The sequence below is a fragment of the Arachis ipaensis genome, chromosome B4, assembly GCF_059453495.1.
Source record: "Arachis ipaensis isolate K30076 ecotype BB chromosome B4, ASM5945349v1, whole genome shotgun sequence".
NCBI lineage: Eukaryota > Viridiplantae > Streptophyta > Magnoliopsida > Fabales > Fabaceae > Arachis > Arachis ipaensis.
This window is the reverse complement of record NC_142439.1, coordinates 6,506,260-6,576,847: the sequence shown is the minus strand read 5'-3', so window position 1 is coordinate 6,576,847 and position 70,588 is coordinate 6,506,260. Positions and strand designations below refer to the sequence as shown.

The window sequence follows — 70,588 nt, the reverse complement described above, 5'->3', positions numbered from 1 at the left end:
TATCGTAAGTGATACTATTTGTTTTTCTGTTACAAAACTTTTTAGGCTACTTAATTTACGGCATACTACTATTTTAAATACAAAATTTTAATTATTTACTAATTAGTTGACTCAATTCAATTCTCTCCATCTTATTTTTGACTTTATTTTTGAAAAGGATTCTATCATGCTTCTTTTATAGAGTATAAAATTTTCACTCAATATTTAGCTACAATCACTGAACATTTTTTTTCCATTCTCGTATGTCATGCTTGTTCATTCACTTCTTTTCTTCGTTCTCTTTCTTTTCAATCTGATACTGATACTCAGATAGACTGAACATTAGACTGAACATTCACCCACGAAGTCGAAGCTACTGGATCATTCAACAAGGACAGTTGGAATCTACGCGTTGATCCAACCTGCACTAATCAATCATGTTCTTCCATGCTGTTATATCGAAGTTTCTTTAGGAATTGGACAACTGGAGATTACAGGAAACTTAGTTCTTTTAAAATTTATGGAAGTATGTATCACATATAGTTGTTACTTTCAAGGAACACCTTTTATTCACCTGGTCTCCACAACTATATTGTTTATATTAATCATGATGCAGCTTTTCATTGTGAGTTTTTCTTCCCTTTGTCATTAGAAAATAAAATGCTAAATTCAGAAGAAAAAAGGAACAAAGCGCCAAGAAGATGTGTTGTTACCTCGAACAAGAAAAGAAAAATTGAAGAATCTAAGGACGCTGGACAAACCTTGAAGATATGTCATCAGTGTTTGAAAAAGGAAAGAGCAGCATTTGTACCTTGCACTACATGTAGAAAAATGTATTGTATGCGGTGCATCCATCAATGGTATGGTAGTTTATTATATTTAAGCATTATTGTTATGAAAGGTTTATGCACATTTGTTCATGTCATTTATAATGTCTTCTTAGAATATAACTAGAACAAATCTCGGGTCTGTTGCACTTTCAAACTGAAATTGTCGATTTTTTCTCATATATAATTTTTTTTTGAGAAAAGTTGTTAAGAAATCCGCCATCCAATTGTAATTTGCAGAATTTGCTATGCTTCTTTGAACAATTTCGGTAGCTCACATCTTGACATTGTAGACTACGGTTGTAACTAATTCTCGTTTTCGTTTACTCATAGGTATCCCAATCTGACAATAACAGATATTTCATTAAGGTGTCCCTTATGCCGTAACAACTGCAATTGCAATGTTTGCTTGCGTTCAAAGGCAATCTTTGAGGTTTGTTTTATTATAGTAAAATTAAAGTGCTACATCTTAAACATACAAGGAAATTTTGGATAACACATTGATTTTCTATCTATTATCAGACGTCTACAAGGGACATCACATGTACTGAAAAAGTTCAGCATCTGGTTTATATGATCAAATTAGTTCTTCCATTTATGAAACAAATTTGTGAAGAACAAATTCAAGAGCAAGAGATTGAAGCTAAAATACAAGGTATTTTATTATTTTAAACCCCAGCTATGGCTTCTTTCATGCATCTTTTTAGCAAAATCACTAACAGGAAGCTTTGATACTATATTAGGAAAATCATATTATGAGCTTAAGATACCACAATCTCCTAGCGATGACGAGCGTATCTATTGGTACATATCCTCCTCTAGCTTTGTATACTAGAATGATTTATAAGATTCTTATGTTATGTTTTTTATTTTTTTTTGGTTCTTGGAGCAGTGATCATTGTGCTACTTCAATTGTTGATCTTCACAGAAGCTGCCCCAAGTGTTCATTTGAAATTTGCCTTAATTGCTGTAAAGAAATTCGCAAAGGAAGCATTTCGGTACTGCCTGAAATGAAGTTCCAATATGTGAATAGGGGCTTTGATTATATGCATGGTGGTGACCCTTTACCAGTGTCTAGTAATTTAGAGTCTCCAAAGGGTCATCACACTAGGGTATCTACCAAATGGAATGGCAACAGTGATGGAAGGGTTAGATGTGCTCCTAAAGAAATCGGAGGTTGCGGCCACTCATCGATGGTGTTGAAGCGTGTGCTTCCAGATGGTTGGATATCTGAATTGGAAGCCAAAGCTAATGAAATCTTAAATTTCTTTTTCAAAACTGAACATGAAGAAGCTCTTCAGAAGGAAGCAATTTCATGCAGCAACTCTATGCTGAGAGCAGCTTCTAGAGATAGCCCTGAAGACAACAACCTATACTATCCAGAGTCTAATGAGATATCAAATGAAGGTTTAGGCCTCTTCAGGAAGCATTGGACTAATGGTGAACCGATTATAGTTCGCAACGTTCTTAAGCAGGGGACAGGTCTGAGTTGGGAGCCAATGGTTATCTTGAGGGCACTATCTGAAGGTTTAGGTTACAAGATCAACTCAGATATGTCAGTGAAGGCTATTGATTGCTTGGCTACTTGTGAGGTTTGGTCTACTACTCCTTTTGGTGCTTTAATACTTGGTTTTACCAAATTTTGCTGCCAGTATCAGCATATGAATTAGCTAAATTTGAAAGTTATACCGATTGGAATGAGGTTACATGATCAATACCTTGGCTTTATATTTACCTGTGTGTTGTTGCATACGAAATTTCACATTCTGTATACTATGGAGCATGCACTGAACTCTTTCTAAAGGCATACTTATAATTAAAACAGAGAAGTAGCGAATTGTATATTGAAATGAGTTGTGGCCTGTTCCACGCCTTATTTCTAGTCATCCACATGATATTATTCTCATGATTTGGTGCATTTCCATTGATTTTCTCTGTTTTAGAATCCAGATATTATGTTGCTGCAACTATCATCTTACATAATAGCAATGTACTAGAATTCTGACCCGAACCCACCGTTATAAATCTTTGCAGGTTGAAATTAAAGCTCGCATGTTCTTTAAAGGTTATATGGAGGGAAGAAGATATGTTAACCTTTGGCCAGAGATGCTGAAGCTAAAGGATTGGCCTCCCTCTAACAAGTTTGAAGATCTTTTGCCGCACCACTTTAACGAGTTTATCAGTTGCTTACCATTCCAAGAGTACACTGATCTTCGAGCTGGAGTCCTCAATCTTGCTGCAAAGTTGCCAGAACATGTCATAAAGCCTGATATGGGTCCGAAAACATATATTGCTTATGGGATTACAGAAGAACTTGGCAGAGGGGATTCTGTGACTAATCTCCACTGCGACATGTCAGACGCTGTATGTTTCATTACTTCCTAATTTTTGTCTTGGCCTTCTTCTTTTTCGAACTTGCATTTTTATTTGTGCTTTGAATGTTAATCTTTGTCCATAAATAATCCCTTTAAATTGTAGAAGATGAGCCATTTTGTAACAGTAGAAAACATAGCTTTAACTTTCTACATTATTTTGCCAAATTTAAAAGATTCTTTCTATGCATGTAATATCTATCTTGTATATAATATCTATGTTATAAGATTGTACAATATTCATATGAATATCATAAATAATAGATGTAACTTCTATTTAAACTAATTTAAACTTGAGGGGTAATTTTGGACGGTACAACATCACATATTTTTCACATCTAATATGTCAATCCATTTAAAAATTTTATGTACGATGTCTTTTTGTTTGAAATGGTAGCATACTTATTAATTATTTTCTGATTTCTTATTCAATATTGTCACAGGTGAATATTTTGACTCACACTGTGGAAGTGAAGTTAACTGATGAACAACATTCTGCCATCTCAAAATTGAAAAAAGCACACAAAGAACAAGATAAGAAAGAGCAAAATGATCAAGAAAGTGTTGCTGAATACAACAGAGAACTGAAAGAAAATAATGAGAAGTGCTTTATTAGGATCAATCCAAAGAATTTTCCAAATGATGTATCTGCAATCTCGGAAGAAACAAGAGAAACAGGTGCTGCTCTTTGGGATATTTTCAGAAGAGAGGACACTGAAAAATTAGGAGCATATCTAAGAAAACACTCCAAAGAATTTCGACATATTTATTGTTCGCCAGTTGAAGAGGTACTCCAAAGAATTCCTGTTTGTCCTTATTATTCATGCTTTATTTATGTGGCTAGTTTATTGATTTATTTCTTTATTTTGATAGGTTGTGCATCCAATTCATGATCAATGTTTCTACTTGACTTTAGAGCACAAAAAGAAGTTGAAAGAGGAATATGGTTAGTACTTAGTACAAGAAAAAAAATACAAATTGCTTAATAGTTAATTAATTAGTTATGTAATTAATCTTAATGTACTAACTAATTACTTGAATGAATCTTAATATTCAGGTGTAGAAGCTTGGACTTTTGAACAAAAACTTGGTGAGGCAGTGTTTATTCCTGCTGGATGCCCTCATCAAGTGAGAAATCTGAAGGTAAAAAATCTCCTTTTAGCACATATACTGTGAGAAATTATTTATTATTTGATTAAATTTTATTGTAAATATTTTTTTTTTACATTTTCAATGTAATAGCTAATGCTACTATTAGTAGTACTCATAAATAGTTAAAAGTAAAACCTATCTCTTGATTTATGAGCATCTAAATATTTTCTTCATACTTAATCTCACTGTCAAGTTCTATATTATCTATATATGTGAACTTAATTTTCATGTTCTAAATCTTCCACACAGTCATGCACAAAAGTGGCTGCAGATTTTGTGTCACCAGAGAATGTTCACATGTGTTTGCGTCTTACGGATGAGTTTCGTAATCTTCCAAAGAATCACAAAGTCAGAGAAGAAAAACTCGAGGTGATTCAATTAGCTTCTAACACAAATATTTTCATTTTGCATTTCTTTTCTTAATTATAATGTGTTTCAATCTAATTAAAAGAACATGTAGTGTAAATAATGTTTATCTTTGTTTTTTTATGTTTATTGATTATAGATGATTTTTTATGGAACAGATTAAGAAGATGATAATCTATGCTATTGACCAAGCTGTTAAAGATTTAGAGAGATTATTATGAGTACTTCGTTGGGATTAATACAGCTTAAAACCGTATTCACTTCTGACTTAGAAGTTGTTGTAATTTTTGCAACTTTTTGGATGCAGTGATTTAGATTAAATTGTTAGAAAAAATTTATAATTATCCATTTCATTAATAAAGAGCATAATCTTTTTGTTATGGATTTCTTTGTTATTTATTGATGTATTTATATGCATAATGCATTCATAAAGCCAATTTCAAAGAAAGGAATTATGTAAAAGAATTTCTATAAAGGAATTTTAAATAATTTAGCAAAAGATTTTGTCGATTATTACATAGTAAATGGTAAAATTTTACTCCGATTTTTAACTATTTTGTTAACTTTCATTCCGCTCCTCGCGGATTGAAAAATGACATTGTGGTCCTAACAAATTAACTTCGGCAGGCATTCTACTATTCTGTTAATGTCTTTTTCCAAGAGTTAATGAATTTTGCCTACTTGCCACGTTAGCTTATGACGTGTCAAAAAATCATTCTAAAAACAAAATGCAATCATTCTAAAAACAAAATGCTTCTGTCATACGCTACAGTAAAATAGAACAATTAAACTTTTCAGTAAAATAGAACAATTAAACTTTTGAGAAAAATTTAGAAGATCCTTAAAACCCCTTACTAATTATTTGAACATAGACACATAAATTTATAATTAACTATAAAGTAAGACAAGTATTTCTAAATTTCAATAAGTCATTGTACTTACTATTGTACTGATTGTTGGTCTTGATTGGTAGTAACCTTAGTTCCTTGCTGCTTCTTCTTTTTATGTTGCAGAAATTTTGTTTCATTACATAGTGTAAGAAAGGGTTGGTTTCAAATGCTTATGTTCACCGTTTTGATTGATGGGTAATGCAAATATGAAATATTGATTTGGCCTAGAAGAATTTTCAGGTAATGATCAATCATCAAGGCATTAGGCCAGACTTGATCACATACAATACGTGATCAATGACCTTTGCAAAATCGGTGATTTGAAGGAAGTTAGGAAACTTGTGAATGACATGAGTGAGGGAGGTTTAACATCTGACAAGATCACGTTCACAACACTGATAAATGAAAATTGTAAAGTTGATTATATAAAATTTGTATTAGAGGCTGCAAAATATTAAAAGGGATTGAATTTGATGAGGTAGTTTTTATTGTACTTATATAAAGACTTTGTAGTTTGTAGAGAAGAAGAAAGAGAAGGAGGACCAAGAATGTAATGCTGCCACCAACCAAGGCCAGCTACCAGTGCAGCAAATATAATGGTTTATTAAAATTTAGGGATAATTGTGATATTTCATGGTTTATTATGGGTTTATGTGTCTATGTTTAAATTAGTTAGGAATTTAAATGTCTCTTAAAATTTTTTTAAGAGCTTAATTGTCTTATCTTACTGTAGCATATTGCTGAGACGGCAGAGAACGTTTTGTCCCTTAGAATAGTTCTTTGACACGTCATCAGCTAACGTAACACATAGGCAAAATCTATTTTTTAGTCAGAGATATTAACAGAAGGGGTAAAAGATCTGACATAGTTAATCATTAGAGGCCACGCGCAATGTCATTTTTCAATAGGTAAAAAGATGGAATGAGAGTTAACAAAATAATTAGAGATCCAAGTGGAGTTTTACTCAAAAATATATGTTTGATTGTTTGGTTTAATGTTAAAATAGATCAAATCATAGATTGAACTATAAAGAAATAGTAAATTGAGTAACTATAATGGCTTCTGGAAAAGGTTACCTTCAAGTAGCCAGAAGTGTTGAACAACAAAATATAAGCTATAAATTAATTTAGTCTGTAAATTAAAAGAATGTCATTGATTGGCAACTAGGTCCTATATACTAAAGCCACTATGAGTGTTTTCAAGTTTGGAAAATGATACTATTCCTTACTCATACATATTATTTATTAAAATATTATTTGATTAAAAAAAGTTTCCTTCACGTTACATTTTCACGTGGTATGATCTATATGATGTTAGCTTAATTAGGTTCTTAATTAGCTGGATTTGAAGTTCTGTAGCAAAAGACCATGCTCATTCACCTATTTTATTGATTAATTAGGTAGTGTTTGGTAAAAAAATTGAGACTGAAAAATTAAAATTAAAAAATAGACAGAAAATATTATTATATATTTATATGAGAAAAATTAAACTCTAATTTAATTTAGACAAAAAAAATAAATTTAAAATTAATTAATAAAATAAAAATATTTTAAATATAAATTATTTTTTAAATTTTGATTTTAATTTTTAAAAATTTTAATTTTTTATATTTTAATTTTTTAAAAATATTAAAAAAATTAAAATTTTATATTTTAAAATTAAAATTTTAATTTTAATTTTAAACTAATAAACATAATACTACAAACATAATACTAAGTCTTAATCTTTATTTTCGTTCAACAAAACAAAAATTATTCACATTTGAGAGAGGAAGATGTTTAATTGCTTAGTGGCCAAGGGTAGTGTTTGATTAAGAGTGGAAGGCAGGTAATAACCCATTATATGGACTACGGAATATTATAACATGTTCTTTATTGGCTCAATTTATACTTCTGTACTCTTAACGCAATGAAAACATTATTAAACCGCAAGTTGATCTATCATTTTGGGTTTAGCATTTGACAAGAAAATATGATGAGAGTAAAAAGATAATTTAAAACGGTTTAACTTTTATTTTTTAAACAATCATGATAAAAAATTAAAAATTTAGATTTAGTTTGATAAAGTTTTTACTTTTTAAAAATAGTTTATAAAAATTAATTTTTAAAAGATAATATTTTAAAAATTGTAATATTTATGTTTGGTAAATTAAATTAAAAATAGCTTTCAATAAACACAAGCAACAACAATTGCGTTTGGTAAAATAACTATTAAAATTTAAAAATACTATAATAGACATAGATGTAACCATTAAATTTAAAAATCAGTTAACATATGAGGTTATATTAGACTTTTAAATTTTGAAAAGCACAAACCAACTTTAAAAAGCTCTATCTTAGATGCTTTTAAAAATACTCAATCGTTTAAAAGTTGCAAGCACAAGCACATGGTCTTTTTGATTAATCAAATACAAAATGAGGAGCTTGAACTTTTAAAAAATACAAGCACCTCTTCAAAAAATTTTACCAAACCAAACTGTAATAACATTTTTAAGATTAAAATCAATCGTAATAATCCGTAGGTTAAAAATCAGCTAGAATATATTTAAATATTATATAAATATATAATGATTAAATTCTAAACACATATATATGAATTAGTGTATAAATGTTTATTAATATACTTTTTTACATATAGAATAATAGTAAATATTATAAATAACATCAAAATTTTAGACATTACAAATATAAATTTTATAAATTATATACAATAATAGATATTTTTTTAAAAATAACATCAAATTTTTTCGGTCCGCTTATTATAATAAGAAATTGAGAAAAAGGCAAATAGATTCCCGACCTTTTGCACTGCGAATATTTTTATCTTTGACCATTTGAAAATATTTTTAAATTCCTCACCTCTTTAAAAGTTGGACGGATTAGTCCATCCGTGCAAATGCCTCCGTTAGACCCAATGAAAAAGTCTGACGTGTCTCTCGTTTTAATGACTTGGCGTTACGGGTGCATACGTGGTATATAAGTGGAATGGTAGTTTTGAAAATTGGACAAATAAGTCCCTCCCCTCAAAACTGCGTCGTTTTGTGTGGCATCCCTTTACATACATGGGTGGTGAACTTGGCTCCTCCGAGCGTTTCCATGGCTTACATAGTTTTCCATGGTTAAATTGTCTTTAATTGGCCAATGTTATTGATTATCACCACCACAATTTGAGTGCGATTTTCCTCTATCACCATTCATGCTCTCAACCATCCAAAGAAAAATAGTTCTTACGAGAGAATTTAATATTCCCTTGATAAACCAGGCGGAAAGATAGAAGGTTGCACCACAGACAGGAGATAAAGAGCGAAAGTTGAATTGGCAGTGTTGAAAACTTCATAATGGCCTATTGCAATCCTATGATACAATTTTTGCAAAAGGTGTGGCCACAGCACAATACATAGGGCACATTTTTAACAATGTTAAAAGATTCTCAGCATATTGGGGATTCCAGCTCTTCTTCTCTCCCAACAACCGAGTTCTCATCATCAGAACATTCCGATGCAGAATGAGTTGGCTTTGTGGAATTATTTTTCTGCCGCACACTTTCAGCAATATAATTTGGAGCAAAGTTCCACATTCTCAATCATAATAGGTAAAATGACCAAGCATAACGGATTATTTGGACTTCAATGGGATCATTAGTGGTCAACTCTAAGCATCCAATCTGAAAAAGCCAAATAAGATGGAATCACATAACTGTAGCTGGTAAAACTTAGAAAAGTTATTTTAGGGAGAAAAAAAAACAAAGAAAAAATATTAACCACAATAACATCTTCCCTCAAAACTAAATCATGTTGGAGGAATAGAAAACCAAACATATATTAGAAGTAAATATTATATCCGCATCTTGCTAAGCAATGATCATATGCAATACACCAATAATATTAATCTAATTCATGCATCTGATACACATTCTATTAGCTATAAAAGATGCTCATAATACATGTCTTCCTCTCTTCGATTTTACTATAAATAACAAAATAAACATGTAAAAAAAGTTATTTCTAATTCATTTTTTCAAGCAAGAGGCCAGGTTCTTCCATAGTGAAGGATCTTAGTACATGCATTTATTTAATACACTACAATAGGTATCATCCATATGTGCTACTCTGTCACTTGCCAAAACACCAACACCCTCCTGACTTTTCATTTGGGAGTGATAGGTCAACACACAATTAATTATAGGCTCATTCATTCATTTGATTAGTAACTTCTCTAAACATCATCATTAAAAAAGAGCTAAATACTATAATCCGCATTTATTTTTCCCTAAATACAAGATAGGATGGTTCAATTATTTTTATATTTGATCACAAATATAACAATCAAACAAGATGATGGCCTACGAATTCAATACTTGTAGCATTGTGCTTAAATAACTCTACCATGATTGAACGAGAGCTTTCAGCATAATCAGAATTTAATTAAGACTGCTTAAAATTGTTCCTTAATCCTACATACATAACAACCAAGAAAACAGAGAAATTTCATCAAATTGTTTCAGAAAAATATCAAGAAAGGTAAAAAAGTTCCAGACAGCAAGAATGTTTAATTACGCACAGATATAATAGTCCATACTATTATGGAGTATGATTATGGAGCTTGTTCAAATAAAGAACATCAAGTTGATGGAAGAGAACTAAAAATAGCTCAATTGCTCAATCCAATTAACAACTAGAAATGTGAATAAATATGTTTGACAAGCATTCGCATCTGAATGGACTTAACTATCGAACATAACTAGTAGCCATAGTAGTATCAAAAATCAATCACCACTTAACTGGCGATCCACATCAAGGCTGCGTTTATTTACAGAGACAGGATACTGAGAGAGGGACACATAGATACAAAATCGTGTTTGACAGAGGAGACATGGACAGAGACAATATGTCCAGGGATACTGAATTAGTGTATTTTGTGTCCATCTTGATAGGAAGGACACAGAGACACTAATAAGGGACACAACTTATTTTTCATTTTTTCTTTCATTATTCTTGTTAATTTTTTATAATTATATTTTTTATTATTATATTTTTCGTCTCAAATTTTTTGAATGAAAAAAAAAAGAGAATAAATTAAATTTTCATAATTTGTTCTAGATTATCACCAAACAGGATACAAGAACACAAAATTTGTGTCTCTGTCCTTTATGTCTTGTTCTTAGTGTCTTGTCTTATCCTGTTATCAGAAACAAATACAGTGCAAAGGATGGAGGGTATTGGCAGAAAGGGTAGGGAAGAGGGCAATAACGTTTCATATATCAACTAGTAAGAAGGGATGAAAGTGTATATAAAGGGCTACTGATGCATGAGCATCTTTCCTATCTTTTTCTAGTGAATTTGTATTCAAATTGTTGAGTTTAATCAAGAATTAATTATCTTTTAGCCACTATGGATGCTACTTTAAATCGTGTGTAATTATGTTTATTTCAGGTAGCATTCGGATGGATTTGATGGAGTTTCTGTAGAAAAAGAGAAGAAAGCGAATGATGCTGTCAACCCTGACCTCCCTGCACTCTAACATAAATAACTCAAGCTACAGAGGTCCAATTGACGTAATTTCAGTAGCGTTCGAAAGCTAACTTCCAGAACTTTCCAACGATATATAATAGTTCATACTTCTTCTCCAGAAATTTGGCAAGGGTGGCACCTCTCCAAGTTAGGCGTCGAGACAAAGGGGAAGCTTCAAGTGCCTACTGCCAAGGTGGCGCCTAACTTGAGGTTTCTCAAGTTAGGCGCAAGGTACAACAAGCTCATTCACTTGGGTTTGGCCACCTCCAAGTTAGCGCCAAGTCCTCTAGGCTAGGCGCCAACAATAAGAAGCAAAGTGGTCCCCCTTTCATCCATCAATACCTGCACGAGACATTAAGTGATTTTGATTAAACTTTTATTTCATTTAAAAATAGGAAAAGATATTATTTGATTTTAGAAAATATATTTTACATTAATTAGGATTAGATATAAAAGGAAAAAGAATCATCCCTTCAGGCTTCTCTTCTCTCACACCTCATTCCGTACTTTACAGTTTTTTCAGAATCCTTGTTTTCTCTCTGAACCATGAGCAACTAAACCTCCACTGTTAAGGTTAGGAGCTTTGTTTATTCTATGGATTAATACTATTACTGTTCTATTTTATTTCATGTATTGATTTTAATTTTAAGAATTATTTTCGTTCTTTATCTTATGAATCTAGGTGGAACGGAAGTATGACCCTTGTTCTAATTGAGTTCTTGTAAAACTTGGAAAAACTCTTTGCTTGAACAACAGCTTGAAAATAATTTCTCCTAAATTTCTAATTATCTGGACTTAACGGGATACGTGACATATAATCCTCTTATATTTGGATAATTAGAATTTCTGTGGCATATAAACTAGAATTGAACTTAACCCTCTAATTGGAATCAAGTGACCAAGGAATTGGTGATTGATGAAGGTTAGAAGAGACTAAAAAGGTATAAGGAATTAGGATTTAGTCACATATAGTTTGCCATGAATTGAATCTTGCATGATTAAAATAGTTAGTAAAAAATTTAATCCGGAAAATAAATATCTCTGAAACCTTAACTGTTTTCTCGATATATTTAACATCAATTTATTGCTTGCTTTTTGATTCCCTGAATTTACTGTTTGATGCAATTGAACTCTTAACACTCTTTTTTATTTGTCTAACTAAGTAAACCACTTAACCATTGTTTCTTAATCCACCAATCCTCGTGGGATCGATCCTCATTCACTTGAGGTACTACTTTGTACGACCCGGTGCACTTGCCAGTTTGTTTGTGGTTATAAAATCTACACCAAGTTTTTGGTGCCGTTGCTGGGGATTGACTGTGATTGACAACTATTAGTTGTTTGATTGCTTAGATTAGGCATTTTAGCTTTAATTTTATTTAATTTTACTCAATAATTTTCGAAAATTTTTGCTATTATTTTTTCTTAATTTTTGAAATTAAGTTTGGTGTTACCTAGTTGATTTTATTTTAATTTTCCTATTTAATTTTCTTTATAAATTTTGAATTTCCTAGCTTAATTTTAGTCATCATTTACGAAAATTTTTAGCTTTAATTAGTTAGTGTTTTCTTTTAAGTCTTTACACAGGTTACTTCACTGGAAATTCTCTATACTCTGACGTAGAGAATCTCACTTTTCTTGTCTTCTGTCTATTTATGAGCAGGAATAAAGACAAGGAACCTCTTACAGATTTTGATCCTGAATCTGAAAGGATTTTGAGGCGGCGCTTGCAACAAGCTAGATTTTACAAGGCTAGTGAAAATCTGAGTGAAACTTTGAAAGAGAAGCTGCAGAGTCTACCATGGAACATAATCGTGCTGTCAATGCCAATAGGGACGGACCCAAGCACAATCTTGCCCCTACGTGTTTTTAATTTTTGTTTTAAAAAATATAGTTATATATAATATGCCATCACTTCAAATTTTAAATGACCCCACTACAAATAAAATAAATTCAATTAGCTAAAGTTTTAAATTTATTTTTTTATTTTTTTTTATCATTTTGACTATTATTTAACCTAATCAAATTTAATTATTGTACCGTCACTTCTTTATTCTCTTAAACCCTCTTCTTATTTTTATATTTTCAACCTTCTTTTTCTATTCCTTATCTAATGGTCATCTTCTCTTCATCAAAAAGTAAATTTTAAATTTTTTAATTTTTTTTATATAGCTCTGCATGACTTTATGTATCTTTCAATTTCATTATTTATCTTTTTGATATTTTCAATTGCAAGTTTTAATTCAAATAATTAAAGTTTAGGTATTAATCTAATATTTTATTTTTTCGTGACTTTATATATTTTATTTTATTCTCAATTTATTCATCCTTATTACTTATTTTTTATCTTTTATTCTATTATATGTACCTATGTTGCATCTAAAATTTTAAAATGAACTGATTAATTTACTAATTTAGAATATATTTTTTATTTTTAAAAATAATGATAAAAAATATTTTAATTACAATATATAATTAAACAGATACATAAAATCTTTTATCTAACATTATATGAAAATTAAATTAAAAAATATATAACAAATTTAATTATTTTAAAAAGAAATAAAAAATTATAAATTATGTTTTTATTATTTTATATAAACATACTTTTCATATAAAGATTTAATTTTTCTAGTATTTATATATAATTCTAATTTCAAATTATAAATACTAATATATCATTAGGCGCTAATATGCCAATTAATTCAGTCTTTTATTATTAAATGTGTACAAAAAGATTAGTTAGGATAATAAGTTATCTATAATTTAATTAAAATATTTTAATTTTAAAAATATTTTTTTTATAAATTATATATAATGAATAGTATTTTAAGAATAAAAGTATTCACTAACTCTTTTTACTTTTTATATCTCCATATAATTAATAATATTTAACAAAACTTATTTAATATATATATATATATATATATATATATATATATATATATATATATATATATATATATATATATATTTGCCCCCACTCCTAAATTTTTTTGGGTCCGTCACTGAATGCCAATGTGGCAAATCTGAATGAAAATGAACAACCTAGAAGAGTGCTTGGTTCATACACTGCCCCCAATGCAGATCTTTATGGAAAAAGTATTGTGGTGCCTCCTATAGCTGTAAACAACTTTGAACTAAAGTCGCAGCTAGTCACTCTTGTGCAACAAAATCGTCAGTATCATGAACTTCCTCAAGAAGACCCAAATCAATTTATTTCTAATTTCCTGTAGATTTGTGATACTATGAAGATGAATGGAGTGAATCCTGAGGTTTACAAACTCATGCTCTTTCCATTTGCTATGAGGGATAGAGCAAAGCTATGGCTAGATTCTCAATCCAAGGAGAGCCTGGACACTTGGGATAAAGTGGTCACTGGATTTTTGACTAAATTTTTCCCACCACAAAAGCTAACTAAGCTAAGGGTGGAGGTTCAGACCTTCAGACAGAAAGATGGTGAGACCCTCTATGAAACTTGGGAGAGATACAAGCTGCTAACCAGGCAATGCCCTCCGAACATGTTTTCTAAATGGACTTAACTGGATATCTTTTATGAGGACTTATGTGAAATGTCCAAAATGTATTTAGATAATTCTGCAGGTGGTTTATTGCACATGAAAAAGATATCAGAGGAGACTACTGAGCTTTTTGAGTTGGTTGTTAACAACCAATATCTCTACTCATCTAACAAAATCCTGTGAACTCTGGGACTCCTCAGAAGAAAGGCGTTTTGTAAGTGGAGGCTTTTGATGCTCTTCTTGCTCAGAACAAAATTTTGTCTTAGCAGATAAATTTGATTACTCAACAATTGAGTGGGATGCAGGTTTCAGCTGTTAATACTCAGAATGCACCTCAAGAGGCTCCTTATGACATGACTGGTAGCTCTATGCAAAGTGAGAATTATGATTATATATAAACTTCTTCTGAATAGGTCAATTACATGGGAAATGCTCCTAGAAACCCCAATAATGATCCATATGCTAAAACCTATAATCAGGGATAGAGAAATCACCCAAATTTAGGGTGGAGAGAGCAATCTCAGAAATCACAGAATTTTAACAATAATTCTCAGGGCAGTTTTCAGCAGAATAATCATAATAACCACCAGTTTCAGTCTCATCAACAACAACCACCTTAGCAGGCAAATTCTCAGCCCCAAAAGAACACTGATTTAGAAGCACTACTAGCTAGTTTTATACAGGAAACTAGAGCTTCACTTAGAAACTTAGAGGTGCAAGTAGGCCAGTTGAGCAAGCAAATACCTGAGAGTTCTCCAAGTACATTGCCTGGTGATACAGTGGTGAACTCAAGAGAAGACTGCAAGACCATTCAATTGAGAAGTGGTAAAGTAGCTAGTTCTGAGACTAAGGTCAATGAGGAGCTAGTTGAAAAAGAAGCTCCAGAGAAGAAGAAAGAAGAGGTGGAGCACGTCCCTCCTAGGTGTGCAGATAACCCATTCCCAGTCTCTCTTGACACTTATCCTACATTGCCAAAGGCTGTTGAGTACAAGCCTAAAATGCCATTCTTTAGAGACTTCAGAAGGCTTCCAAAGACAAGCAATTTTCTAGATTATTAGAAGTCTTCAAGAAGCTTCAAATCAACATTCCTTTTACTGAGACTCTTGAGCAAATGCCTCTCTATGCTAAATTCATAAAAGAACTGTTGACTAATAAGAGGAATTGGAAGGAAAAAGAGACAGTGGTGTTAACTAAGGAATGTAGTGCTATTATTCAACATTGGAGATGTCACTATTCAGAGAGCTTTATGTGATCTTGGAGCTAGCATCAACCTCATGCCACTTTTATTGATGAAAAAGCTCCAAAATGAGGAGGTAAAACCCACTCGTATTTCTCTTCAACTTGCTGATCTTTCTATTAAATTTTCTGTGGGGTTGTTGAGGATTTACTTGTGAAAGTGGGGTCATTTATTTTTCTTGCTGATTTTGTTATATTAGATATGGAAGAGGATAAAAAGTCCTCTATTATTCTTGGAAGACCCTTTTTAGCTACAGGTAGAGCTCTGATTGATGTGTAAAAGGGTGAATTAACCTTGAGGGTCAATGAAGAACAGATGATCCTTAATGTGTTTGAAGCCATTAAACACCCTAATAATTCTGAAGGGTGTATGAGAGTTGATGTTGTTGAACCACTTGTTCAAGAGGTACTAGAGGCTGAAGTACTTGATGATATTCTGGATCCTCTCTCTGAGTATGAATTACTTGAGATTGATGATTCACCACCCTAGAAAGACATGGTGAGCACGCCTAAGAAGGAGGGAGAAATCCCCAAGCTTGAGCTCAAGCCTTTGCCTCCTTCTTTGAAATATGTGTTCCTAGGTGAAAATGATTCATATCCAGTGATTATTAGCTCTTCCTTGAAACCTGGTAAGGAAGAGGCGTTGATTACAGTACTCAAGAGCCATAAAACAGCTCTTGGATGGACCATTAGTGATTTAAAAGGGATTAGTCCAACCAAGTGTATGCACAAGATCCTTCTTGAAGATGATGCTAAACCGGTTGTGCAACCACAAAGGAGACTAAATCCAACTATGAAAGAAGTGGTCCAAAAAGAGGTAATGAAACTATGGAAAGCCGGCATTATATACCCTATTTCTGACAGTCCTTGGGTGAGTCCTGTGCAGGTGATTCCTAAGAAAGAAGGGATGACAGTGATTAAGAATGAAAAGAATGAGCTAATTTCTACAAGGACCGTCACAGGATGGAGAATATGCATAGACTATAGGAGGCTCAACACTGCTACAAGGAATGATCATTCCCCCTTACCTTTCATTGATCAGATGCTTGAGAGGTTAGCTGGTCATGCTTTTTATTTTTTTCTAGATGGATATTCTGAATATAACCAAATTGCAGTGAACCTTCAAGATCAAGAGAAGACGACATTCACATGTCCTTTTGGAGTATTTGCTTACCGAAAAATGCCATTTAGACTCTATAATGCCCTAACAACTTTTCAGAGGTGTATGCTTTCAATTTTTTTTTGATATGGTTGAAAAGTTCATTGAGGTATTATGGATGACTTTTCTATTTTTGGTAATTCTTTTAAATTCTGCCTTAAGCATTTATCTCTGGTCTTGAAATGGTGTCAAGAATCAAACCTTGTTTTAAATTGGGAGAAATGTCACTTTATGGTCACGGAAGGTATTGTTCTTGGACACCGGATTTTAAGCAAGGGAATTGAGGTTGATAGAGCCAAGGTGGAGGTAATTGAAAAATTACCACCACCAACTAATGTTAAGGCAGTCAGGAGTTTCTTGGGTCATGCAGGATTTTACAGAAGATTTATAAAGGATTTTTCTAAAATTGCTAAACCATTGAGCAACCTACTAGTTGGTGATGTTCCTTTTGTATTTGATACTGAATGTCTGCATATTTTTGAAACTCTAAAAGCAAACCTTACCTCTGCTCCCATCATAGCTCCCCCTGACTGGGATTTGCCATTTGAATTAATGTGTGATGCTAGTGATTATGCTATAGGAGCTGTTTTAGGACAAGGCACGGCAAGCTTATGCATGTCATTTACTATACTAGTTGTGTATTAAATGATGCTCAAAAGAATTACACAACTACAAAAGAAAAATTATTAGCTATTGTATATGCTATTGATAAGTTTAGGTCCTATTTAATTGGTTCTAAGGTTATTGTTTTTACTGATCATGCTGCTTTAAAGTACCTTCTAACCAAACAGGATTCTAAGATTAATCAGATAGGTGCTACTCTTTTAGGAGTTTGATATTGAGATCAAAGACAGGAAAGGGTCAGAAAATCAAGTGGCTGACCACCTTTCCAGGATTGAACCTGAAGAAGGCGTGCTACCACCCACAGCTGTGACTGAGACATTTCCGAATGAGCAACTTTTTGTCATTCAGCAGGCTCTTGGTTTGCGGATATTGTAAATTACAAAGCCATGAATTTCTTTCCAAAAGAGTACAATAAACAACAAGTGAAGAAGCTACTGACTGATGCAAAGTACTACTTTTGGGAGGAACCATACCTTTCTAGAAGATGCTCAGATGATATAATCCGGAGATGTGTCTCAGATGAGGAAACACAACAGATTCTTTGGCACTGTCATGACTCTGATTATGGAGGTCACTTTGGTGGTGAAAGGATAGCTACAAAGTTCCTTCAGAGCGGTTTTTACTGGCCAACTCTTTTTCGGGACTCAAGAGTATTTGTGAAGAACTGTGACAGATGTGAAAGAGCTAAGAATTTTCCTGCCAACCATGAGATGCCATAGCAGGGGATTCTTGAGATTGAGTTGTTTGATGTGTGGGTATTGACTTCATGGGACCTTTTCCACCCTCATATTCCAACAATTATATCTTAGTGGCAGTTGATTATGTGCCCAAGTGGGTGGAAGCTGTGGCTCTGCCTACCAATGATGCCAAAGTGGTGATGAGCTTTCTTCAGAGATATATCTTCAGTCGGTTTGGTGTCCCAAGGACACTCATTAGTGATGGTGGAAGTCACTTCTATAATAGACAGCTGGACTCACTTCTGCAGAGGTATGGAGTCCGTCATAAAGTGGCAACCCCCTATCACCCTCAGACAAGTGGACAGGTTGAGGTTTCTAACAGAGAACTCAAGCAAATTCTGGAGAAGATCGTCAGTATCTCAAGGAAGGACTGGTCTAGGAAGCTTGATGATGCTCTCTGGGCATACCGGACAGCATACAAGACTCCTATTGGTATGTTCCCTTATCAGTTAGTCTATGATAAAGCCTGTCACTTGCCAGTTGAGCTGGAGCATAGAGCTTACTGGGCAATCAAGTTTCTGAACTTTGATGCTCAAGTTGCAGGAATAAAGAGAATGCTTCAATTGAATGAGCTTGATGAATTCAGATATTCGACCTATGAGAATGCTAAGCTCTATAAGGAGAGAACTAAGATATGGCATGACAAGAAGATTGCCATCAGAGTCTTTGAGCCAGGTCAGAGAGTGCTTCTGTTTAATTCAAGGCTCAAACTCTTTCCGGGAAGCTGAAATCCTGGTGGTCAGGACCGTTTGTGGTAACCAAAGCATCACCGTATGGTCATGTGGAAATTCAGGAAGAGAATTCTGACAGAAGGTTTACAGTTAATGGCCAGAGGTTGAAGCACTATCTTGGAGGCGAGATTGATCGCTGATGGTGTTTTTGTTGAAAAACCAATTCCCAAAACATCCAAAACTCACCGACAAGTGTACCGGGTCACATCAAGTAATAAAACTCACTTAGAGTGAGGTCGATCCCACAGGGATTGATGGATCAAGCAACTTTAGTGGGTGATTAGTTTAGTCAAGCTAACATTTAAGCGAAATTGGGTGAAACTTGAAGCAACAGAATGTAAATGACAAGGAATTATAAATTGCAGAAAGTAAATGGGCAGAAAACTTAAAGAGCAAGAAATGTAAATTGCAAGAATCTTAAATGACAAGAAATGTAAATTGCATGAAATATAAAGGGGAGTGGGTGCTGAAAATTAAAGAAAGCAATAGATCAAGCAACTGGAAATTTAAATTTCAGGAAGAATAAATCAAGATCACAACAACTCAAATGTAAAGTGCAGAGGAACAAAAGTGCAGGAAAGTAAATTGGGAACAAGGAGATCAGAGAGCAATCAATCCGAGAACCAGAATGTGAAATCAAATGCAGCAGATTTTAAACAGAAGTGCTTGAAGAATTAAAAAACAGAAAGTGACTGTGCTTAATTTGCAGCAATTTAAAGGATGTTGAAGATCTCAGGAGTGGAAGAGACTAGAAAACAAGTCTAGATCTCAAATCCTTCCTTGATCCAACAAGAACAAGATGCAGGAAAATTAAAGATGAAAGTAATGAAGAGAACTTTGATTCAAATCACAACTCAATTGAAAGTTTGCAGAAGAAAAAAAATAGAGAAAATTCTCAAGGTGAGATTGAAACAGAATTTCTTCAATTCTCAACCCAAGATTCAAGACAAGAATGAAAACTAAGAGAGAGCTCTCTAATGGAGCCCCCTATACTCTCTCAATGGGCCTTGATTCAATTTGAAGAGAAATTGAATTTAAATGGAATTTTGGTTAAATTTTGGCCCATGTGAAAATTGCTCCCAGGAGGATGCTCAGTTCAAGTGGGGAGCAGAGCATTGGAGCTTATGTTGGAGATCCTTGTCTCGTGCCAAGGCTTGGGAGAAGCATAAGGGGAATGCTCAACTCACAAAGGGAGCTGAGCATTGGTGCCTTGGTGCATGTCTTGTGTGCCTTGTGCTCCTTGCCTTGTCATGATGCGTGCCTTGCTTCCCTGGCCGTGTCAATGTTGCGCCTTGTGCACCCATGAGTAGCGCTCAGCTCTCTAAGTGAGCTGAGCATTGGTGCTTCCAAGGGGAGGTCCCAAGTTCAAACCCTTGTGAAAGCATTTGGAGAAAAGATTTTCCTTAAATTTTATGAAGAGAGCACGACAATGCTCTCCAAGAGAGCGCTGTGCTCTCCAAGTGAGCACTATTAGAAGCGCCTCCTTGCCTTGGAATGAGGCTCCCTCTTCGAATCTTGGTGGTTGCACTTTGGTCTATTTTTGCTTGTTTTTTGCCCTTAAAGATGCATTTCATTCGTGCCTCAATTTCATGCCAAATATAGATTGCCATACATCGTTGGAAAGCTCTGAATATCAGCTTTCCAACGCAACTGGAAGCACATCAATCAGACATTTGTAGCTCAAGTTATAGTCCTTTGAAGGAGGCACGGTCATACTGTAAGCGCCCAGATTTTAACTTAGCCAAAATTTTTCTTCCAAGCTCATCTTTGCATCAGGTTAATGCTCAGCTCTTGGCAAGAGCGGAGCATTGTATGCTGATTGTCTATTATCCTTTAATTTGGTCATGGGCCACGCTTTTAAAAGCGTGGCCTAAGGCTCCAAAGTGTGCTCCAACTTCAAAGTGTTTCCCAAAGCTCTTTTTTTCTCCTTTTTAGCTTATTTTGTGCTTCTTTGCTTCTTTTTCTTCTTATTTCCTACAAAATTTATAAAATCAAAAGATCAAAGAAATGTATCAATTAAGCATAAAAGCATTCATTATTCAAGCACAAATCATCAATTTCTTGTATGAAAAAGCATAGAAAAACATGACATGGTGACATGTCATCAATCGCCAAAGGTCCGCTCATCTGCTGAACTAGCAGAACTGACCGTCAAGCTAGTGACGTTAAAGAAGCGCTTGTCGAGAGGCAACCCAATATTTTCGTATCCTTTAGTCTGATTTCTTTTACTTTGATTTTGTTATTTATTTGATTTTAGTTGAGTTTCTACTGTTTTTCCTTTGTTTTACGTATGTTTGGATCATGCAGAGTAATTAGAATAGAAACAGGTACCTGAAAACAGAGTTTCAGACACCCTGGAAGAAGTTGTTTCAAATTGGGTGGTGCTTAACTTCAAAAACTCAAGTTAGGCGCCGCATATATGCTCACTTTGGATGTTACTCTCTGGAAGGGTGGCGACTAACTTGGCTCCATCAAGTTAGGCGCCACATAAAGAGTACAAGGAGTGATTTGGTTCTGCCTGGTCCGCGCCTAACTTGGCATTCCTCAAATTAGGTGCCACATCAAGCGTTCAAACTGCATCCAATTCGGGAGGCCTGAAGTTAGGCGCCAGGAAATCCAAATTAGGTGCCAGGTTGGAGGGTGCACTCAAGTTAGGTGCCAGGTATCCCAAAAACCACGGAATATAGTGCATCACATTCGGGACACTTCAAGTTAGGCGCCGTTGGTGTCAAGTTAGGCGTCAGGTTAGGGGGCTTCAATCCAAGTTAGGTGCCCCTTAATCCAAGTTAGGCGCCAGCTTCAAATTGCTCACCAAATCCAAACCAAATCACCTTATTTGGTTAAGCAAATCCACTTTGATCTGGTTCCCACTCCCATCAAAACCTTTCCAATCAATTCCCAGATATCCTCCTTTTTTTTTTCAAAGCCTTCCACCTTATAAACCATGCCTGTGAATGTTGTCCCCTTCCTCATCCGACCCATGCCTCCTGGTCCGTGATCCCTACCTATCTTCCTTTACCCCTTCCCCAAACCAACCCGTGAACCACATCCCTTCCCAATACTTGCCTGTGGCACCAACCCATTCCCAATTCATTCCCGTGACTCCAACCTAATGAAACCCCCCTCCAAGTCCTCTATAAAGCCCTCCTCTCTCCCACTTCAAGCCACACCTCAACGCACTTCACCCACACTTCTATACACACACAACTAATCACAATTCCTTCCCCCAATCCTCCTCTTCGAAGAACAAGCTAGCCCCTTTCTCATCTTCTTTTCTTCCTCTGTCTTTCTTTATTTCGTAAAAAAAAATAGAAAAGAAAATTTTAAATTTAATTTTTATTTTCTTCTTTTGCAATTTCTCCTTTCACTCCTCTCTATCTTCCCCTTTGTATTTTTCTCATTTGCTCGGGGACGAGCAAAAGTTTTAAATTTGGTGTTATCGCTTTGCTTGTTTGTTTTCGCTGTTTTCTGTAATGGCACCCAAAACTAGTGCACCCTCAAAGAAGAGGAAAGGCAAAGAGCCAGCCACCAGTTCTCATGATACACACAGGTTCTGATCCAAGTTTCATGAAGAACACTTCTATGATCATACCTACAAGAGGGCTGTGACTCCGGAAGTGAGATTTGCACTGAAACTGGATGAATATCCGGAAATCCAATTTCAAATTGAGAGAAGAGGGTGGCATTTTCTGTATAACCCGCACACAGAGGTTGGACAACTGATGCTCCAAGAATTTTATGGAAATCTCTAGGTCACATACAAGGACGTTGGGGGGTCAATGAGAAGGATTATAAGAGTTATGTGAGAGGCAAGGTCATTAATTTCAGCCCAAGAAGTGTCCGACAGGCTCTCCATCTGCTGGGTCCAGATCATATGTCTGCCTGTTACAGTGAGAGGATACATAGAGACCAAGAACTGGATCTAGTTATTGAAGAATTATGCATCCTGGGTTCTCAGTGGAGGATAGGTGCAGAAGGGAAACCAAACCAACTAAAGAGCACTGATCTTCTTCCTGTAGCTAGGGGATGGTTAGACTTTATGCGAAGGTCTATCATGCCAACTAGTAACCGGTCCGAATGCACTGTGGACTGGGCTGTCATGATTTACTGTTTCATGAAGGGAGAAGTGGTGGAGGTGGAGGATATTATCCCAGATCAGATATATAATATTGCCTCCAACCCCTCAAGAAGGCTAGACTTGGTTTTCCACATCTGATTTACCGCCTGTGTGAAGCAGCAGGGGTAAAGGTGGAGAATGACTTTTCCATTTCTGTTGAGAGACCAATTACCAAGAAAACCATGGAGACTCACAGGGAATAGCACAAGGTCCCCAGAGAAGAGCAAGTTGAGAAGGAAGCTCAACAGGACCAACCACCATTACCTCAAGGACACTACTTCCCACCTTAGGAATACTGGCAGCAACTCACTTCTTTCATTGAGCAGATGAGGATCACGCACGCAGGATAACTGTTGGCAGCAGTACACTGCGTCTATTGAGGAGATGAGGGTGACACAAAACAACCGTTGGAAGTATCTCACCACCACCCTCGATCAGATGAGAGTTGCTCAGGACTCTCAGCGCCAGGAGATTTCCCAGCTGAGACAGGATTATAGCCGCCAGAGAGGACCACATGGATCACAGCTAGAGGAGAGAGATCCCCACCTTGGATATTGAGGAGGCTTAGTTCCTTTCACTTCCTATATTGTTTTTCCATTACTATGTTATGTTCCTATTTTCTGCTGTTTTGTCTTAGTTTCTGTATGATGCTTTATTATTTCAATTCTTAAGTTCTAGTTTGATTTGCTAGTTTAATTCTGTTATTTGCTTTTAGTTCTGAAAAAAATGTCTCATGTATTGCTCACTGAGCTTGAATTCAAAAGAAAAAGAAAAAGATGTATTGCATGAGAAATAAAGCTATATCAAGGAGTAGTCTTATTCACCTAATGTGGTGGTATTCTTTGTGATTCTAAATGCATGACATAAATTGTGCATATTTAAATTTGAATCAAAGGATGTTGTTGTATAAGGAACAGGAATTTAGAGAACTATTATGAATTTTCTGAAGTAAACAAAAGCTTAATCCTTGAAGCAAAAGAAACAGCAAAAGGAAAATAAAAGTAAGGTTCAAAGCTCTGAGCATCAATGACTAGGGAGGTCAGACATGATTAAAAGCTCAAAGAGTTGTTTTCCTAGTCATATGCTTGTGGTGTGAATGTGTCAAGTAATCCTTGAGACAGAGCACTAAGAGTCGAGATCAAATGTATTTAATAGAGTATGCCAAGGGCTTTGAGCACTACTGTCTGGAAGTAACTAAAAGAAAAATCAAAACTTAAAGAGAGTTCCCCAGTTAAGTGCTTGTGGTATTTTTGTGTCAAGTGAAGGTTGAGACAAAACATTTAAAGTCACGGCTAGGCTCAGGGTGCAAAGCATCAAAGAAAAGAGAATTAAAAAAAATTTTCTATGTTCAAGGATTAAACTGAAGTATAAAAGATTAGAGAATTCATAATATTATCCGGATTCTGATTCCGAATGACAGTGACATCCCTCTTATTCAAAAGAGAGTGAGATGCCAAAATTATTCAAGATTACAGTGGGTAAACCCCACTTTAAGTAGAGATATGAGCTTAATTGAACTCTCAGTTCTCATACAAATTCACATCTTAAACCTGTATTAGTTTTGGTTGCTTGAGGACAAGCAACAATTCAAGTTTGGTGTTGTGATGTGTGAGCATCTTTCCTATCTTTTCCTAGTGAATTTGCATTCAAATTGTTGAGTTTAATCAAGAATTAATTATCTTTTAACCACTATGAATACTACTTTGAGTCGTGTGCAATTCTGTTTATTTCAGGTAGCATTCGAATGGATTTGATGGAGTTTCTATAGAAAAAGAGAAGAAAGCGAATGATGCTGTTAACCCTGATCTCCCTGCACTCTAACATAAATAACTCAAGCTACAGAGGTCCAATTGACGTGATTCCAGTGGCGTTGGAAAGCTAACTTTTAGAGCTTTCCAATGATGTATAATAGTCCATACTTCTTTTCCAGCAATTCGGCAAGGGTGGCGCCTAACTTGGGATTCTCCAAGTTAGGCGTCGAGACAAACTTAATCCATCAACTGCACGCTGCATAGGTGGACAAAGGGGAAGCTTCAAGTGCCTACTGCCAAGGTGGCGCCTAACTTGAGGTTTCTCAAGTTAGGCACCAGGTACAACAAGCTCATTCACTTGGGTTCGGCCACCTCCAAGTTAGGCACCAACAATAAGAAGCAAAGTGGTCCCCTTTCATCCATCAATACCTACACGAGACATTAAGTGATTTTGATTAAACTTTTATTTCATTTAAAAATAGGAAAAGATATTATTTGGTTTTAGGAAATATATTTTACATTAATTAGGATTAGATATAAAAGGGAAAAGAATCAGCCCTTCGAGCTTCTCTTCTCTCACACCTCATTCCGCACTTTATAGTTTTTTCAGGATCCTTGTTTTCTCTCTAAACAATAAGCAACTAAACCTCCAATGTTAAGGTTAGGAGCTTTGTTCATTCTATGGATTAATACTATTACTGTTCTATTTTAATTCATGTATTGATTTCAATTTCAAGAATTATTTTTGTTCTTTATCTTATAAATTTTGGTGGAATGGAAGTATGACGCTTGTTCTAATTAAGTTCTTGTAAAACTTGGAAAAGCTCTTTGCTTGAACAACAGTTTGAAAACAATTTCTCCTAAATTTCTAATTATCTGGACTTCTCCTAAATTTCTAATTATCTGGACTTAACAGGATACGTGACATATAATCCTCTTATATTTGGATAATTAGGATTTCTGTAGCATATAAACTAGAATTGAACTTAACCCTCGCTCTAATTGGAATCAAGTGACCAAGGAATTGGCGGTTGATAAAGGCTAGAGGAGACTAAAAAGGTCTAAGGAATTAGGGTTTAGTCACGTATAGTTTGTCATGAATTGAATCTTGCATGATTAAAATAGTTGGTAAGAAAAGTTAATTTGGAAAATAAATATCTTTGAAACCTTATCTGTTTTCTCCATATATTTCACATCAATTTACTGCTTGCTTTCTAATTCCCTGAATTTACTGTTTAATGCAATTGAACTCTCAATATTCTTTTCTGTTTGTCTAACTAAGTAAACCACTTAACCATTGTTTCTTAATCCATCAATTCTCGTGGTATCGACCCTCATTCACTTGAGGTACTACTTGGTACGACCCGGTGCACTTACCAGTTAGTTTGTGGTTATAAAATTCGCACCAACTACCACACGAAATGACCTAATTTTGAGGGAAAAGATTTATTTGTCCAATTTTTAAAATTATCTTTCCACTTATATGTCACGTGTGCACTCTTAACGCCAAGTCATTAGAATGGGAGTCATGTTAAACTTTTTCGTTGGATCTGATCGAAATATTTGTATGAAGAGACTAATTCATCTAACTTTTAAAAAGATAAAAAAATTTAACTTTTTTATTTACAAATTTATAAATAAAAAAGTTAAAGATATATTTATTATTTTTTTCTTAAAATTTTTTTTATTTGGGCTTGGTTAATGAATCCATCCTTAAGTAATAAAAACATTCGATTTGGGGTTAGGTTAAGTGAACGAAGGATGTGGGTGCACGTGTATTTTACTATTTTGGCAAGGCGGTGCCGCGCCCTCAGCTGAAAAGCTTCACGGGCCACGTTGCCGACGTGTCACTATTCTGTGGGACCCACCTCCTAACGTCAAAAGTCAAATATGAAAACTGAAAACTAAAAGGAGCCCAAAAAGAAGTAAAGAACAAAAACGACATTTCTACGACGCCGTTTCAACGCATGCAGCTACCGCTATTCGGCAGCCCCTATGGGATATGGTATCATCATCATTTATCACTCCAAACGTGAATGCTTGTTTTCTTTCTCCAATTTACATGGTAATCAAATCAAATGCTCTGTTATTTTGGTTATGGCACTTCCCTCGCAATTGATGTGCCTACAAATTCATGGTTATTCAGTCATATGATCTTAGCTTTAGGTGGTGATGTTGGTGGTGGCAACTGCAAGTGCGAGAGGCGTGCCTCCCAAGAGGCGCCACGTCATCACCAGCACCAGCGGCAGTAGATTCTTCGGCTGGAAGCTCCTCATCCTGCTCTGCGTTTCACTCTCCTGCGTCCTCGTTTTGGCCGCTCTCTTTTCTCTTCACTCCTCTTACCTCTCCGACGCTGATAGCTCCAACCACTTCAAGGTAACGCGATCAACGGTTTCTAGAACCTTCCACGGCCCCCCTAAGATCGCCTTCTTGTTCCTCGTTCGCCAAAACATCCCCCTTGATTTCCTCTGGCATGTCTTCTTCAAGGTTCGTTTCCCTCTTCTTTTTCTTTCCTTTTTAAATATTTTTTAAAACTGATCATTGTCGGAAATTATGAGAATAATATGATTGAGCAGCTTTTTTTTTTTTTATGGATTTTGTTGGTGCAGAACGGTAACGTTGCCAAGTTCTCGATTTACGTTCATTCGGCGCCAGGGTTCGTGTTGGATGAGTCAACTACGAGGTCGAGCTTCTTCTACCGTACACAAATCTCCAATGCCATTCAGGTTACCCATCTTTCTCCTCTTTTCCCTATTTTGGCTTTTCCAATTGGTGGTTTGCAAATATAAAAGTTGCTTTCTTTTCGGGATGTTGATGCTTGATGTGGATGTATGTATTATCCCTTTCCTATGATGCACAAAATGGAAAGAAAATAAAAAGTAAAATGTTAATTCCCGGGGAGCTTCCAAGGTCTGTTTTGTTTGACTACTCACAAATTGAGTTATGAATTTGTTATACGACCTGTGAAGTTTTGTCTCCATGTCCCTTGAAAATATACCTTCTGCTAGACTCGGTGGGTGGACCTGCTAAATTTGTCACCCCGTAATTGAAGGGACACCAAATTGACTCTTGATAAAGGAAAAATTCTTTCCAACGGTTTTTTTAACTTGTCAACCACTATGTCTTGCATCATGTATAACATAATTTACCTTTTAAGAAAATATTTCAAATGGGTTATTTTAACTTGTCAACCTATATGTGTAGTAAGTTACATCTTATAACATTATTTTCTCATTTTTTTTTAAAAAATCATATTACATAACGCATGGCATGGTTTCATCAAAAGCAAATTATGTAAGATATAGTCAAAAAATCATATATATTTTTTATTATTTCCTAACTTAAATGCTGTAATTTTGCAATAATCTGGTGGTAGGAAGCCAAGCATTTGACCTGAATCAAATGAGTATCCTCTATTCATACTCTTTGTTTTTTTTTTTTTTTTGGGGGGGGGGGGGGGGGGGCTGGATATATGTTTTTACTTTTTATCCTAATGCGTTTCTGCGGATATGATTTAGTATAAAGATAGAGTTTTGCTAATACAAAAGGGAAATGATTTTATAGAGAAAGTGAACTTCTATGTATTTAATGCCATTGGAAACTCAGATTTTATCTTTCTTATAAAAATCCTTCCATTTTTGTATTCTTCACAAATGCCCTTTGTAAAACCGATAAAGATATAAATTCTGTCAGCTGCTGTCTGGTATACCAATGTGTTGTCTAGTCCAAATCTTTTACGAGTTCGCTTAATTCATTTTTTTAGGTTTCATGGGGAGAATCAAGTATGATTCAGGCTGAAAGGTTGTTACTGGCGGCAGCACTAGATGACCCTGCAAATCAAAGATTTGTTCTTCTCTCGGATAGGTTGGCATTTACAAGTCTTGTAATAACATAAGTTTCCATTGGGACTTTTATCTTTATATGTTTCTTCTTTGTCCTGTTTGCCCTGTTTATTTTGTATCCTTTTTGAAGTGAAAAGGCAGGTTGGGACGTGGTAATTTACTTGCCATAGTAAGAGTCTAAGTTTCTGTTTTCCACGTGCAGCTGTGTTCCTCTATACAACTTCTCTTATGTGTACAATTATGTCATGGTTTCTCAAAGGAGCTTTGTGGACAGGTAGAGAAGAAGGCTTTGGTTCTTGAGGTGCTTAGCACTATATCTTTTTTGGCTGCTCAATTATAATAAGTTCATGTGAAAAGATTTCCAAAAGGTGCAATGAATTAGTTTTTTCATATTGTAGCTTTCTTGATGTGAAGGATGGCCGCTACAACCCGAAAATGTCACCTAAAATACCAAGGGAAAGATGGCGTAAAGGGTCACAGGTCATTTCTCTTTGATTTTTGTTTAATCTTGATGTTGTTCTTTCCAGTCATGAAGGACCAAATCTGGTGGTATTTTCATCTGTAATTATGTTTCTTGTTTGTTGTTGAAATGTTTTTATTAAAATGTTTTGTTCTGCAATCTGTCAGAACCTACCACCTAGGTGTAGCTATCAGCTATCTCTTGTAGGTGATGGAGGAGCATCAATCTGGATAGCTGAAGGATTGATGAGATATATTAATCCATTTCAATTTACTCTTCATTTATGTGGTTTTTATGTTGTGTGTCCTGTATGTGACAATATTTGGTTCAATCAATTCTGTAGATTGATGGGTTAAAAAGAGGCAAGGAAATGTCTTGCTTTCCTTTAGAACTAGTTGGAGAAAATATTGATTGTCATAAATCATTGTTTGCTGCATCCAGCTGACTTTGGTAACATATACCATGCTATTGGTGTAGTTATTAATTTGGAAATTCAAGCATACTTTATTGATTCATTGATTGCTTTTGGTAGATATCAAATTGAATGCTAAATATCACATTATATTAGTAGGTGACATCATAAACTGTTTATTCCTTTAAAATATGTTTAAAGTTGAATTCATTTTGAATTTCCAGTGGTTCACTGTAGTACGTAGTCATGCAGAAGTAATTGTTGATGATGATGTTATCTTCCCCGTCTTCAATAGGCATTGTAAGGTATGTAATCAATCACAACTATTTTCAACCATATTTTATGTTGAATCAAACTTTTTTGTGTTGATTTATTAAGTTTGCTTTAAAGTTGATATGATATTATTTCAAAGTTGTCTTATAGAACCCAGCACAATACTGTTGCAAGACTGGGATTACTGTAAGTCTTTAATGTGTTAATACTAAGGAATAACCTGTCTGATTTTCTTCCCATCTCAGAGACGGCCGCCAATTGATAACAGAAAGGGAAAGCTGAATCTTGTAAGTGGTTTAATTTTAGTTTTCTTTGTATCATTATTGGAATGTATCATGTTATCTTACTGCTATGTGTAAACACAATATCCTTTGCTTCTTTTGAACTGGAAATTTAGTTCAATACTCTATACTACAAAGGCATACTTCTATTCTGATTATATCAAATAATTGCAGGCTGAAGTTGTTTTTTAAATTTCATCCCATTGTCTCTCTTTCCCGCTTTTATTTGGTATTTGATCACAAAATATAGTCAGATGAGTTGCTTTCACAACCCTGGAACAGCTGTAGAATATCTATGATATGGTTCCTGTATACTTTTTTCTCAAACACTCAAATAACCTAATATTTGCAAAATCCCCATATACAATCCATTTGATTCATGCGTGAGAATTAGTACATGATTGACATTTTTTGTGGGATTTTATGTTTTCACTTATTTGTCATATGTGTTAAAAGATCCTTGTAAAAATCAGAGACCTCTGTGGACTTGATCAAACTATGGAGCATGCTGTGATTCTAGTTTTTTTCATACTGATAACGTTGTCGTGATTTGAGTACTCATCTTATATTATAGGGTGTTGTTTTTGTTTTTATTCTTTTTTCTGCCACTTTCTTTTCCCTATCAATATAAATGATTGTAACTATGGTTTTGGCATAAGTGCAGAAACTTCAGAAGCAGCACAACTGTATTCCAGATGAACACTATGTTCAGACATTGCTTGCAGTAAGATACTAAGATTCTTCCATCACTATTTACCTTTGCTATTTGTGGTTAAGGTTTTCTATTTTCCCCCATTAAAGGGTAATACCTCTTCAAGTATTAATTTGCAATGATATTCTTTCTTCTTCCCTGTTTTCTTTGTAGATGCATGATCTTGAAGGTCAACTTGAACGTAGAACTTTGACCTATACCCTGTGGAACCAGTCTACAACAAAGATGGAGAATAAAGGCTGGCATCCTATTACTTTCAGCTATGCAAATGCTAGCCCTCAAAGGATAAAGGAAATGAAGGTTATGTTCTGATACCTTATATTATACCTGTGCATAGATTTAGCTGCATAATTGGTGGATAATTGAGAACTACTTGTGCAGAGATTCCTATTCCTTTTTGTCAATAGTTCTATCAGTTATCATGGGTCTGCAAAATTATGCTCAATTACCATGATTGCATTTTTGTTTCTGGCTACCATTTCCTTAACCCTGTGTCTTTTTCTTTCTTTTTTTGTTCCTTCTCTCTAACAGGGTATCAATCATGTATATTATGAGACGGAGTTTAGGACAGAATGGTGTCGTGCGAATTTAACATCGGTTCCGTGCTTTTTATTTGCTAGGAAATTCTCTAAGGGAGCTGCCATGCGCTTATTGAGCGACGAAGTTGTTGGCCACTTCCAAGTTTCTGCGATGTTGGACACTCCCCCATGACATGTCCATACAAATTACATACTGACCTACTTTCACATATACTTGGGACCTCAAATGGGATTGGTATACACTATACACAGAATAGCATACACCACAGTCCACACACAGATTTTGAAGACCCTAGTAACAATATATTCCTAGGTAGCTGTGGCTGAATCAGTTAATTTGGATGTAACTATCTATAATAGGACCATATTTTTCTGGGTCTAGCTAATATGTTTTACGTATCTATCACGTGTAGTACAGTTATCAGTTGCATAAAGTGATAATTACAGTATAAAGAGCAGCATTTTTCTTTTTATATTTTCGGTATTGGAGAAGCGTTATTCTAAAAAGCTCACGCCACTTCCACAGTGAGTGTCTTCCACAGTGAGTGTTGGGGATGATAGTGTATTAGTAGTTCATAAATCTATCTTCAAAGAAGAAATCAATTGAAGAAAAAGTCATTGATTCAAGAGAAAGTTGAATAGGTGAACAATAATTACTTATCTACTTATTTGTTCATTAAACAATATATCAAGTAGTCACAAAAATAAGTCAATGAATAGAAGAAGAATGAACAATCTACTGAAAAACACAGGGCAGAAGATGATATCTGTATTCAAAAGTGAGCCCTAGATATCTTAAAAGCGCTCTCTTTCCATCCTCTTTGCCGAGCCCTGAGTTCCCACAATGCAGTCTCCTTCATCTGATTCACAAGAGCTGCCTCAGCTCTCTCCCTAGCCTCCTCACATGTCTCCATCCCTGAGTTGCACTTATCAGCCTCCTTCTGATACTGTGATGCTAGTTTCTTTGCCTCCAAGAGTGTCGTGTCGGCTATCCTTTGTTTCTCCTCAGCTATGGCTTCCTTCTGCCTTACTTCCTGTGACAAAAGCTCAGTGAATCTCCTCTCAGACCCTTCACCCTCCTCTGGGTCTTGCTTCATACAATCTACACATTAACACATGAACTGTGAAATGAGGCTGTTTTGACAATAACCTTACAATTGTGGCAAAGCCCTTCCTCTAAAATTAATGTGAAAGTTCACTTGAACTAAATTAAATTAAAACTTATAATCTGACCGTTATGAATCAGTTGTAACCGACAAATATCTCAGACATAAACGCATTTTCAATGTTATAACTCGATTATCAACAGAATCATTATCTTCGTTATGGTCATTTATCTTTACTTTAGTAACCGACCATTTATAATGAACAGTAACTCACCTTTCCAGAACACTTATAAATTAGATTGAAATTTGGAAAAAAAAAAAGGTATGCTTTTATTATATAAAGCACAATATATAATTCACTTATACTGACTTGAATGTGTATGTGCTGCAAAGATTAAGGATAAACATCTCCAAAAACTATAAACTAGTGCAGTTAATAACAGCTATGTATTTGCATGTGTGTTTAACTATGATCATGGTGCGTATCGTGATTGCATAGGTGAATTTGTATGGGATTATTATCTGATAACTGCATTTTTTTTCCTATGAGTAGTAGTAATAGAGGGAGAAGAACTGACCTAAAATGGAGTTATTCAATCCTGCATAAGAAAACAAACACTTTGATGAATATGTCAGCATAAGAAACATTTGAAAGGCATGAAAAGAAGAGGTAGATACCGTCAGGAAGAGAAAGAAGAGGTTCAAGAGAGCAATCGCAGTGGCAAGGAGCGCAAGAAGAGACGGCGGAGAGGGACTCGTTGAGATGCCAATAGAGAGGTCTGCCGCCGATGTAACCGATGAGACAGAATCCAACTGTCCACATCAACACCATGAACGCTCTCCGCTGCCTCCTGTTCATCCTTTCTTTCTTTCTTTCCTTCTGAGTAGATTTTCACACCTAACTAACTAACTAACTGACTGGGGAACAGGATCTTCGCTTGACTGAGCTCTCAGGTGCTTTGCTTTTATTTGGTTTCAAGATTCGCGTATGTATCTGCCTCACTCTCAGCTACTACCCCCACGCGTCTCTCAACTCACATTCTATTTATACTTTTCTCCATTATTAATGTTTCTCAAATGATACACATTTTTTAATTCCTATGCTTCTGAGTTATAATCTCAATCAAATTTACTAATACTAGTTCTTCAGGATTTTCTTTAAATATAAAATAAATTTCATACTTACACTTAAACAGTTTTAATAAAATTATTTATATTTTTATATTTTATTATGTATTCGTTTACATAGACTACAAAATAAATAATAAAATATAGTGAATGGTAATGTAATTTTGAATTAGAAAGATTACTAGAAGGTTTTTGTCAACACTCGATGATTATTCTCTTATTCTCAAATAACTATCTGTCATTTTTATATTTTACATCAAGTTATTTAATTATACTCCTATTTAATAAAATGAATAAAATTAGTGAATATGAACAATATTAGTAAAATCATACTAGAAAAGAGAATACAACATGTTCCTTTCGTTTTATGTATAGAAGAAGATTGCTGAATGCCTGCAGCTCTTCATGGCAAGAAGCAGAGGGATGTAAATAACGAATCATCTTCATTGGAAATAATAATAAGAGAGAAAAAGGTAAAGAACAAAAAAAGGGGTGTCATGGATTAAAGTCTTCATTGGAAATCCAAAACATCGCAGCCGTTCAAGGAAATGCCGCTGTTTTTACTTTTCAGACATACACAATTGTTATATATGTGATTGCTTTCAAGGTTAATGCTAACTTCCTCCATTTTGATCATTTGCTTCCTCAAAACTTTTAGTGCAAACATTATTTCCTGAAACAGGGGGTGCGAGTTGTGATCTGTGAAAAATGTAGTTATGGCCCCATTTATGTCAATGAAACTCCAGCCAGGAATTTTCCTCAATCCAAGAGATCTCATATGATTCCATGCCTCACCCACTTCTTCCCACTTGTTTATTGAAGCATAGCAATGTGCAAGTTGTACATAATGCCCTGCACTCATAGGTCTCAGCATGAGAATGTCATTGGCGATTGCATCACCAAGTTCCTTATTACCATGTGCTCGACATGCATCAAGGATTATGCCTAAAACATCTAGATGAGGCCTTAAGAATACTTTTCGGTATAGGTTATACCCCTCCTCGACCCTCCCTGCTCGACTGAGGAGATCAACCACACAAGCATGGTGTTCAAGATTTGGTGCAATTCCAAAATCTCTAGTCATTGATTTGTATATGGTCAATCCTTGGTCTACAAGTCCATTATGACTACAAGAAGATAGAACCGACAAGAACATCACATGATTTGGTTTAATTCCAGTTTTCAGGAATTCTGAGTATAACTTAAATGCAGTTTCTCCTTTGCCATGATAGCCGTACCCTGCAATTATCGCACTCCATGACACCAAGTCATGATATGGCATCTGGTTGAAACACCGTTGAGCGGCATCCAAATCGCCGCATTTGCAGTACATGTCTACCAAAGAAGTGTCCACTAAGATGCACGGCTGAAGGACGTTTCTTACAACATAGCCGTGTATCCATCTTCCCAAGTGAAGTTGTCCGGTTGACGCGCAGCCTTGGAGGAGGGAGACAATGGTTATTGAATCAGGGTTTTGATGATCACTCCTCATTTCATTGAAAAGCAACAATGCCTTACATACATAGCCATTTTGGGCATATCCACTGATTATTGTGTTCCAAGAAACCAAATCCCTTTTGCCCATCCTATCAAATACAATGGAACTCTGGTCCAAGTGACCACACTTTGCATACATGGCAACAAGAGAGTTTTGAGCGGCACCATCCAATGACAATTCTTGCCTCATTATGTAACCATGAACGGATGCCCCCAAATGAATAGACCCAAGTTGACCACATGCTGTAATTACACTGGCCATAGTAGCACTAGATGCTTTCACTCCGAGATTCAACATTTGGCGGAACACACACAGTGCCTTATCAGCAGAATCATTCTTTACAAGGCCTGATATCATCGCGGTCCACAAAACTACATCCCTATCCAAACTCCTTTCAAATATTTTGAAAGCAGTGTCGACGTTCCCACCTTTCAAGTAAGCTACAATCAGTGATGTTTCAATATGTGCATCCAAGTGAAAACCACCTCTCAAAATCTGGCCATGCAAACACCGCACTTGAGCAATCTCTGAAACTCCAGAGAGCAAGCTTAGCAATGTAACACTAGTGGGCTGAATTCCTTGCCAACACATCTCACCAAACAAGGAAAAAGCCTCAAGAACACGACCACCGCGGGAATAGCAGCCAATAATGGTAGTCCAAGGAACAACGTTTCTGTGAGGCATAAAATCGAACACTTTGCGAGCAACATCAGGGAACCCGAATTTGACATAGAAAGTGATCAAAGAAGAAGCTATGTAAGGATCAAGGGAGAAGCCAAGAAGAACGATGCGTTGGTGGAGGAGGAGGCCAAGGGGGAAGAGGTTGAGGGAGGAACATGCTTTGAGGAGGGTGGGGAAGGTGAAGGGATCAGAAGGGACTTGGGAATGGAGCATGGAGGCATAGGTGAGGAGGACTTGGCGGTGGGAGCCTTGGGAGGAAAGGTAGTTGATGTGGCTATTGAATGAGTGGGTGGCGGTGGCTGAAGAAGGTGATGGTGGTAACAATACCAGCCACCGGGTTTTGACTGTTTTGTAGGCAGGGAACTTCAGCAGCAACAAGTAGGGAGCCTTTGGTTTGAATGCGTGCATCAGTATAACTCATTACTCATCATTGCTTGCTGTGCTCTCACGGTATAAATTGTCTGTTGTCTCACAACGACTTACTTGAGGAGGGCAAAATGAGTTTCAGAAAAGATATTTGAAAAAAAAAAGTTTACGTGTACTAACTTGTAATCTCTACAACCAAAACGACGATCACATTTGTTTTTTAAAAAATGCTACTTTTAAAAAATAAATAGATAAAATTACACACAAAAAAATTGGAATAGACAAAAATACGATTGTAAATATTAAAATGCACCCGAAAAATTATTTTTGATAGACAAAAGTATCATGTTGAAAATGAATTTGTAAAACTTGAAATATATTTTTGTCTATCAAAAAATCTTCCCGATGTATTTTAATATTTACAAATTTTGGTGTGTTTTTTATCCATTAAAATTTTTTTTATGTATATTTTTATCTATTTACTCAACCTTACAACATTCTTTTTAGCAAAATAATTTTTTAATAACCTCAGTAAGCAAAAACTTTATAAATGAAATTAGTTCGACACATATAAGCTAGTTCAGTCACCCAACTCGGGTTTGAGGGAATGTGCAGCAAATACTAGTGATGCTCCAAGCATCATTCAAACCAAGATACTCTCTTATATATAAGGATTCATTGAAAATTATTTATTTCTTTGAGAGCTGAGACTACGCATGCTAACGCGCACTATCCTGCATGCATGACAGAGTTATATAATAAATCAGGTGGTGATGATGTTAATATAAGGTAAAAATGTCCAGGATATTCAGCTTCAGTTGAATAGGTTGTTGTACATTTGTTATTTGACTATAAAGCCAGAGTGTATGTATCGCAAATCTTGAAGATTACTCTGAATACAGTTTTTACCGATCGTCTTTGACTCTTCACTACTAAGATCATGGTCATCAATATATATATTTTCAGTTTAAATTATTTGTCCGTGCTGCTCCGAGGCATCTTAACTAACAGTAAAACTGCGAGATCCCCAAAATTTCTCCGAACAATGAGAGCTACTACTACTTTTGTTTCTTTGGGTACTCTCTGGCGCCAAATATAGTAGATCCAATCCTCACATTTGTACTTCCCATCTCAATCTGCACAATTTTGAAGTTAGTGGGCTAAGAAATCTTATGAAGAATTTCACAAAACTTGTTCAATTCAATGAAATTCTTGTGTTTTCAAAACTTCCTTACAGCTTGCTCAAAGTCTGCAGACATGCCCATTGATAGTTCACATTGATCTTCTGGTATTCCAATTGCTTTGCAAACTTCACTTCTACAATTCCATAACGTCTACATAGTACAAAAGAAAATTTAATCTCAAGGATTAAATAGGAAGACTAGCAAGGAAATCTCCAAAACAAATAACCATGCCTAAAATTGCAGTCACCACCTTAAAATTTTCCGGGGTAGATGTATAATCCGGCATACCAATTGTCATTAGGCCACAAAACTCGAGGCATTGGCGGTCCTTAACATATTTCACAAGGTCCACACACTCAGAAGGGTCAACACCAAATTTAGCTGCAAATAAAGAACAGTTGAATGTGATTCTTGGACAAAACTGCGTCAACAACAGCATTTTATCATGGGACAGAAAACAAAAAGATATAGGGTGCAGATTTTATGTCAGGATGCTCTAACCAAGCAGTTATGCTGTAACAAATTTCATTCTGATAAATGTAATGGTTACACAGTCACATATACATCTGTGATGTTAGAATCAGTGATTGGCTAACCATAATTCCAATAAAAGAATTGGAAACTTTGTTCTCATGTGAATTTGATGATATTTTCATATTTATAGGACATGTAAAACGATTTGGGTTAGGGTACATGCAACACTAGCAAGTGAATTTCATAAACAAACTGTAGATACTGAAAGGACCAAATCTATCAAGTGACCTTACATGTTTCTCCGCTTGTATTCACTTGGACGAAAACCTTCAATGGTTTCCTGCCCAAGTTTGCTACAGCATTATCAAGACAATTTGCTATCTGCCAGCAGCAAAAAGAGGGAGGACAGGGAGAATTAAAAAGAAGAAGAACCAATTGATGAGTTAATCATCTGCAATGGAATATAAAAAGACACCAATATTATGAATTCAATATATCAAATATTTTGTTTGATAGAACTATTCTCTATGACGCTTTCTTGTATACAGAACAAAATTCTTAAACAAGTGACATAAAACATTAATGATCAACGGGACAGAAATGAACTTAAAATTAATGTAAGATAATTCTACATGCACAAAATCAATCCCTAAACTCATTGAACAAATGGCTTCTGCAGTTACTTCTAGTTTTATAATAACTACTCTGGTTAGCAAAGGCTAGTAACTGATTTAAGGACAGCTTGCAAACTCAAAAATTAACTTGCATCCTATATTCCTATTCATAGAGAACTTTCAACGACATATTATAATTACTTCCAAGGCTTAGTATTTTGCGACCCCCAAATTCAAACGAACTATATACAATCAGTTACTTTCTTGTATGCACTCATATGCATATATTATACCTTGGTCCACCACCAAACAAACTATCAAGAAGAGGTAGAAAAACAAATTACCTTCTCATCATCTACAGTTTCTACATATTCAAGGTTGGGAACAGAATCTGCAAAAAAATCAAATGAGGAACAATCAAATCATGGAAATCTATCACAATTGAAGTATGCCAGCATGAGCTACAGTAAACTTAAATGAAAGAGAAATTGTAACTGAATAAAGCTCGAAAATGATATTTTATAGATAATGAATATCGAAATCGAAGTGAAGGATTAGGATGCATAACATACTGACAAGAAGCTTCGCCTTATTGCTCTGCAAATTTCCGATGAAATGCCACTCAATATCTTCTGGAAGCTGCACCAATTTCACGAAACCTAAGCATCCACGATCCCAAATATATATAGTGAAGAATCGAACCGAAGAAATAAACAGACCTGAGGAGCTTTCTCGACGAGTTCTTGAACGTAGTTCTCGCCGAAGCAGCGGTGGCCGGAATCGTAGACCTCGCGGATGACGGAGACGGGCTTGGTCTTGCTGACGGCGACTATACGGACCTGTTGTGGCGTCCGGGCTGATCGCTCGGCGGCCTGGTGGACGCGCTGCACCACCGACCTCAAGGATGCCGCAGCGGCTCCGTCCATGGCAGCTGCTGACGTGGCCATTCAACACGAATCACAGAGATACACCTACACAGTTACACCAATCTTCGAGACCGAGGACCGCGAAGTACCTACCAACTCTTTTCTTTTTGGACAAAAATGTTATAACCCGATATATTTTTGGGCTGCAAAATAAGATTTACAGTTTTGGGCAGCTAAAACAAACAGAGGACCAAAAAAACAAAAGAGAAGAAAATAAATCTAAAATTTTTTGTGTTGGAAAAATATTTAAGAACCTTTACCATAATTAAGCTGCCAAATTGATGTGGCAGTTACTTGTACATAATAAGATTATAACTTTGCTGCACTAGCAATTTCTTGGGACTATTCGTTATTAATCTTTGTACAAATGGTCGTAAAGTTAATTCCTTAATTAAGCTAAATGCTCTGTGATCGTCTTAAGCTGGTAGTCATTCGCATAAACTGTTTCTTTATGGTAGACTTGAATCTGAACATTTGTAATGGTACGGCTACAACAATCAGTACTCCAATTATCACCGTATAAGCCTTCATCAAAATTTCAGCTTCTTTTTCAGTGCTTATCCCAGCAAGTATGCTTACTACAACCATTCCAATCGCAGCATACCCTATAGCATGGTGCCATATGTTCCACCACTTGCGATAACCACCTTCTTTATTTGACCTCATCGTCAACACGGAAAGTATCTGTGTAACAGTTGACCAATTAGAGTGAATTTTACTATTAAATGAAACGTGTAAAACATATGTATGAAATTGTCTCATAATTGAGAGGTATGTAGGACTACTGACTTGTAAGTTTATGATTGTGAAGGTAATGATGGTAAGTGCAAGTTGGAGTTTAGACAAATAATGTTTTGAAAGGGTTCTAAGCCATATCCCAATGCACCAGCCGATTGTGCCCACAATGTATCCTAGTGTTTGGCACAGTACGTGACACCAGAACCATTGTTTCCACTTGAAAAACCTTGCAATGATTGCTCCTATTGGAAGCAAAGTTCCCCATCCTACAACGATTAGAATCCCATGCACCTGCCATAGCCTCAAACAAATCATCTAGATATATATACATTAACAATAATAACTAATACACCATAAATTAAAGAATTAGTATTGAGCCTTGCCTTTTGTAGATGAAGCTGAGAATGGCGGGAGAGAGTCTGACCTCTATACGATGCTACAGTAGTTCTTTTACCATTATTTCCTGGTGTCATGTGACTGATTTTGGATTCCAATTCATAGAGAATTGTTCTTCCATTTTGAGCTAGTGCTAATTTCTCAATTGTGGGAACTAATTGGGCACGGGTAGGAGGAAGAAAGTCATGAGCACATAACATGAGAAGCAGAATTAGGAAATAGGATATCATGATGGTGTCTGTGTACTGTGTCGCTCTATGTTACTCTCATAAACATGAACCACGACTCATTCTTCGTACTGTTCATGATTGCCTTCATGGATCAAATTTCGCTAGGACAGTATAGTTCTAAGTTCCTTGCTTCTTTACTTTAAAGAGAAAAGGAATATTATTACAAATATAAATGTTCCTGCCAAAAAGAGGCCCTGGCCTGGCCTACAAATTCGCTGTAAAATACTAAAATGATATTTGGCTTTATTAATTTATTCATTTAGAATTTGTGCTTTCCTTGTCAAAGTAAGTTACAGTACTCTACATATGATCTGCATATCCTAAATCAACAATCCTAGAAACCAAGAGGGTACCAGCCAAAAATCAGCCAAATGCCTCTGAGTGAATCCAAAAATTCTACGTAGATGGTGCTTATGCTAGGCATTAGGATGTTTTTTCTACTAAATATCAGAATGTTTCTTTTTCATACTAAATAGATGTTCTTTTATATATTTTATAAATTTTTTTATATACTAAAAATCGAAATTGTTGGAAGTTCCATGATCTCCACCTCTATTTCTCCAACGTATCATTCAAAATTTTAATTTGGGGTGAGAAGTAATTAATATTAAATATTATAAATTAAAAATAAATAAAATTAATTAAATATAATTATAAATTAATTAAGTTGTTTACTTTTTGACTGATTATGTCTTGATTCTATATACTTTTCCTAAATTAAATTATCGCAAAACTAATATTCATTGTTTTTTAAGATAATAGAAACACACGCAGCATCAGTTAATAACTACTAAAATGATATAAGTGGCTCTATTGTAGGATACACGAAGTGTAAGGATGTAATTGAAAATTTATTTGTTGATATATAAGCATATATGTCATTTATTTAGAATGTATAACAACCACATATATATACATGAATGCAAATAATATATTAGTAATTATAAGAGCTTGAAAATTTCCTTATAAACAACATTTAAAATGTGATTTTCAGGTAAATAATTTGTTTCTCTCAGTAACATCTTATACAATAACTACTCATTACTCTTGATAAAATAACATATAGTTGTCCATAAATAAATATAGTTAATTATTATGAAATAAATAAAGAAGAAATAATAAATAAAAGTATAAATTATTTACCAACACTATTATACTACTATAAAGATAATATTTTAATAGTATACGAAGAAAGAAAATAAAAAAATGCTTTATATAAGAAAGAGAGAAAGAGGAAGTATTTGTTTTTATTAGTGCTGTGTGTAAAAGCCTCAACCTTACTCCTCTATTTATATATGTGCAATATTGCACTCTTTCATAGGTTGGAAAACAAGCACCATTTATATTTTAATGTTTGTACTTCCCAATAGTATTTAGATGGAAGAATATATTATGCTGAGTAGGCATTAAATGAATATATGGACATCCATATCGTAACACTCCCCACTACAAGAAAAAGCAATATTTGTAACAAAAGAAAGGTTCGTTGCAGTATGTCCCGTTACAAAAAGTTTTTGTAACAAAAAATGGAACTGTTACAATTCAAAGTGGTATTTTGTAACAAATTTTTCTGATACAAAAGATCGGAAGCCATTACAAAAGTGATAACAAATTTTGATCTTCAAGGTATTTTTGGTGACAATATTTTTTTTTCCTATCATAAAATTTTGTTACAAAATGTTACTTGATTTTGTAACTTTTCTTTTTTAGTTACAAAAGCAAATTAATTATTTTGTAACAATTTTTTTTAATACAACTTGCATGCATAATTTACTAAATTATTTTTTAAATTAACTAATATATTAACTATTCTAATAAGCAAGTCTACATTCATATAATATGCAAAAACATACATAATTCAAACATGCCTCATTTAACTAAAGTTGTTTTAAAACAAAATAACATTAGTGAGTACATTGATTAGTTCTACAAGTTATATGTCTTGCATAAGTTCAACCTAAACTTAAAAGTTCTAACATAAATTAGTCTCTCTATGAATCAAATATTTCTGAGCCCTCAAGGTAGCATGTGGTCACCATTTTAGCACTTCTGTAGATAAAAAAAACTGAAACAAAAGATTAGAAACAAGATATAACACTAACTATAATTTTATCCATTAAGTTTTATCCAAAATGTTTAGAAAATTTTTGACAGAACCTCCCCTAAAACTTGGATATTTCCACCATCTACGGTTCTAATAAAAACAACCAATTCACAACTTATGTCCAGCCAATACACAACCAAATTTATCAAACCAAATAATAAGACATTTGTCATTTTTCAACTATGACACAAGTAAAATGTGATAAATAGATCCATATACAAATTAAACTATACTAATAAAATAGGAATCATCTAGGAAAATGTATTAAAACTATAAGCAATTTTAGGAGTACCTTTAGGACCTAGTTTTTTTAGGGGCAACTTACATTCCTTTTCATTTTCTAAGTTTGCCTAATCTAAATCCATGTTGGTAAGGTAACTCTAGAGATCTTAATCTTTAATTTAAGTTAGGTTTTACTGAATTTGGATTAGAATTGAATTTTATACAAACTTTAAAATTCTGCTGTTGCATGTACAAAAATTCGGAAAACAGACAGCAGCCATGTTTTTTTATAAATTCGATAATAATTTCAATTCTAATCCGTTGCTTCTAAATTTTGGTGAGATTACAGTCAACATCTCTAAGTTTCAGAATCCACAAGTTTTAGGTTCATATCACTTCATTTGATTAATTAATTATCAATTGAAAGTGGAGCCCTGTTTTCATAAACCAGTTCAGAGTTTCCAGCAAACAACCGACCTTCCAAGTGACTTATCTAAGTCTACAAAATAGATATGAACATAAAACTTGTACTCACTTAAAATAGACTGATAGATCTTTAAAATATTTTTAAAATCAACTCAAAATTCTGTTTAAATTAAAAGTTATAGCGTCTGAAAATTGGTACTGCAGAACCAGAAAACCAGAAAAATCTGCAGCAACTACTAAACTTCAAAAAATCATATCTTCCAAACCACTTGGCCAAATTCCCTGAAATTTTTATGAAATTTTCAAGACACATTAAAGTTTTATAGAAAAATAATTTCATCTAAAAATTAGGTCTGGACTACTCCCAAAAAATCATTCGTTCTGCTGCCAATTATGCAGATTTCTGCAAAAATTCTGCACAAAGTATTTCCAACAACCTCATATACCAAATCATATATTCAAGCTAGGATTCATCTAAAACCACATTTCTAACTTTCTTTTGACTAACCAAAGTTGCCCAAGAACTCTTAATTCAATATATCACAATTTCATATCATAGGTGCAACGTAACCATATTATCACATCATCTATTCTTGAGCATCTCATCTATAACAACATATCTCAAGTTCTGATTCATCAAATCAATTTCCAGCAGCCATAGCAACATTCCATACACAAAATCAACATCAACAAGTAGTAGCATGAGCTAACTTCAAAATACACAACATCGTCAATAATTACTACATTAAATCATTAAACCAATCACCAACTATAGCCATGATTCAACTCAATTCCAATAATTATTCACACAAAGCAACCATAAATCATTTGCAGTTACTCATTTAATTTTATTGGCATTCATAACTTAAAACATTCATTTTTCAAAACAAATCCCCTACCTCAGCTAGTGGAACTCAGAAATTAAACATGACAAACCCTCTTTTGTTCTAAATTTGCAGCAGCGGCGGCATTCCAACATAACCAAAACAGTAGCAGTTTCAATTTCCTAAGGCAGCAACGATGGTTGCACCAGGACAAAGGATTCGAATTGAATAGAAATCAAGAGCAAACACAACTCTGGAAATTTAGGACAAAGAATATACTAAATCAAATCGTTCACAAGCATGGCAGTGACAAATTGAAGTGTGTAAATGAAACAGAATTAAATAAAAGAATAGACCAGAACCAGAACAGTAATAGTGCTACCGGCAACAACAGCAATGACGTCCTCCTTCAAGTTTGACGATGGCAGAACAACAACTCTAATAGCGGCTAACTCCGGCGGCAACAGGACATGACGGAGTCAAACCCTAGCAGTGGCGGTGGTGGTTTGACGGCGTGAAGGTATGGCGGCGCGGAACAGGGCCTCGCTCCTACCCTGGTCCTTCGCGTTCGTCTCTCTCTCTTCGCGAAGCCCGCACACCGCGACAACCACGGCGGCGACAATGAAGCTCCAACGGGGATGGAGGCAAGGCGACGGCGCAGGCAGCAACGCTTCCCTCCTCTGCGCTACCTCTTCTCCCTCGATGACTCCTCCCTCTCTCGCGCGCAGTTTCTTGCATCGATGGCGGCTCGGCAGCAGCGGCAGTGACAAGCCCAATTCGACGGCGACAGCGCGAACGGCTTCCCCTACGGCGGTGAGGCGCGACGCCGGCGCAGCAGTCTTCTCCTTCCTCTGTTTCCCTCACTCTCGTATCTCTCTCTCTTTTCTTTCTTTCTTTGGATTTCTGTTGCTGGGTGTTAACATTTTGAAAGAAAGGGAAGCGATATGGCTGTGATGGAAGGCTGAACGTGGCTAATTGAAGATTGAACAACTAGTGGGGGGGGAGGGGGTTAGGTGTGTGTGGGTTGGGTAGAAGGGATTAGGGTTTCAATTTGGGAATTAGGGTTCAGGTATGAAATTGGAAATTGGAAATTTCAGATAATTTAATAATTTTAATAAAATTAGGGTAATAGAGTAATTGAAAATTAATTTTAATCTAATACTAATATTTACAAAAATACTTATTTAATTATAAACTTAATTTATTTTCAAATAAATACTTTAATTCAATAATTAGTAGGGGCGACAATGGGTAGGGTAGGGTAGGATTTGAAGCCAACCCTAATTCTATCCGCGAATTGAGATTTTTATATAAATTCAACCCTATCCTACCCGCGGGTTGAGAATATCCCAATCCTAACCCTACTCGTTTTTAACCCGCGGATACCCGATTCTACCCGCGGGTTACAAAAAAGATGTAAAATTATTATATAACTTCATGATAATTAAAAATAGAACTGACTTTTATGTAAAACAAAAGTATTAAATTATAAATTAATGATCTTTTTTTAGTGGCTAAGGATCTTTTATATTTAGTGAGAGGTCTTTGGTTTAATATCCACTTAAAACATATTTTTATATAAATATATAACATATACATATATAGGGTGCGGGTTAGTCGGGTAGGGTTGAGGCTCAACCTGCATCCTACCCGACCCGCACAAGAACCCAACCCACACCCTATCCTACCAGCTGCGGATCGGGTTGACAACCCTACCCGATCGGGTGGGGTTGGGTTGGATACCCGCGGGTAGGGTACATGTTGCCACCCCTAATAATTAAAGATAATTAAATTAATTTTTTTAAAATTATAAAATAATATTCAAAATCTAATTATTTAAATTAGCGCATATAAAATTCTCATTGTTTTTAAATCACTGAAGCTTTAAATCAATAATAAAAAAGTACCTAATTAATACAAAATTTTTTAAAAATATGCTCTCAAATAAATAAAATAAATCATAAATAATTTATTATTAATTTTTCAAAATCTAAGGTCTTACAACTGCATTACTAAGCTTCTTTTTACCTTCAGCATTGAGTAATGTAGTTTTTTTTCTTTTATATTTATTTACTTTTATTTATATTTATAATTTAACTTAAAATTTCTTTAAGTTACATGAATTAAATTTTAATTAATTTTAAAATTTGATTATTAATAAAAATTGTATATTACTTTTTTAGAAGAATCTAAAATAATATTTATAATTTTTAAAATTTTATTTTTTGAAACAAAATGAAATTATTTTGAAAAAAAATATACACAATTTTTTTTATTCTTAAAGTGTTTAATATTTTGAAAAAAAATTGTTGTAAAATATACTTATATTTTGTGACAAATAATTAACTTGTTACAAATAATATTAAATTTTGTGACAAATTAAATTTTTGTTACAAAATAATTAGAGTTTTTGAAACAGAAAGTTGTTTTGTTACAAAACAATTGGAGTTTTTGAAACAAAAAAATATTTTGTTACAAAATATTCTGAATTTTTGCAACTTGTTTTTTTTTTGTTACAAAATATTACAATATTTTGTAACAAAACACCATCTCGTTACAAAAACTAACATTATTTGTAACAAAATAAAACAGGTTGTTACAAAATATTATCATGTTTTGTAACAACTTATTTCCTTTGTTACAAAACATTATCCTTTTGTAACAATCATTAATTATTGTTACAAAATACTATTTTTTGTAATAATTTTAAATTTGATACAAATTTTTTGTTACAAATGTTTCATTTTCTTGTGGTGCCCCTTGGATGTCTATTTAGGATTATTGCCTCATTAAAACCTTACTAAAGGAAAACCTAGTGGAAAAAACCTTAGTGAAGGAAAAAGAGTACAATATCCTTTGTGATAGGGACTGCCTCATTAAAAACTTTGTCAAGAAAAACCTAATGGGAAAAAAACCTGACCAAGGAAAAAAGAGTACAGTCTCCCCCTCTTGTCGACATCATTTAATCTCTCGAAATCGGCGCATCCCAATCTGATTTACCAACTTTTCAAAGGAGGATTTTGGGAGTGACTTTGTAAATAAATCTGCCAGATTGTCACTTGAGCGGATCTGTTGGACATCAATTGTCCCTTGATTTTGAAGATCATAAGTGAAAAAGAATTTGGGAGAAATATGCTTTGCTCCACCTGCATACTGTATTATTTTCAAACAAGACAGTTGGAGCTATAATATTACTAGAGTTATCTAATTATATTTCATATTTATATTTGTTACCTCTTTCTTATTTATTTATTTAGTTATTTTACAACATATACATCATATTTTATATTTTAAAATTTGTATACAAATTTTTAAGATAATTTAAATCAAAATTAATTTTTTATAATGATCAATTAAATAAACTTAAACCACAATCCAATTATAGTTACCACTTATTTTAAGATATGATGTTTTTAAATAAAATTATAGGTACTACAATAATTGCTATTGCTAACCAGAATTATATTATATATTCAAAAGGTTCAAAGGCTTTTCATATTGTACAATTCTATTGTAAAATTATCAATTGAATATCTCTTAAATTAACAAAAATCATCTATAATTTTTTAACCAAAGAATTAAAACTAAAATTGTACTATTGTGTAATAATATTCTTAAAGAATATTTTTTAGTATATTAAATTATATATCTAATAAATAAAAAAAACTTATTATCTTTAGCTATATCTTAAGTCATTATAAAAAATAATAAAAGAATAATACAAAAATTTATTCTCATATGATGAATCCTTGAATTTCTATCGTTAAACTATATTAATTATATTTAATATTTTAATATCTTTTATAGATATAATTTATAAATAATAGTTATATTATAGTATTTTTTATACAAATAATTTTAGTTATGTTTTAATATTTTTATACAAATTATATAAACTTAAAAAGGTGTGGAGTATGAGGAGTATGTAATCTTTTAAATTGTTCTGTTAAAATTTTTTCTAAAATAGAATTTTTGTGTTGTCTAACTCAATGTTTGACTTTTGTTAATTCTTTCTTTTATTCCCTTCTTTATTCCTTTTCTTTAATTCGGCATGAGAGTTCTTTCACGAAACTATCGGGGTTTGGGGAGATCCTAACCGTCCATAACCTTAAAGGGATGTGTCAATCCCACTCTCCAGAGATTGTGTTTATATGTGAAATAAAAACCAATCTCGTGGAAAGTAAGATGAGATATTGTCATTTTGCGGCTTGGAAGATTGTTAGTCCGACAGGTACACCTGATGGATTGGCTTTAGCATGGAAGGAGGGCACAACAATTAAGATTCTTGCTGAAAAAAATTTTCATAGCTGTCAACGTAATTGATCCTGCTTTGAACTGTTCTTGGGGGCTTATTGGGGTACATTTAAATAGCTTGGATGTGATTCGGTCTACCTAATACACAGAATTTTCCTTTTTTGTACAACGTTTCCTTGAAAAGATTTCATTATGGTGATTTTAATGCTATAGTGAGCCTCGATGAGAAAAAATGAGGGGGTTAAAATCATCTTCATCTATTTCTGAATTTGTGAATTTTATTAATGGCGGTGGACGGAAGGACTTTGGTATGATTGGAAGAAGGTTCACTTGGGAGAAGGACTTGGGCTTGACCGTGCACTTACAAACGGTGAGTGAATGGCTCAGGAGAGGTGGATAATTATTACAGAAAACGGTTCAGATCATGCGCCTATCCTCTTTGATACAAATCCGGCCATGAAATTTCAGGAGAGGTGGGTAATTATCATTGAAGCTTGGAAGAAATGGGTGGATGGCTTAGTAATGTTTGTTTTGGCTCAAAAATTGAAGCATTGTAGGCACCGTAATGTTTAGTGGCAGTAACAGAACAAATTTAATTCGAAGAAGGATATTAATGAACTCACATCTTAGCTTGAAATCCTCAAGAGAGGAGGATATTACAGGGGGAGAACAAATTGAAGTGTTGAAAAATAAACTTGAGGATGCTTACTTTAGGGAGAAAAGCTATTGAAAAAAGAAATCTCGTGTAAAGTGGCTAAAAGAAGGAGACAGAAATACATGTTTTTTTCACCAATCATTCCAATCCATAATTCGAAGAAATAAAATTTGAAAACTGGAAAAGAATGATGGTACGTATGCTACCACCTGTGAGAAAATTGTACAAGTAGCTGAAACATACTTCAAGGATATCTTCACTTTGATTGACCAAGCTAATCCGGCATATGCATTCAAAGATTTTGAAACCAAAATTTCAGCAACCATGAAAAGAAAATTAACTAGATCGGTCATTTTTGATGAGGTAAAACGTGTGGTCTTTAGTATTCACCTCCAGAGCGCCCCTGGTGATGATGGATTTACGGCTAAATTCTTTCAATTCTATTGGAGTTTAGTAGGGGAGGATATGTTTCTAAGGCTGTCCGCAGTTTCTTTGTCAGTGGTAGACTACTCAAGAGCTTCAACCATACACAAATCTGTCTCATTCCTAAAATTCCTTATGCAAAGGATATGACACAGGTTAGACCCATCCGCCTTTCCTCAGTTGTGTATAAGATTATTTCTAAAGTACTAATTCATCGGCTATAGAAATTTGCTGATCAACCCTAATCAGAGTGCCTTCATTAAGGGTAGATTAATTTCAGACAATATCCTAGTCGCTCATGAATGTATGCACTATCTAAAGACAAAGAAAAGGGACCTATCGACTGAAACAGCTGTTAAATTGGATATGAGCAGAGCCTATGTTAAGTGGCATTTCCTTTTGTTCATTTTGGAGAAATTGGAATTTGAATCTAGGTGGATTGGTTGAATACAGGAGGTGGTGACTACAGTTTTTTACTCTGTCATTGTTGAAGGTCAACCTTTTGGTTTTTTAAACCAAATAGAGGTATCCATCAAGGAGACCATCTATTTCCCTACCTTTTTTTTCTGTGTAGAAGGATTGTCCTTTTTGCTAAACAAGGCAAAGTAAAACAGTCTCATTGAAAGTATTCATATCACCGAAGATGTTTTACTGTTAATCATTTATTGTTTGCAGATGACTCAATCCTTTTTTGCAAAGCGTTATAAAATAATTGTAAAAATATTCTCAGCCTTCTTCATTCATACGAGGGGTTCAATGGCCAAAAAGTTAATTTGCATAAATCAACTCTATTCTTTAGTAATAATATTTCTCCTGCTACTCGATTACTACTGGCTCAGAAATTAAAAATTGCTCATATTGGTGCACAGGATAAATATTTGGGTAGTCCATCTGCAGTTCAAAAATAAAAAAAAGGCCACCTTTGGAGAAATCACAGACAAGGTGAGGAAGCGAGTTCAAGGGTGAAAAAGGAAATTTCTCTTCTCTGCAGGCAAACATGTTCTAATCAAAGTTGTTGGGGAGGCTATTCCAATTTATTCACTATCATGTTTTTGTCTTCCTGACACTTTAATTAGGGAGATTCACAACACACTCTCCCAATTTTGGTGGGATAAAAAAGGTACATAGCGAAAAATGGCATGAATTAGTTGGAATACTATGACAAGATCGAAATTAGAAGGTGGACTAGGTTTTAAGGACCTAGAGGCTCAGAATTTGGCGCTATTAGCAAAACAATATTGAAAAGTTGTCTCTCAGTCATAATCACTCCTATCTAGACTCCTCAAAGATAAATATTTTCAATACAGTTCTATAATGAATGCAAAAATCGGAGTAGGACCTTCGTGAGTGTGGCGTACCATATTAGAAAAGCGTAAAGTTGTTGAAAATGGCCTTGTTTGACGAGTTGGTGATGGATCTAGTATTCAAATCTTCAGCAATCCTTGGCTTGCTCCTCCACATCCTTGTGTTGTCCCTCTATCTGAAACTTTTAATCTGGTATCCGCGAGTTAAGAATGGATACGGTTAGGGTTGAGATATTCTCAATCCACACGTAAGGTAAAGTTGAGTATATATAAAATCTCAACCCGCAAGTAGGATTAGGATTAAATCCAAACTCTATCCTACCTTATTCATTACCACTCCTAAGCAAGAGAAAATGCGCTTTTAAATTACAGCTATACAGATAGAATCAAATTTCTGCACAAAAATAGATCAAAGTCTTAAAAAAATTTAAAAAATTATTGAGAAAAAAATCAATAGCATGCCACGTAAGTTTTGTCAAAACTGGATTGTATAATATTAGTATGAGAAAGTATGAGGAGCCAATGTATGTATTGTACAATATACAATGATGGTTAAATTGCAATTAAAATCAAATCATAGTCAATTAATTAATTTTGAATAGTTTCTAATTTCAAATTTGAAACAAATTAGGATTGCAATCAGTTACACCAACACACAGACCCTCTCTCTCCCTTTCTCCTCGGTTCTCCTCGCCGTGCGCAGAGGTCACCCTCCACCATTACCTTCCGGTTGTATGAGTTGTTCTCGCCGCACTGCACCATGGTAGCGACCCCAACCAGCACTTTTCTCATCACCGTAAGCCTGCCGTACGCAGAGGTCACCCTCCACCATTACCTTCCGATCGTGTGAGTTGTTCTCGCCGCACCGCACCATCGCAGCGACTCCAACCAGCAACCAGATGTTCATTTCAGTATGTATCTGGATGGTTAATTTATTAAACAAAATGGATGGTCATTCTACGTATATGATACCACTTATTGATTACATGATTATCTTTACACACAAATGTCAGATGTTCTTATCTACATATAATTGGATGTTCACAATTACTATACGCGTGGATGGTTGGTTTTTGGACGCAAAGAAGTTCGGTGCTGCAGTTCGCGTCCGCCTTGATGATTCAACCAGGTCACGGTCGGATGTTCAGCCGTGTTTGGTGCAAAGCAATTCCTTCCCGCGATGGGGTAGGAGCCCAATTCGGGTCGGAGGAGTTGCGCGTAGACTGGGCTGCAGTTTGGGTCGGAGGAGTTACGCGCGGAAACTGGGCTGCAGTCACGGTGGGATGTGCATTGGCAATGGTGCGAAGGAGTTGCGGCCAATGAGGGAGGATGCTCGTGAAGAAGGGTGGGCGATGTGGGTCTGCTAGACGCGGATGTAGATTTCAGCGCACACGGCGGGGCAACGTGTGGGTTCTGTGAAGCGAACGGGAGGGGTTTTAGGGGAAAGGATAATCGTGAGAGCAAAAGGGTTAATGGAGAAAAATTGGAATTAGGGGTAAATTGGTGATAAGGTAAATTAAAATTGAACAGGCCATTTGAAATTAGGATAAATGAGGATTAATTTATTTTTTTTTAATTTATATTGAGTCAAATAAACAGTTCATTGTAACTATTGTATAGATACCTTATTGTCTCCTTATCAGGATTCAGTACGTATAGATTAGTATAGATAGTATAGATAATGTGTGTTATATATATAACACGCAATAAACATAAATTGATTATAGCCTAGTGGTTAAATTAAAAAAGTGTAGGTAGTACACTAATTATGAAAATATTAGGTTTGACTTCTCCTAGTATCGTATCGCTTAGACTTTGAAACAGGCAATAGTATAATATATACACAACAATTTCATTTAAAAAAAAATTATTTGGAAAGAAGGTGAAGATAGAAGAGACATTTTCAGATATATTTTATATATGTGTATATTATAATTATTATTTGTCAACTTTGATTGCTAATTAACATTTTTCTATTATATATAGAGTTTAAATATTATCCAATTATATATGAAGAATGCTAGAGGATAAGAGAAATTATCAGAATTTATTATTTTTGGTTATTAGTTAATTTTTAATGTTTATAAGTATGAGAAAATATATTGTTGTATTACTAGACTAAAAAAATTAAACTAAATGAATTGAATTAATAACTAAATAATGACAAAAAAAAAAATTTGATAGTCTCTAATATTTTTTATTATATATTTATACATTTTGTTAATTTTTAAGTATCAAATTTAAAAATTAATTAATTTTACTTATGTGACAATACATAATTAATTATTTATAAAAAAATTTTTTACACAAGACAACATAGAAATTAAATTTATATATATTTAATTGACAAAGTGGTATCCTTACTTGTTGCTGGTATTATATATTTGACTCGTTCATGCCTAACACAACTTAATCCAAAATAAATTTGTTACTTGCAGAACATTCTTCAAATTAAGTTAAATGGATCCGTAACAAACTATAAAGTCCGATTACTATAACTGCTTTATTTCACCGAATTAGTTTCCAAAGAAATCAGGCACACGTACGAATACGAATTGATCGATTTCTCACTAAGAATTAACACAGTACGTAATTCGACTAAGCTTCACTTGATAATTAATTAAACCAATATAATCTTCAAATTAATGTGTATCATATTCCTTTAGAGAAAGTATAGGGAGTCAATGGAGTATCTGTACAATGTGAACAATGAGAGTTTAGAGATGTTCAATTCAATAAAATATCAGATGTTTATTATCTCTGGTAGCTGGATAGTTATTCTGGATAGTATGAGTTTATTATGTTTGAGAAATTAGTAATATTTTATTCTGAATATTTATTTTTTAACTCATATTGAGCCAAATAAATAACTCATTATACACATTGTACGAATACTCCATTGGGTCCTTAGCGGTATTCCTCCCACTTGAACGTAACTGATAACAAGTTTGTATCAAGTTTGAATTTCTGATGATATTGCCACCAAGCCTAACATTCGCGCTTTGGCGCTGTAAAATTTAGACTCCACCTAGCTAATACCTAACTATAGAATTAATTAGCTGGTAGCTCTATATACTTAATGGCTTCATGCGTGTAATCTTATATATAATAATAAAATAATTATGTAAGAGTAAGACCAAAATTGATGAACCTCGGTTTCCTATAAATACTTGAAATTACACATCCATTCTTCATCACAATCAGATCAAACAAATATAATCACTTCAACAAGCTTTCCTGTCTCAAGAGCAGAAAATGAATAAGTTGTTGAAGACCCTTTTTCTTGTGTCCATGCTAATAATGGCATTGGCAATTACTATGCCAACAAGAGTAGAATCTGAACCAAATTCTGTGAGAGGAACAAGCCGGTTCCTGTCTCAGAGAAGCAGCAAGGCAACTCTGACATGTGACAGAAACCCAAAGGTTTGCTATACCATAAGAGGGAGTGGAGGTCCTAATTGCTGCAACAACAAGTGTGTCGACTTCAACACAGATGAATTGAACTGCGGAAAGTGTGGGAAGAAATGTGGATATTCCAAGATATGCTGTGAAGGTAAGTGCATCAATCCAAAGACTAATGAGAAGCACTGTGGCAAATGCGGCAACAAGTGCAATTCCAAAGGCTCTTGTGTCTATGGCTTGTGCAGCTATGCTTAATTAGAAGTTTACAACAGAATCGGAATAGTTAATGTGTGTGGCGGCAACTATTGGTGTTGTATAACATTTTATTATTTGCATTATTTGTTATTTCTCTGCTGAATTGGTGTAATTTGAATTGTGTAACATTATTGCAATTCTTTAATTGTACGAAGAAAAATGTAATGTCTCCTTTAATTTATTGTTTGTTTGTTGTTAATAATAAGTACAACTTGTAATTCGTTTATCAAATAAATGAATGCATCTACTCCATTGTTTTTTAATGTAGTTTATTTTGAAGTCGTGCATGGAGGTGCATGATGAGTTTGTGTCTTGGGGACAGAAAGATACATATCAGAGACATGATGGTGGATTTACTTTAAAAAAAATGTTATTGAGAGCTTTTTTTTTCTTTTTTTTTTTTTAACCGAAAATATGGAGACTCGAACCCACAACCTCTTAATTGAGTATGGAGAGACTATGCCATTTGAACTATTGCTTATTCTCTCAATAAACTTTATCTCTTATTAGATGAATTAGAATTACGAATACCTACATTTAAAAAAAAATAAGTAACAAATAATGATAAAAAGAGTAACAAAATGAAATTATCCAAAAGATTATTCAATTGTCAATTCAGGAAAATAAGTTAAATAATTGTGGTATTTTCTAAAATAAAATCAACATGTTTCATGTAATTAGTCATATAAAAAAGATTTTTTTATATAAAATATAATATTTATTCTCTTTATATTTTTATGCATTTTCAATATGCATTAGAATAAGCATCAAGTGTTAAATGTAGCCTTTCATAAAAGGATCTATCTACACATTTCATAGTATTGTTGGTTGAACATTCAAATATGTAGTACTTTATCTAGTTTCACTTTCATAGAAATTTTTGGTAAAAGTTCTTGGTTCACTTCTTTGTATAATTCTTGTAACTATCAAAGCTATTCTATATAAAAGGGATAAAATAAATTGAAAGAAATTTAGTGTATAACTTTTTACTCCTAAACTATTTTCTTTTATAATTTTGTTATTTTTAAGATTTAAATCTATTATTATTTATATATTATTTTGACTAGTTTTACATATATTTATTATTATTGTTCACATTCAATAATTAAAATAGTAAATTTTGTGTCTATCAATCTATTAGTCTACATAAAGATTATAAGAGAATTCGGCATCCAAATATTTATACCAAAATGATCCCTCTTCTAATCTTACCTTAATTGTAAGTTTGTAACCTCCATATACAGATTAAAAAACACTACTTCTTAAATAATATTCCATTACATAATTAATTAGTTTTCACAAATAAAAAAGTGCATTAGCTAATGCATAGATCAAAGTCCAAAAACTAATCACTACGTAATTAATCCACTAATTCTTATTTATAATTAACAAATGTGATGGAAAAAGTAGATGAGGGACAAATAATTACTTAAGTTTCAATTTGCAATTCTCACTTTTTCATTCTGGTAAATTCAATTTCATTTTCTTCTATCACTTTCTCTGTTAATTACTTTTTCTTATGTTGAAGAAATAAATAATGGTCCCAGACTTGGATTTAATTATTGTCAAGAGAAAAAGAAGAAAATTGGAAAAGAATTAATTATTATACTATAATGTGATTAGTCTTAATTCACTTTTTAATTAAGAAATTTGTGTATAATAATATATAATAATAATAAATATGAGAATAATATATAATTAAGACGATAAATACTATTATCTTAATGTATAATTAGTCTTGAATTTAAATAAAAATTTTCATGGATATATTTATATTAATATAAATTAAAAAAGAATATTTAACAAACAAAAATTATACAACAAACCCTTTTCAAAAATAATAACATGGTCTAAACTCCAAAATCCAAAGTCCAAAGTCCAAGGTCCAACGTCCAAACTACTTACTTAATTAGTTATTTGAAGAAACGAAAAACGAACGGTTAAATGGCCCAGTAACAGACTCTGAAGTCAAATTCGTATACTATGCTAGCTGTCTTCAAACAAGTTGGCCAATCTATAACTAACTTTTCTTGAACCAATGGTATGTGCGACTGTGCGTCTGTAACGGCTTTTCTGAATTTCATAGAAATCATACCTATCTGAGCTTGAGTTTTTCTTGTGATTAGCATTCGATCTATAGATTTATTAGTTTATTAAATAATTACCACAACTTGTAATCAATATATTTAATTTGAAGTGTATATTATGTATTCATTTCCCATATATATACAGTTGTTTAATTTCATCACAAATATCTATCTATTTTGGATATATACGTTTCCTCCTCCAATATAATTTCAACGTAACTAACAAGTATGTACGAGATTTGAAGTTCTTATATTGTCAACAAACAAGCCTAGTTCGGGTTTTGGCCGTAAATTAAATGCAGACCACCTAAGTATGTACCTAACTAATAAACCGGTAGGTAGGATTAATTAATCAGTTAAGGTCTTCATCTATGTAATCTTACCCTAATTAACAATAATTAAGACCAAACATGCATGATGAATCCCCGAATACTTCAAATAGTGTAACGAAGAGAATAGCTACGCACGTAGAAGAGAGCCATGCAGAAAATGAGTGCGAAATAGTACCAAACAAGGTGAAAACTCAACCATCTAACGGCTCTCAACTATCAACTTCACGCGAAATCAACTGCACCTGAGTTTACACCGCCAAACAATGATAGGGAAGCGTTAGTTATTAAGGAGGGACAGGTGGCATTCGATTTCAGAGCATGAGATAGAGGACTACTAATAGGAGAATGGAAGGATATGGGTGGTAACATTCTTCCCCGTTCTTCTGACCTCATTATCTTCTTCAATTCTTCTCTATTCTGATCTTCTCTGATTCCTCTGCTATACTCTTCTGACTCTCATGCACGTATGGATGGCCTGGTATTTCCTCAATTCCCTAGTTCTTGTTTCTTTTGCTGAAGTCTTCTATTACATTGAACCTTGGAATTGTTGTGCTGCTGTTCTTTGTGCTCATTACGTATAATACAAGTCACTCTTGAATTTTCATCCTTCCATCTAGCTTTTCCTGTATCCTACCCTATACCCTGTTTATCAAAAGAAAATGAATAAGTTGTTGAAGGCCCTTTTCATTGTGGCCATGCTAATGGCTTTGATGGCCATGACAGTAGCATCTTTTGAAACCAATAACAATGAGATCAACGAGGAACCAAACTCTGTGAGAGGAACAAGCCGGTTCCTATTGCAGAGAAGCAGCAAGGCCACCGTGACATGTGACAAGAACCCAAAGGTTTGTGATAGCATAAGAGGGAGTGGAGGCCCTAATTGCTGCAACAACAAGTGTGTGGACTTGTCAACCGATGAATTGAACTGCGGAAGGTGTGGGAAGAAATGCAGACATTCCAAGATGTGCTGCTAATGTAAGTGTGTCAACCCAATGACTAATGAGAAGCACTGTGGCAAATGTGGTAACAAGTGCGATTCCAAGAGCTCCTGTGTCTATGGCATGTGCAGCTATGCTTAGTTATTAGAACATCAAATACATGCATGGACGCCGCCATCTGCTAGTATCTTCTTATTCATTTTTATTCTTTGCATTGATTAGTATGATTTAATTTGGTGAAATTATAGTAATAATTTTTTTTAAATTTCATTGTACCATAAATAATTAAATACCGATCTCCTCTGTTTGTTGTTAAGTGCAACTGGTAATTGATTGTTTTTCAGATAATATGTACTTCATTATAAATTATTGTTCCAAATTGTAGGAATAAGTTAAAGAGTGTTAAGTTTCACTAATAAAAGAACCATTTATGTATGAGCCCAATAATCCAATATATGTATGTGAAGCAGTTAAGATTCACCAAAAGAAGACAAGTTAAGAGGTGAAAATGGAGAATGAGAAGAGAGAGAAACTGAGCTTGCATTAGAGACACTAAGAAGAAAGCAACAGAGTTAGAATTGGTGAAATGAGCAAACCAACTGTTTCAGTTAGTTATCCCCCTATTTCCATATAGAATGGATAAATATCCCCAACCTAACTAACCAAACTGATCTCTCAGCCGTCCGTAACTAATTACTAACTACCTAACTTGTACATCAAGCTAACAGAAACACCGCAAGATATAACATTATAACTCCAACAATTATGTCAATAATAAAAAAAATTATTATACCATCCAAAACTAACTAGCTAGCTAATAACTTATACATCAAGCTACGAGAAACACGGAAAGATAACATTATAAGTCCAACAATTATGTCGATGAGATGAAAAATCTTTATTATACCATCAAGAAATAAGTGAAAATTACAGAAGAAAATTTTGAAATTTAAGTCATTTTTTATTTAGAGGCTACGAAATTCATTCTTTTAAAAACTCGACCAAATAGGTTAATTAGAAATCGACTATTAAATCGGTCTAGATTAAGGTAAAAATTTTGTTGACAGTTAACCAGTTAAAAACTAAAAATATCAGTCAAATAAATGGTTAACCGATCAGATCAGTCTAATTTTTTAATGATTAACTAATTTAAAATAATAAAATAAAAAATTTATTTTTCATACAAAATTATATATTTTATATATAAATATATTATTTTATCATTATAGTTCAATCTCCAATTAATCTTAGTTAAACTTTTAAATATTTAAATCTTTAACTCTATCGATTCAATTACTGGTTTGGTTTTTCAAACCTTAGCAAAAATATACTAGATGTTCTCTCATGTTTTTGTTTGTGTAGATTGCATAAGTTAACCACATCTTTCCTCCCATCTTCATTTCGTATCTTAAAGTCGCAAGAATGAACTTATTTTACCTTTTTTTTTTTTTTGCTATGAAAATGTGCCAAAATAGATACTCAAAATTTTATTGACTCACATAACTATTAAAAACTTTATAAATTTTGTTTTATTTAAATGCACACATATTTTTTGTCTAACTACAAAAATACAACTAAATATATAAATTGGTAAAGTGGTAAATAAATAATTTTTTCATTTGGATAAAAAAAATACCATATATATATGTTTTATTTTAGATTTTTTAATATATATTTTAATATTTTATACGAATAACTAATTAATTATTAATTTTTATATTCACGTATACGTAATATATAATATAGCTAATATTTGTACAATAAGACTTTATTTGGTACGGATTGAAAAGAGAAATAGAAATTCGCCAGTTTTTTGTAGTGACAAAATCGGATCTTCTTAGAACAGCAAAGACACCTCATATTTAAATTAAAATAAATCTAAGAGGTATAACTTTATAAGTGAGAGTTAGGAGTACGTAACGTACTCAAAGGAGTTCTTAACATTTTTTATATTTGACTAAAATAAAAAATATTTAAATTTAAATATTGGTTAAGAGATTCGAGATTGGCTGGTTTGACAGCAAAAAGACCCAAAAAATTGGGTCGCTATTTAGCTGCTTAAGGGACCTATGGAATTAGATTCAGAACAAAATTTATTTTAGTATAGCAAAACTTGTTCTCTCTTATTTTTGGGGTTGAGTTCATATACAATGGAGTAGAAAATAAATTTGTGACTCATACATCAGATACAAGCACTAATGGAGTTTGTAGTCGATATTTTATTTATTTTTTCAAAGTCTATAATATTTAATTATATTTATTATAATTTATATCCTAATGTAACTCACATTTATTTTACCTGTTGACCAATATGCATTGAATGTTATTTTCATGTGATGTCTTAGCTATAAGTTATGTACATTGAATGTAACTTTTTCTTAGCATTTGAGGCTCGTGTATTATAACTAAGAAACCAATCTTTCGTTAATTTTAAGTTTCCACCATATTTAATGGCCGTTTCATGTCATGTCTTAAGTTATGTACATTTCCTTCAATTCATCACAGTATTTTATACTATTTTTTTTATATTTTCTTTCTATAGTATAAATAACATATTTTTTATTTTCGTTTAATCATTTTTAATACTAAAAATAAAAAATATACATAAACATAATATATATATATATATATATAACATTTTTAATTTTTAGCATACAACCAATTAAAAACATAGAAATACTTTGTTAATTCTTATGCTTTTATTAAATTTTTTACTTAAAATTTATAATTGAATTCTTGTATTAATGTTTTTAATTAAGTTCTAATTCAAGGATTTTTAAAACAAATTAAAATATTTACTTCAGAATATTTCAAAATACATTATATATCTTAAATATAAAAATAAATATTTTAATGATATTTCATATTTTAAATAAAAATAATTAGAAAGAATATAATTAAAAAATATTTAGTACAAAACGTTAATTGCAAAATTTTATTTATAAAAATTTAATTAAAAGTTTAATAAAATTATAAGAATTAATATAATAATTAATTTGTTGTTTTCTCTTGTTTAGTTTTTAATTTAATTTATTATTTTAAAAAATATCATGCCTTGATTTACACTATGGATTTATTTGATTCGTAATTAATATTTAGTCTCAAACTAATGTATGTTTCCTTGTCCAATTTCAACAGATCAATAGGTATTTATTGAGTTTCCAAAAAAAACTTATATAACTTTGATTACACTGTTGATTTAATCCGTAATTAATAAAAGAAACGGAGTTTTATATTTATGAAAATTAATTAGAGGCCATAACTACTCCATGAAATAAAACTTCTTATAGTAGGTTCAATCTACTATAAATATTTCTAACATCTTTGCTCTTCTTATTAGTTCATTACTCGATTTTCATTTCTCCTCTATATCTATCTATATCCATCTCCTACAACATAAACAAACATAGAGAATAATATGAAGTTATTCAAGATCCTCTTCCTTGTGTCCATTTTAATAATGGCCATGGTCATTAATGTGTCACTAACAGCAGCACATTCTGAAGCACCAAACCACTCTGAAAAAGCACCAGCCGAAGCACCAAACCACTCTGAGAAAGCACCAGCGGAAGCACCAGCCGAGGCACCAAACAGGAAAAAATGTGATGAGAAAAAGGTAGACTTTACAAGTGATAGAAATAATTGTGGGAGGTGTGGACACAAATGCAATCATAAAAAGACATGTTGCGAAGGCAAGTGTGTCAATCTCAAAACTAACGAGAAACACTGTGGAAAATGCTGCACCAAGTGCACCAACAAACAAACATGTCTCAAAGGGACATGCACTAATAGTAAATTCTACTTATAAATTAAGTAGAGATTAGAGGAATGTTTCTCGGAGTACAGAATAATAGATCAAATAAGAGGTCCTTTAGTTTTGTTTAGAAGGAAAAAGTACTTAGACTTTTTAGTTTTTTTAGTTGTGTTATTTATGTTTACATCTTAGAAAAGAGTGTATTATCAACTTTTTGTCGTTCTCCATGAAATAAAAACAATGGAAGAGAACAAAAATTATATAGTTTCTATTATTCTTAGTTGTTGAATCAATATTATTTGACTATTTACCTTCATATTTTGTTAGAAATAATAAATAAAGTTACAAATTTACAATGGAAAAAACATGCATAAGTTTAAAGTAAAAAAAATTAATTAACTCTTATCTATATTCTCAAACAAAAAATATTTAAAAGATAATAAAAATTAGTGCAACATAGGCAATATTTTTTTATTTTGTGTATTTATTATTGTTGAAATAATTCAATAATTTTAGATATAATAAATATTAAATTAAATAAGATAATTTTATATTATTTTTTTAATATTACTGGTGAAAAAAAATAATGAGGATATTCTCCATTCTTAATTTGATAATGTTAAGAATTTAAATTTGGCTTGAATATAAAAACTTAATAATCAACAAACATCGTACAGAATTTTTCCAAAAAAAACTAGCAACGGACTAGCTAAAACTCAATAATCCAACCTTTGAAACTAAATTATAATACATGGCCAATATTCATTATTTTCAACGAGGGAACCACTCACATAAGACGCTTAAAACGTCTTTTTTTAAAGATGTTTGTTTAATAATTAAAATTCAACTTATATAATCGATCAAACTGTGTTATTTTTCGTCAAAATTAGACAAAATAAATCGATTTGACCAAAAAATCGATAAACTAAATCTTGAATTAATTTAAATTAATATTTTTTATAAAAATGACTATAATACCCTTATTATAGAAAATGACTTAAAATATTTCTATTATATATTTTAAAAACTCTAAATCCTAATCTTTCTCTTCTCTCTATGCCATCATTGAATTAGAATTTAGGATTTTCAAAATTAATATATATAATAAAAATATTTTAGGTATTTTTTATAATAAGAGTATTATAGCCATTTTCTATAAAAAAGAATATTAATTTAGATCAATTTAAGATCGATTTTTTGGTCAAATCAGTTTGTTTAGTCTAATTTAAAAAAAAAAACACAGTTTTATCAATTATATAGATTAAATTTTAATTATTAAAAAACGTCTTTAAAAAAGATGTTTTAAGCATCTTTACATGAGTAACTCCCTTTCAACAAAGAGCAAAAAATTTAGCTAAAAAATGTTGTAAGACTGTTAGTTGAGATGGTCAAAATAAAAGATTCAACGGCAGACAAAATTCATTATTTTTAGCAAGTATTTTTGAATCCTATAACAATTGTCTATTAGAAAAATTTATTAGTCATTTGTTCGGTAAAAAATATTCTATATAATAAAAACCATCAGAAATACTATAAAGTAGTTGAATAAATATTAAAAGAGATAATACTCAATTTGGTCCCTGAACTTACACGCGAGTCTCAATTTAGTCCCTGAGGTTTCAATTGCCTCTATTTAGTCCCCGAAGTTTATAAACGTGCCTCATATTAGTCTCCGAGAATATTTTTAGTATAAAAACGATAATAGAGCGTTGTTGTAGACTATCACATGTCACGTTAAAACTTGTAAAATGATGCAGTTTTGGTTTTGACATTTAAATAGTTCAAAAACGACATTGTATTACTTATTTTGTTAGGTAAAATTTTAATAAACACCATTTAAGATGTTGTTTTTAGGTTATTTGAGTGCCAAAACCAAAACGTCATCATTTGACAAAGTTTAGTGTGGCATCCGGCTGTCACGACAGTGTTCCGTTAACGTTTGTACGTTAAAAATTGTTTCAAGGACTAACATGAGTTATGTTCACAAAGTTTGGGGACTAAATAGAGGCAATTGAAACTTTAAGGACTAAATTGAGACTCGCGTGTAAGTTTAGGGACCAAATTGAGTATTATCTCATATTAAAAGTAAAATGTTACATCTTTAGTTATTGTTGACCTTAATTAATTATATTCCTTTTCCACCCAAAGGTCAGACCGTGAGATAGAATGAAAAGGAGCAGTGGCGTTGTAACGAATTTTTGGTTTATTCCAATAAAACAACATATTTAATTAATTATACTAAAAAAGGAGTAGTGACCTTAATTAATTATACTTCACTGCATGGAACTAAATATTTTGACTATTTTGAGTTTATATTTATTAGAAACTAAAAAACTACATCTTCAATTTGACTTATTAGAGCACATATATAGAATATAATATTATTCCGTTCAATACTCCCTGTTGGATATCTATCAACAAAACACACATTAAAAAATGGTTCTCAATTTACATTATATTATATTATTTTTCCAACTTACTTTATTAACTTGTATTGCAAGTAATTAACAAAGCCTAATTTCGTTACTAAACCATAGAGCATTGAAGTTCATGCCGTGCAGGTCAAATTAGACCACATTTTTATCTGAACTTCTCCCTATAAATTGTGGTTGATTTTTCCCTCTTACATCAGTTAACTAAGAATTGAATTGAACATCAATTATTTCACATATACAATACGTTATTATGAAGGGCATTCAGATGGTACTCTTCTTGTTATTCATTTTGGCCATGCTAACGGCTTTGGTCATGGCTGAATCAGAACCACAATTTGAATTAGCCTCGTCACTTCGCAGCACCAAAGGGTTCCATCACGGGCGCCACGGTGTTGGTGGGGCGATGACTTGCGATAAGTACCCGCGAGTTTGTCGTGTGGCCGGGAGCCAAGGGCCGGACTGTTGCCAGAAGAAATGTGTGAATGTGTCAACGGACAGAAACAACTGTGGTAGGTGTGGGAAGAAGTGCAAGTACTCTCAGCTTTGTTGCAAGGGAAAGTGTGTGAATCATATGGTGGATAAACACCACTGTGGAATCTGCGGTAACAAGTGCAGCAAAGGGGATTCCTGCATCTACGGTATCTGCAGCTATGCCTGAATATACTAATACTAATCATGTCATTAATTAGTTTGTTAATTTGTATGTGATTATTATTTATTATTACTTAAGAAGCAAGTAACTAATAAATTAATGACAATGTCATTAAATCTTGTACTTTATAATTATTATAAGACTTTTACTAGAGATATATTACTGAACAGATTTGCTACTGCTCTGTTTCACAAAATATTTGGAGATATGTAGTATCACAGATTCATAGCTAATAAAAATAGTTTATTCTTTTATACTATAAACTTGACATAATTAAATCACATAGAGATGACAATACAAAACTAGAAAAATTGGGGAAGCAAACTCTATACCACTAAGAACTATAGATGTGTAGTATGTTGTTTAGAATAGCCGGTTCTCATTTGTTTGAACTCCACATGTTACTGGTGCTGTAGCTCTCAGTTTCTTCAAGTACCAAATACCAGCTCCAATTCCAATTGCTCCTGCGGCAGAAACACCTGTAACTGTCCCTGCATGGCACCCACATTTCAAACATAACCTAATTAATTAACACTAATCTAATGTTTATATATAGTTTATTCTTAACTTATTTCTGTTACCTGCAATCACTTGGACCCTCTTATTGTGCTGTGCAATGTTATAATCTGCCACACCCAATTAATAAACTTGTTATTCAAGCAAACTAAAAAAATAATAATTACAAACATAACCTTAAAGAAGCTACCTTTGCAATGGGTTGTGGAGTTTCCCTGCTTGCATAGGCATGTGAAACTCTGAGTGTGAGTATCAAATCCACAAGTTCCACCACCTTTCAATGGATCCTGGCACTGAAGGCAACGCATAGTTACTGGTATATCGAAATCAACCCTGATCCCATACTCAGGAACCTGATCATAAGGCTGAGGAGCACCAACATTCCTCCAATAAATGCTAGCATAACTAGAACAATACTTGAGCATCAACCTCAACGATTCAGTGGCTTTTGGATAGTAAGAACAGCAAGAAGTATGAGTGAGAGCAAAAGAGCACTGTGGTAAGTGCCTGCAGAGGTAGCTGGCACTGTCACAAGATGAATCACAGTGTTCAGGAAAGTGCTCACAGAACATAGGCTTTGGTTGAATGATTACATTGTCTTCACTGCAGTTCAAGAATATGTACTCATTCTGTGTTGAAAGCTTCAAGTGTGTGCTTGTGTCCAAACTGAATGGCCTTGTGGCCCGAAAACTCTCACCGTCCTGACAAGTCCACATGAATGGATCAGTGACAACCATGTGTGGATCTGCGTAAGAGAGGTTCCTAACGGGGTATGTCCCAGATGGGGTTCTGAGTTGAAGCTTGCCTGAGTCAGAACAGAGGAGGATGTGTCTGTAGTAAGGACTTCCACATCCATCATCAATTCCAAAAGGGTATTGAATTGGAATGTCGCCACACGAATTTCTGCAGGTACTAGATTGTGATCTTGTGAGGGCGACAAGTGATGAAAGAATAATGACTTGAGTTACCAGTGATATCATTTTAGCCAATAATGGTTTGAAACAACAAAAAATCGTGATGATGATGAATTTAGAGAAAATAATAATGAAAGTGGTACAGATGATTATTATTGGCCAAGTAACTAAGGAGAAGTGTAGAAGAAAGAAGGAATAATAGTTGAAGTGTTACTTGTGTTCTACTTTTGCTTTTGTTTTTGTTTATTTATTTATTATTTCCTTTTGGTTTCTTTAATGTGTGCGTTGTTGCTTTTGCTTTTCTGCCTTGTGAAGATGGGGACAGAAGAGAGAACCAGTGGAGGAAGTAATCATCACCGTAAGATTCCATTCCCGTTAGGAAGGTGCAGCATAATACAACTATCCCGTTTACTAAACAGCTGCTCTAACCAATTGAGCTACGAAAACAAATATTAATATCAACATAACTTATCTATTAATTGAGAAAAACTAATTGATCCAAAGCTTAAATTTTATGTTTGGTCATGAGGCCCAACTAAGGAAAGGCCTAGTGTATGAGAGTGAATGGATCAAACAATTTTGGATTATCACAAGCCCAACTCAGGCTGTTAACAAAGATAAGATTCATCAAAGACAAAGAAATGAACTTCATCATGTCAAAAAACAAAATTAAACATAAATAGAACACAATTTTTTAGTATTAAAAAATAATTTCTTATCAGAAATAATTTCAATAGAAGAAAAAAAATGAAAGAACCAAATAATATCGAGGGAATATTACCATATTTTTGTGAAGGAGGAGGTTAGGTGACTCCGAAAAACAAAAAAGAAAACACACAAACAATTTAAATTGTGAAATTTTTCTTATTATTTTATTTGTCCTCGTATATAGGTTGCATCTCAAAATATTGTTGGATATGAATTACTGGGTTGAATTTACTTTATGGTTAGTTAGATATATTACGCCTAACATCTATTTATGGAAATCTATGTCTATACTTTTTTGTGAGATTTATGTGATAGGAGACTTAATGTTTTTGTGTGTTTAAGTAACAGAACAATGACATTTTCAGTAAATACAGATAATATGACAAAAAAAAATAAAAATAATATATGTAATATGACATATATCTCAGCAGTATTGGCGTCATTGTTACTTAGATTAATTTTTTTATTAGTTTAATATTGATGATAATTAATTATAATATGAGTACATAAAGAGTACATAAAGTTAATTATTAAACATTTTTTTAATATTTTATTTTCATTCATTTAAAAATTTTAAAATGAGAATTTTTCTCCTTCCTTCAACTTTCACTCTTTCTTCCTCTCTTCTAATTTATCAAACTATTAATATCTTAGTACATGTGATTTTCTTCAGTCATAACTAAACTTATTGAATTATTAAATGTTTAAATTAAAATCATTCAAACATACAGATAATGATATAATTGGCAATGCAAATAATGTTAAAACTTCCTAAGAAAAAACAAAATATTTGGCCGCTGGGTAGTCTTAATAAGCCACATCCTAAAATGAGTTTGAAAATATACCTTCATAAAAGTAAAAGTCATAAAAGAATTTTATTTATGTTGTTGTGATTCTTTACTTTGTCTAGAAAGATCCTCTCAATGTTAGAAAATATGCTGAAATCTTGGGGAGTAGACTTTAAATTATTATCGGGTCTTAGTATTTTGTTCTGATTGTCCTCTTTTATTAATCTTACCACCATATTCTTTTCACGCGTTCTACAAATTTATTTCTTCTTCATCAAGTATGTGGATATGAACATGTGTTTTTGCAAGAGTTAATACGGACAAATTTAAAGGCATACAATTTACATTGGAGGAGCATGTGGCTTTAAATTGGATATAATAACAATATGCAATAATAAAAAATATTCTAGATATATATTGATGTGAGATCAAGTTAGATGCAGATACATATTCATGCACTCCATAATACAAAATCATCAAAACAAGTAACATAACATAATACTTGTCCATTAATTATTATTTCACCCTTTACTAAGGCAATATATGGGAGAAATTTTAACTCGAGAAAACCAATTTTTTCCAACTAATTATGTCAGATAATTTTTGAAAGTATTTTTTCTTTTAAATTTTAAATTCTGAACCTTTCAAAAAATATTAAAAACAATTCTATAATAAAAAAAATTATTAATTAATTGATTGTCTTCATATATACTTATTGATATCGATAGCGACCAACAAACATTTCATCATCAAGTTAAATATAAATATAGCGTCCGAGACGAATAATATGCCATAGCTGTCTAGCCACTCGAAATTGATGAAATATATTCACATCAATGTGCATGCATGCATCTACCCACTGTAACTACAATCCGAAGGAAACCACCATGTGAATCAATGGAAAATAAATTAAAGCTGTTAACAATTGAAAGCTCCGATCCCTAGGAGGGAAAAAATACTACTACTACATACTAAACAAACTACTATACCTAATTTAAAGCCTGAACCTACTTCCTCATAACTAGAAAACCAATGTGAAATTGGTTGGTCATGGACTGATGGACAGCATCATATCATCGGCAAACCTCAAATATCTGATATCGAAGTCAAATTAGAAGATGATACTTGGTATATGTACAGTGTGAAAATTAGTAAAGTTAATTTTAAAAAATAAATAAATAATAGTTAAATAAAATAATAAATAATTTTTATTTATATATAATTATAGAATTTTAATAATATAACAAAAAAGAATGATATATTTCTATTGACAGATAATTCATATTAAAGATATTTATCTATAAATTGAATTTTTTTAATATATTTTAATCAATTCATCTAACAAGAATAATAGTAATATTGAATTACATAGAAAGTATTTATTTTGGGAGGTTTTCTCCTAGATTACAGAGAGGGGTGTATTCTCCTTTTGTCAAAAGGGAGCGTTATTGTAATCTCCTTGTAATAGAGAAAAGCTGTAATTTTCAAAGAACGGATAATGGAGAAAAATATGTCGATGGCGATTTTCTAACATTTTGCAAGCAAGTAGGTATTCAACGACAATTCACAGTTGCATATACGCCTCAGCAAAATGGTATAGCAGAACAAATGAATATGACTCTTCTAGAAAGAGCACAAGCTATGTTGCAATTTACAATTTTAGCCAAGTCTTTTTTGAAAGAAGTCGTTAAAACTACCTGTTATGTGATAAATCAGTACAATCACCATCAACTGCAATTGGATTGAAGACACCAATGAAAATGTGGTAAGGTAAACCACATAATTATTCTTCTTTATATATATTTGGTTGTCTTATGTACATGATGTACAATTCTCAAGAAAGAACAAAATTGGGCCCAAAGTCTAAAAAATATATATTATATTCTTGGGTTATGCTGGTGGAGTTAAGGGTATCGCCTGTGGGATCCCACTGCCCACAAGGTAGTTGTCAGCAGAGATGTAATATTTGCAGAAGATGGATTCCAAAGAGAACAAGAAAATGACATAGTTGTCAGCAGAGATGTAATATTTGCAGAAGATGGATTCCAAAGAGAACAAGAAAATGACATCACTATTAAAGAAATAACCGCTATTCAAATAGATGAGAAATGTAGAGAAGGTGATCTTTCTGAAGTAGAACCAGAGCATAAAGAACAAGAAGCAGAGGCCCATGACATAGAAATTCGTCAATCCACTCAACAAAGAAAATACCATCATGACACTCAAATTATATTTTGACAAGCCATGATGCATATTATCTTTTGACAGAAGATGAAGAGCTAACAATTTTTATGGAGACTATGCGCAATCTAGACGTTTCTATGTGGATAACAACAATACAAGAAGAAATTGAGGTATTATATAGAAACCATACCTGAAAACTTGCTGCACTTTCAGCAGGTTGAAAAATCATTGGTAACAAATGGATTTACAAGATCAAACAGATAGTAATTGAAGCTTCTTGATGGCCTAGAGAAGGGAGGTTGAATCTATGGCCTTCTTTAAAACTTGATTAATAAAGCTTTAAACCAAAACTTTTAACATAGCTTTTGTTTGGTCTACGTATATGATTATGTAGGAGACAATTTCGTTTTGTCTCATAAATCGTGAAAAACAGGACCAGAGCAAAGAGGAAGAAGATGACACAGTCATGTATCCTGATTCAATTGTCAAATGCAATGCAACCTACATCCAGTCTCCACCACAACGTTGATGGAATTTTCACTATCTTTTCAAGTATTACTTACACCAATTTCTTAGGACT

The 70,588-nt window shown here is 33.4% G+C and overlaps 8 protein-coding genes, 1 non-coding gene and 1 pseudogene across 10 annotated transcripts in view; 3 read left to right on the top strand and 7 right to left on the bottom strand.

The window, feature by feature from the left end:
* LOC107635922 (lysine-specific demethylase JMJ29) overlaps positions 1–5,076 on the top strand; it is a 5,887-nt gene extending 811 nt beyond the window's left edge. Inside the window, exons 3-14 of one of the 2 annotated variants that reach the window (XM_088483480.1) lie at positions 310–505; positions 632–839; positions 1,140–1,239; positions 1,329–1,461; positions 1,550–1,610; positions 1,699–2,398; positions 2,841–3,170; positions 3,622–3,966; positions 4,052–4,124; positions 4,236–4,321; positions 4,580–4,699; positions 4,855–5,076. In XM_088483480.1, the coding sequence (XP_088339606.1) occupies positions 427–505; positions 632–839; positions 1,140–1,239; positions 1,329–1,461; positions 1,550–1,610; positions 1,699–2,398; positions 2,841–3,170; positions 3,622–3,966; positions 4,052–4,124; positions 4,236–4,321; positions 4,580–4,699; positions 4,855–4,917 (2,298 nt within the window). In that variant the 5' untranslated portion in view covers positions 310–426 and the 3' untranslated portion in view covers positions 4,918–5,076. The remainder of the gene's footprint in view (positions 1–309; positions 506–631; positions 840–1,139; positions 1,240–1,328; positions 1,462–1,549; positions 1,611–1,698; positions 2,399–2,840; positions 3,171–3,621; positions 3,967–4,051; positions 4,125–4,235; positions 4,322–4,579; positions 4,700–4,854) is intronic. The other variant, XM_088483481.1, reaches the window with a different exon arrangement.
* Positions 5,077–8,639: 3,563 nt separating this feature from the next.
* On the bottom strand, positions 8,640–9,162 carry LOC107635921 (uncharacterized; annotated as a pseudogene).
* A 5,352-nt stretch (positions 9,163–14,514) lies between these two features.
* On the bottom strand, positions 14,515–14,622 carry LOC148566559 (small nucleolar RNA R71). Its single transcript, XR_015882502.1, has one exon. It is a non-coding gene; the product is annotated as a small nucleolar RNA R71 (small nucleolar RNA).
* Positions 14,623–26,901: 12,279 nt separating this feature from the next.
* Positions 26,902–31,961, top strand: LOC107638647 (glycosyltransferase BC10). The gene is made up of 11 exons (XM_088483479.1): positions 26,902–27,036; positions 27,118–27,458; positions 27,581–27,697; positions 28,735–28,835; positions 29,016–29,087; positions 29,212–29,293; positions 29,910–29,990; positions 30,204–30,245; positions 30,904–30,963; positions 31,105–31,251; positions 31,483–31,961. The coding sequence occupies exons 2-11, from the start codon at positions 27,144–27,146 to the stop codon at positions 31,660–31,662; spliced, it is 1,197 nt and encodes a 398-aa protein (XP_088339605.1). The 5' UTR covers positions 26,902–27,036; positions 27,118–27,143; the 3' UTR covers positions 31,663–31,961.
* A 132-nt stretch (positions 31,962–32,093) lies between these two features.
* LOC107638648 (uncharacterized) lies at positions 32,094–33,599 on the bottom strand. The gene is made up of 3 exons (XM_016342001.3): positions 33,275–33,599; positions 33,175–33,195; positions 32,094–32,592 (listed from the first exon to the last, which is right to left on the bottom strand). The coding sequence occupies exons 1-3, from the start codon at positions 33,453–33,455 to the stop codon at positions 32,264–32,266; spliced, it is 531 nt and encodes a 176-aa protein (XP_016197487.1). The 5' UTR covers positions 33,456–33,599; the 3' UTR covers positions 32,094–32,263.
* A 428-nt stretch (positions 33,600–34,027) lies between these two features.
* Positions 34,028–36,401, bottom strand: LOC107638645 (pentatricopeptide repeat-containing protein At4g04370-like). The gene has a single exon (XM_016341999.3). It carries the CDS (start codon positions 36,309–36,311, stop codon positions 34,236–34,238), a length of 2,076 nt encoding a protein of 691 aa, XP_016197485.1. The 5' UTR covers positions 36,312–36,401; the 3' UTR covers positions 34,028–34,235.
* A 654-nt stretch (positions 36,402–37,055) lies between these two features.
* On the bottom strand, positions 37,056–39,706 carry LOC107638644 (Putative pyridoxal phosphate-dependent enzyme, YBL036C type). The gene is made up of 7 exons (XM_016341998.3): positions 39,261–39,706; positions 39,114–39,180; positions 38,886–38,932; positions 38,221–38,308; positions 37,704–37,834; positions 37,505–37,603; positions 37,056–37,405 (listed from the first exon to the last, which is right to left on the bottom strand). Exons 1-7 carry the CDS (start codon positions 39,486–39,488, stop codon positions 37,328–37,330), a joined length of 738 nt encoding a protein of 245 aa, XP_016197484.1. The 5' UTR covers positions 39,489–39,706; the 3' UTR covers positions 37,056–37,327.
* Positions 39,707–39,863: 157 nt separating this feature from the next.
* Positions 39,864–40,972, bottom strand: LOC107637541 (cytochrome b561 and DOMON domain-containing protein At5g47530-like). The gene is made up of 3 exons (XM_016340947.3): positions 40,589–40,972; positions 40,257–40,496; positions 39,864–40,151 (listed from the first exon to the last, which is right to left on the bottom strand). The coding sequence occupies exons 1-3, from the start codon at positions 40,829–40,831 to the stop codon at positions 39,864–39,866; spliced, it is 771 nt and encodes a 256-aa protein (XP_016196433.1). The 5' UTR covers positions 40,832–40,972.
* Positions 40,973–57,742: 16,770 nt separating this feature from the next.
* On the top strand, positions 57,743–58,198 carry LOC107635918 (Stigma-specific Stig1 family protein). The gene is given in 1 exon segment (XM_088484175.1): positions 57,743–58,198. A coding segment is annotated over 1 exon segment (420 nt). The 5' UTR covers positions 57,743–57,778.
* A 6,796-nt stretch (positions 58,199–64,994) lies between these two features.
* On the bottom strand, positions 64,995–66,548 carry LOC107638642 (wall-associated receptor kinase galacturonan-binding protein). The gene is made up of 3 exons (XM_021120589.2): positions 65,605–66,548; positions 65,480–65,524; positions 64,995–65,389 (listed from the first exon to the last, which is right to left on the bottom strand). Exons 1-3 carry the CDS (start codon positions 66,392–66,394, stop codon positions 65,262–65,264), a joined length of 963 nt encoding a protein of 320 aa, XP_020976248.1. The 5' UTR covers positions 66,395–66,548; the 3' UTR covers positions 64,995–65,261.
* Positions 66,549–70,588: the final 4,040 nt, after the last annotated feature.

What these genes read in the sequence shown, in the direction of transcription:
- LOC107637541 (XM_016340947.3), bottom strand. Translation starts at nt 40,831, where the DNA reads ATGATATCCTATTTCCTAATTCTGCTTCTCATGTTATGTGCTCATGAC. An exon ending in CTCAGCTTCATCTACAAAAG is followed by an intron (nt 40,497 to 40,588) that starts GCAAGGCTCAAT and finishes AGGCTATGGCAG; the next exon opens with GTGCATGGGATTCTAATCGT. An exon ending in TCACAATCATAAACTTACAA is followed by an intron (nt 40,152 to 40,256) that starts GTCAGTAGTCCT and finishes ACTGTTACACAG; the next exon opens with ATACTTTCCGTGTTGACGAT.
- LOC107638648 (XM_016342001.3), bottom strand. Translation starts at nt 33,455, where the DNA reads ATGAACAGGAGGCAGCGGAGAGCGTTCATGGTGTTGATGTGGACAGTT. An exon ending in TCTTCTTTCTCTTCCTGACG is followed by an intron (nt 33,196 to 33,274) that starts GTATCTACCTCT and finishes TTTCTTATGCAG; the next exon opens with GATTGAATAACTCCATTTTA. An exon ending in ATTGAATAACTCCATTTTAG is followed by an intron (nt 32,593 to 33,174) that starts GTCAGTTCTTCT and finishes GTTAATGTGTAG; the next exon opens with ATTGTATGAAGCAAGACCCA.
- LOC107638642 (XM_021120589.2), bottom strand. Translation starts at nt 66,394, where the DNA reads ATGATATCACTGGTAACTCAAGTCATTATTCTTTCATCACTTGTCGCC. An exon ending in CTCCACAACCCATTGCAAAG is followed by an intron (nt 65,525 to 65,604) that starts GTAGCTTCTTTA and finishes TGGGTGTGGCAG; the next exon opens with ATTATAACATTGCACAGCAC. An exon ending in GAGGGTCCAAGTGATTGCAG is followed by an intron (nt 65,390 to 65,479) that starts GTAACAGAAATA and finishes GGTGCCATGCAG; the next exon opens with GGACAGTTACAGGTGTTTCT.
- LOC107638647 (XM_088483479.1), top strand. Translation starts at nt 27,144, where the DNA reads ATGTTGGTGGTGGCAACTGCAAGTGCGAGAGGCGTGCCTCCCAAGAGG. An exon ending in AAATCTCCAATGCCATTCAG is followed by an intron (nt 27,698 to 28,734) that starts GTTACCCATCTT and finishes TCATTTTTTTAG; the next exon opens with GTTTCATGGGGAGAATCAAG. An exon ending in CAAAGGAGCTTTGTGGACAG is followed by an intron (nt 29,088 to 29,211) that starts GTAGAGAAGAAG and finishes TTCATATTGTAG; the next exon opens with CTTTCTTGATGTGAAGGATG.
- LOC107638645 (XM_016341999.3), bottom strand. Translation starts at nt 36,311, where the DNA reads ATGCACGCATTCAAACCAAAGGCTCCCTACTTGTTGCTGCTGAAGTTC.
- LOC107638644 (XM_016341998.3), bottom strand. Translation starts at nt 39,488, where the DNA reads ATGGCCACGTCAGCAGCTGCCATGGACGGAGCCGCTGCGGCATCCTTG. An exon ending in TCGTCGAGAAAGCTCCTCAG is followed by an intron (nt 39,181 to 39,260) that starts GTCTGTTTATTT and finishes AAATTGGTGCAG; the next exon opens with CTTCCAGAAGATATTGAGTG. An exon ending in CTACCCCGGAAAATTTTAAG is followed by an intron (nt 37,604 to 37,703) that starts GTGGTGACTGCA and finishes TGTACTATGTAG; the next exon opens with ACGTTATGGAATTGTAGAAG.